A 72089-nucleotide genomic window follows, 5' to 3' on the forward strand; every position below is an offset into this window, starting at 1 on the left:
GTTGCTTCTATTGGACTTCTCCCTTGAGGTCTCCTGTCGCTGTATTATTGATTTCTTCCAACTTCTTTTGAAATGACTCTTCAATACATTTGTGTTCTTCAACTTCAATTTTGAGACCTTAAACTTGTTTTTCAAGAGCATTGGAATGGATCTTCTCAGCCTTGAGTTATTTTATAAGCTTGAATGGCTCCTTAGAAAATTATTCTATGGTCAACCCTTATTCATCATACTCAGAAGGATCCAAGTTTCCAATAACATCTTGACTTGATTTCTTTGTTGAATAAAGATTATGAAGATTTTCCCAAAGAGCTTTCGTTGTTGAAAATTGACAAACTTTTGTTTTCGCAGAATTTGGAAAAACATTCAAAATTACATTCATGGCCTTTGAATTATACCTTTGAGCTTCATCGGTAGATGTGTCTCCAGAAACAATTGATTCCCATACTCCATGTGCCTGCAAAGATACTTCCATCCCAGATTCCCATATATAGTAATTATCTGCATCAAAATCAAGGTTTGGTACACAATACTCACTTTCTTGAGATTTTTTTGTACCTATACCTTCCTTTGAAATCCTTGTAACCCGCCTCTTTGACTTTCCTATCTCTATACTTTGAACACTGACTTCCAGCAGTTAAGCTATTATTGAAGGAACCAAGCTCTGATACCAATTGTTGGAAAATACTAAGGGGGGGGGGGTGGTGAATCAGTATTCCTTAGCAATTAGAACTTTTAAATATTTTCAGAGCATTAGTTAATATTCAATTATTATTAACATTTATGTAGTAATATCAGTAAATAAAATAACCTAGGAGGCACAAATATTTTAGGTGGAAAACCCCCTCTGGGTCAAAAACCACCGAATGCTTTTCTAATAAATTCTTTAATCTTCAACCCCAACTGAAATGAAAGCAACAACTTCCTAGAATTCTAGAAAAGAATTCTTCTCCATCTCCCACTGGATGGATGCTCCAACGCCCGAGATTATTCAGTAGTCAACTGAACGGATGCCCCAACACCCAATGAGCTACAACTCACCCTAGCACCACCCTACCATCCTGAAGTTTTCACATGCTTGAACCTGTTGATGACTTCATGCACCAACCTAGCACCACCCTACCACCCTATATAAGAATAAAAGAAGAATGGACTCCCGTACCATGGAAAATGGTCCATTTTACAATGATATAGAATGATGTAGAAGAATAAGACACACTAGACCATAACCCCAACTATAACACAACCACCTAATGATGATCCTAGACCTCCTAACACTGCCTCTTCAACTCTTGGCAGATAGACACTTGTGTAACTTTTACAATGATTCTTTTACAATGACTCTGTACAATGATACGTTTACAGTGATTGTATGCAGTGCTTCCCACTTGAAGACTTCATGTGGTGAACTTCTTGCTATTGTTCTGCACCTTAATTGTTGCTCTTGTCATGCTACCATTTCTCACTCTTCAGAACATTAGATTATGCATTGAATCTTCTCTTGATGAATATATAATACCTACAAAAAGTCTTCTAAGAAATACCCATGACATGATAATAGCATAACTTACCTCATCCTGCAGAACATATGTCAGTGTTGAGAAAAAACAACAAATTAGAATACAAAGAAACTAATGCAATTAAGAGATGAACATGCATATATAGAAGATACTTACCTGTATCTTACCTCTTGTGCATCATTTTGTTGCACCTTGCTCTTTGCTACCCTAGAAAGTCTGGTCCTTTTCACCCCTTAACAACACTTGATCTAGTTTTTCTTACCTTTTAGGAGAACGATATTTAATCTGATGTATCTCTGTGTGTTTCTAGGAAAACTAGTGTCTTTTCGATCTACTAGTCCCACTAGGATCGGTAGCTATCCTAGAAACAAACAATCAAAGTAATTTGCGATTTCCTTTATGTATGATAGATAAGAGAGGAGCAAAGAGACCAACTTTGATCTTCCGCTTGAATCCTTGCTTGATTCCTCTCTCCCTTGATAGAGCTTGCACCTCTTCTCCTACTTATCCCGCTCAATGAATACCTGTAGAGACAAAGTAACAAAACACCATCAAAGCATCTCGATCTATTATATCATAAACAATGCAGAATCAGAAATACATTGATCATACAATGGCATTCAAAAACAACAACATTCACAAATGCACGATTGTATGGAGGAAAACTCAAAGAACTTTATTAATAGTAGAAGGGAGAATTACAACCCAGCTGTTTGATCCAGCATCATCCTCCCAGCATCAAAGCCCTCTTCACCTCATGAAAAGCAAGATCACCCAACAATACAATGCTCTTTCTCAAAGATAAACTATCAGCACTTCCTTACAAATTACAAAATTCCAGCCTCTAGATCTCTCAGATGAGGGATACATTTATAGATATCTGTAAGGGTGTGAGTCATCTCTGGGTTTTTTATTAGTGTCATTCCACTTGTTTTTCTTGGTTTCACTTGGAGATTTCTTGTATCTCTTACTCATCCCTAGGCGAATTCAGAGAGGCAAGTGTCATAGGAGAAGTTTCTGGAAGATTCCATGAGCATACACTTAGCAAACTGTCTCGGACATTTGTCCATCCTTGCCCATCAAACCCTACAGAAGGCCTCTTCAGTATTCATTGCACCTATCTAGTGTGGAAGTCAGTATGCATCACACCTTGACAGTGGGGCAGTCAGTATGGTCTAGTTTTGGCCAGTTCTGAGTAGTTTTTCAAGTGGAACTTTTGGGGAATGATGTAATCAGTTGACCATGATCCTTTAGGGGTTAAAGAGCCCTTGGTTTATCAACATATAAGATTGGGGTTGAAGTGCCCAAATATGTCTATAACAGTTTCCCCCTAAAGCATGAAGTTGTAAATATTTTGATGTCGGGGAAAATGCTTTATCATGAGGATCCGAGGTATTCGAATTGGAAGGTGACCTATATAAGATACAATACAATACATCATCATCCTATTATTTAAATGATCTAGCTGAGGTGGGCATTCCCATGCTCAACTTTATAAATTAATTTTCATGTACATAGGACAGACAATCGTCTGTTGTTGCAAACTGGTGATTGTTCACATGAAGAGTCATCTTCCCTGGCTTAGATGACTATCTGTGCAGCTTTTGTGTACATTTTATGTCTTTATGTTCCTGAATACATCGGAGCCTGGATGGATGAAACTAGATCTAGGGTCTTCAAAACTCATTCAATCTTCGCTCGATGTACAAGTCGATCCATTTGAAAAGATGTTCTGAAGTCGAACATGGAAAGACATCGCCTGATTACCAGCCAATAATGTAAGCTATTAACAGGTGCGAGAGGAATCACCGATAATGATAATGACCCTCGAGGTACTACAATACAGTTCACGTGGTGTGACTATATGATCTGATGTCGAACACCACACAAAATCTTTCGGTCGAAGGCCATTGATGTAAACCTGTTGCCGGAAGTGAGAAACTTGCCATTGAGGCATGTAAGCTTCAAAGTACTGAAAGGGTTGTTTCTAAGTCAACTTCTTGGATAATGAGTTGATGTCAATAGGACATGACCCATCATAGGAGGGCCTTAATGTATCCCACATCTATGACACGAAACAGAGCAAAATGATTTTCTGGAGGTGAAAACGATCTGATGATACAAGGTTCAGGAATGGCGGTCATGAAAAGTAGAGGGTGAAGGTATTGTAGTGGATAAGGCATTGGCTAGATGGTGAATTCTCTGAATGACTTCTCTTGAACATATCAGTGACACTGAGATGGATTGGTAGCATTAACCCCAAAATATGGACGATATGGAGGACCAATGGTGATATGACCGGTGAACAGAATAACCCAACCTGACTCAATCATGGTGATGGAGTGAAAGTGTCATGTTCAAGAGCGACCCACTACCATAAAATTCTTCAAGTTTTCTTCCCTTTTTCCCCAGTCATTTTTGACCAGTACCTCTTTATTTTTTTCAAGCTTGAGGAGGATAGCATACTCTTGTTCTATAATTCTCCCTTCGGGCAAACCTGTCGCTATGTTTTAGCGAGCCTAGCGACAGTGAAACTCGTTCTTGTATGAGTGGACAAGTTTGTCTCTATTGTTTTAATGAGTTTAATGACAAAGAAAACTTGGTCCTTTTCATATTTATAGAGTTTGAAAATGGACAAAAAGAGAACTCCAGTAGTTCTTTTTCGTAGCATAATCCCTTAAGTCTGAAAAAGATTAAAATAATACAAAAGGGATGAATTTTTCGATCACTTTAGCAAGCTAAAAAAGACCAACGCTCGAAATTTTTCATGAGATAATCCCTTAGGTCTGAAAAATATTAAAATATCCAGGAGGGATGGCACTTCCCCTTACTTTAATGAGCTGGAAAGGCCATTAGCTCGACAATCTTTTCATATTTAATGAGTCAGAAAAGAGTTTAAAGGGGACTCGTTTTTTAGGAATGAGTGGCGTTTAGGATAGCAACTGGTTCCGGGTGAGCTTGGAACTTCTCAAAACATGGTGATGTGAAGAGGGTGGCTAACAGGACCACTCATCGCAGCTGTTCCTCAAAAAGGTAAACAATCAAGTGGAAGCATATGATCGGCCAAAATAATGGAGGTGATCGCAGGAAAACAACCAAGGCTCAAAAGGCTGATAGCAGGGCAATCACAAACGTTATTTACCGAGGGTGGATATATTTTTTAACAAGCTTGAACCACGAGAAACTATGCTTAGTGGCAGGTTTATCTTTTAATGAGCTCGAACCATGCGATAACATTGCTCATTGGTAGGTTTATTTTTTAACGAGCTTGAACCATATGATAACATTGCTCATTGGTAGGTTTATTTTTTAACGAGCTTGAACCATATGATAACATTTCTCATTTGAGTGCGGGTTTATTTTTTAGCGACGAGCTCAAACCTTGCAGAAATTATGCTCAGTAGCCTTTTCATGTAGGCTAGCAACGACCAAACTACAAAGCTAGAGGAAATATTAAAGCTAAAGAACTACTGAGGTTAGATTAGATGGTTTCATCAACTTGTTTAGACAAAACCCTTCCTTTGCTTCGCCCGCAAACAGACGAAGGTGAATGGTGTGTCAGGCCAATCACCTGACCTTAGGAGTTAAAAAATAAAAAGCTAAAAAGCTAAAAAGCTAAAAATGAAATTGGTCATTTTTTGCTTGCATAAAAAGGTTTGCATGCCCCCAGGCATTGAGAAAAGGAGAGTCTCTAGTAACCATATGGGAACCACTGTAGTTAACTAGGATGGTTTTATCAACTTGTTTAGACAAAACATTTCCTTGGCTTTGCCTGCCAATTAGACAAAGGTGGGTGGTGTGTTAGACCAATCACTTAATTTACAGGGGAATTCATATGGTAGGATGGTTTCATCCACATAATAGACAAAACACTTCCTTGGCTTCGTCCACAGTGCAGGAAAAAGTGAATGGCATTCCGGACCAATCACATAACCTCCAGGGAAACCTATTTTTTTTTAGCTGGGTTCGCCTGCCAAATGGACAAGGGTGCATGCCCCCTAAGCTTCATTACATTCACCAGACTACTCGTGGTAATTAGGTGGATGGAATGAAGGTTGAAGAGTCATACTAGACTCAAAGAGACCATTTAGGGATGATGTTTTGTTTGGCACTGTGTTTGAACCGGGAAATGAAAGCTGGTCAATAAGCTGGACAATTTTGCCTTCATGCGGGAAACACATCACTCGAAAGAGTGTGTAAACAATAGATTCCATGCTATAAACATAGTCACATACAAGGAGTAGATTGTAATCTAACAGTCCTTGGACCACCATCACATTCAAGTGAACGTTTTTCCTTCTCAAAGTTATTGGCAACTTAGGAAGGATCCCTAACGGTCGATTGGTTCCTTTGTTAAAGCCTGATAAATTTTGTTTACCAGGCATAAGCGATGGTGAACCAAGTGCTTTCCAAGCAGTTGAGGAAAGGATACTCACTAAAGCCCCTTCATCTATGATCGTTCCAGACACAATCATTTTGTAAACTTATACTATGATCCGAAATGGTATGTTATAAGGAAGGCGAGATCTTGCTAGTCGATTCCAATCAAAGGAAGAGATTAGACTTCTTGGAGGGGTTACCAAATAAATGGGTGAAATAACCCCTTGAGCAGTGCGAACTGGGGGATTCTCTTCCTGTTGTGAAGGAACAGGTGGATTGCCCCCAAGTTCATCGGCTCTAAATTGACAAAAAGAATTTGAACAGTATCGTTCTCACTCTCTTTGGGAATGATATCATCTGAAGGTGGATCTTCTGAAGGCAAGACTGGGTCAACTGCCATCTCGACTTGTTGACTTTGGTTTGGTGTGGACTCAGAAGATTTACTTTCAACGATAGGTTTTTCAACCAACGGTTTAGTTAAGTCAGTCGGATTTTCAACTAGTAAAGGACTAGGGGAAAGTTTCTTGTATCCAGGTGGAAATCGCTACGGTGAAGTAGGATGGTTATGCAAGACTCTTTTGGCCTCATCCAAGAAAGGGCAATGGGGAAGACGATGGTCTCCTTCACATAATCCACATGGAGCTCTGACCTTTCCAAGAATTTCATTTTCACTAGTTGATGGTGTGCTGTCAACATGATCACCAGAGGTTGATGACACCGGATGGTGCGAACGAGGAGACCATTCTCTCAAGATCTGCAGAATGAAAGGACAATCTCGATGAAAATGGTTTTCACCGCAAATTAGACAAGGATATTTTGGATATTTAGTGTGCGGATTTTCACCAGATGATTCATGGTTGCCCCCTTGTTTAACTACCTTCTTCTTTTTCTTCTCCTTTCCTTTCTTCTTCTTCTCAGGCACTTGGTTACTAGCATCACTATTTTCACCAAGAAAATATGAAGAAGGGGAGGGAGAGCAAATGAAGAGGAAGGTGAAGGGTCAAATTCAGTATCAACTGGATGCTGATTTGATTGCTAGAATAACATTATTTTGAACCATAGAGGTTGAGAACAGCCACACTGGCAAGCCAATAGTCAAACTTGGTAGAGACAATGTGGCCATATGAGGTGCACCAATATTTCCCCAAGATGTAAAAGGGCTAGGTATCCCCTCAAGAGGGATTCCATGATTGGTAGACTCCATTAACTCAACCTAAGATCAATGAAGGAACATAGATGTTACTCGGAATTTAAATAAATTTTAATGATGCTTTGACACAACTTTTCTTTTTCAATTTTTAAGAGTCGAGAAAAAGCTAAAGATGACCTAGTCCCCTTTGATTTTTAATGAGCCTGAAGTGACAAGTGCTCAGATGGACCTTTTCTTTTAAGGAGTCAAAAAGGAACGAAAGTGACTACTCTGGAGATCTAGACAGAGGGATTACCAAACCAATTGCAAAACTGAAAAATACACCTTGGTGATAAATTAAAGAGAAATTACCAAGGAGTTATGTACGGCAGTCAATCTTCCCGAATGCTGTGTTCAATGCATTGCGATCGATAGGGCGGTAGACACGGCTTCCTATGGATAAACGATATAAGCCTATTGTGGTCTCCCAATATATACTCGACGGTACGGGGAGCACAAGTCCATGCTAGCACTTATCATATCAAAGAGGAGCAATCACCCAACCTTTGATGAAAATGATAGTTACTAGATTTTATGATGCGGAACACGTCTCTAGCCTTGACCTCTAGATGTGTTGCGTTAGGTTCCAAAGTGTTGTTAAGTTCATTGAAATTTATTTTAGAGTTGATCTTGCTTAGAAGTTTGCCTTTCAAGGTTCACCATGTGATATATATGTAAAATTCCTAAATATGCAATCTAAAATGATAATCAATAATTGTTTATTTTTTTTTAGCAATGAAAATCCTAGCTACTAAGGAAAGAAGATTACGATTCTTTCAAATAGAGAGAAAAGAGCACACACTAAATGCACTTTTCCTAAATCATTTTTCGCACACAGTCTAAATGCAAATGCAAATGCATGTTTTTTTTTCGTTCCCTTAATGTGAGAAATGTCAAAAAGGAAAACTGAGTATAGATTTGAAATATTTTCTTCAAAGCGACATTTCGACGATTTCTTTTTCAAAATGAAAGGAAGACTTAAATGGCATTTTTAATTTTGAATAGAAAATTCTTTCGACACTTCAAATACCAACAAATCAAATCAAATACATAACAAAAATATCAATCGACTATCTAGAGTAGGAAGACTTTATGTCACTCTTCTTTTTGACACAAAACAACAGGTACGACACATTTTGCACCAAAACGACAGATCGATTTACACAACTTTTTGACTAAGGATTGCAAATTATGGAAAAATAGATAAAAACATTTACTAATCCTAACCAATGGAGGCTGAACTATGTAAGGGAAGGAGGCTTCAACAAAGAGATGATGATCATAAGCAGCAAAACAACTGAATAGAGTTGAAAACAAGGAGAAAAAACCAAAATTTCAAAGAGAGAAATAGTATTACTCAGTCATCGCACTTGTGCTTCACAAAAATATGGATTCATCTCACCTACTACACATAGGAGGTGCGATGCATACTGGCTTCCAGTGATAGACAATGTGATGGGCCAGGGAACGAAACTGAGGTGACTTTTTGCTCAAATTTGCAGCTGAGTTCAGTGATTTAGGCTGAGCTATTATGAACAGTAAAGAACAAAGTACAGGGGTATGATCTTGGGAGGTTATTGAGCTACCAATAGGGCATCTAGAATGTTTGTAAGTTAGATTTTTAGATCATAAACTAAACCAGAGATTGACTGAAGCAACATTCATCTACTTTGCAATTTCAGAGCAAGAGTGGTTCAAAGGCTATCTTGCTAATTTCAGGCTCTGTCTATAGTTTATAAAACAAATAATCAGCAGCAAACAAACAAACTATTCATTCCCCAATGGAGTCGCCATTTTGTTTCCGGGAAAACTAATTTCTTTTTGATCTGCTAGTCCCACTAGGATTGGTAGTTATCCTAGAAACAAACAATCAAAGTAATTTGTGATTTCCTTTATGTGTGATAGATAAGAGAGGAGCAAAGAGACCAACTTGGAACTTCTACTTGACTCCTTGCTTGATTCCTCTCTCCCTTGATAGAGCTTGCACCTCTTCTCCTACTTAGCTCGCTCAATGAATACCTATAGAGACAAAGTAACAAAACACCATCAAAGCATCTCGATCTATTATATCATAAACATTACATAATCAGAAATACATTGATCATACAATGGCATTCACAAATACACAATTGTATGGAGGAAAACTCAAAGAACTTTATTAATAGTAGAAGGGAGAATTACAACCCAGCTATCTGATCCAGCATCAAAGCCCTCTTCACCTCATGAAAAGAAAGATCACCCAACAATACAATTCTCTTTCTCAAAGATAAACTATCAGCACTTCCTTACAAATTACAAAATTCCAGCCTCTAGATCTCTCAGATGAGGGATCCATTTATAGATGTCTGTAAGGGTGTGAGTCATCTCTGGGTTTTTGATTAGTGTCATTCCACTTGTTGTTCTTGGTTCCACTTGGAGATTTCTTGGATCTCTTACTCATCCCTGGGTGAATTCAGAGAGGCAAGTGTCATAGGAGAAGTTTCTGGAAGATTCCATGAGCATACACTTAGCAAACTATCTCGGACATTTGTCCATCCTCGCCCATCGCACCCTACAGAAGGCCTCTTCAATATGCATCCTACCTTGAGAGTGGGGCAGTTAGTATGGTCTAGTTTTGGCCAGTTCTGAGTAGTTTTTCAAGTGGAACTTTTGGGGAATGATGTAATCAGCTGACCATGATCCTTTAGGGTATGAAACAACACTTTTAGGGGTTAAAGAGCCCTTGCTTTATCGACATATAAGATTGGGGTTGCAGTGCCCAAATATGTCTATAACACTGTGATTTCAGATCCCCAATTTGGGATCTATGGTCTTGTAGTATCCCTCTGAGTTTTCTTTCCAATGTCATAGGTTTGACCCGATTTGGACTCTTCAAGACAAAGTTATGCCCAATCTCTCACAATGACCTAATTATGGACTAGTTCAGTAGAGAAAACTTATATGGTGTGCCACGTGTCACTGTTTCCTCCTTCGGCTTTGAAATTGATACACAGAAAACTATAGTCTATGCCCTTTCCACCACGTTTTACCTAATTCCAATCCTCTTCTCAAAGAGAGAGTTTTGATGATTTTCCCAATGTCACTTCTTTGAGATGAAATTCGGGAGCCTGTAACAACCCTAACTTCCACAGATCATATCTCCGAAAATATAGCGAACCAAGATCTGAAATTTGGTCACAGCGTTCATTAGAATAGTGAATCAAATGGATGTTCATTTTAGAATCTAATACTTTGCAGAAATTAAGTTTAGATAAAATTCCATGATCACTTCATTTGGAGGATATATGAGATTTATTTTCATAGAGTTGAGAGGGGCTTCTATAGAGAATGTTGGAGGGATTTTAGGAGCTTAAAAAATTATTAATTAATGACTATTCAATGACCAAAACCAATTATGAGTGTCATGCCACAACCCCATAGGGTTTTAGACCACTAACTGGGGTTACTAATTTCAAACATGAATATCTCTCAAACCATGAAAAATTACTTGGTGTGCCATACATCTCAACGAATAGAATCTATCTAGAAGATCTTTGACTCAAAATAGAGTAAGTTGTCAAGTCAAATTTCCTTGCAAGATCAGGGTAGCCCCTGGTGCTTCTTAGGTTGACATCAATGATAACTTCAGATCATCTTTAAATCAACATTTTCATGATGCAAAAGGAGGTTTTGGTACTTGGAAGGTGACCATTGGAGTAGTTTTTCATGGAGTGTCAAGGAGGTGCAAGGATTTGATAAGGAGAAAATTACACAAATCTAATAAATAGGATATATTGGGTTAGAATATTACTATTTTGGGACATCCAAAGTTGAAGGTACATTTTATGGAGGTATAGTCTAAGCGCTTGGGTGTAGGGCACATATTATGGGTATCTTGGACTTTTGTTGTGTGTTAGTGGTGTTAGTGAATTAGGTTTGACAATCACTAGCTAGAATGTGTTCCATGAAGACAAAAATCCGACAAGTTTGAGATGGCTTAACCATTTGGCATTGTAAGGTGTGTTATGCCCTAGTTTTGAGGAGACAATTAAAACCATATTAGAGTGTGATGGGTTGTACCATGGAATTAGGTCCACTTTCATGGGTTAAGGTGTAAAGGTACCCCATGAGTTGAGGAAAATTATTCCAATGTTTACCTATATAGATTGTTTATAATATAAGATTGATGAGTTTTTTTTGGATAATGGAAGAGGAAGATAATAAAGGAGAGGCATTGAGGTTTATTGTACATCAATCAAAAGGAAGGAAAAATGTCTCCTATTAGCAAGATTTTTCAAGTTTCCTCTTCAATAGGAATAAATTTTAGTTGGAGCTAGGGTGTTGGCCTCAAAAGTATTGATTTAAAACTATTGAAATCCAGGACATGACATATCCAAGCTACTCCATTAAATAGATTCATCTTAGGCAAAGGTTGCAAAGGCTAATGTCAAAATATCCCCCTTTTAATGTGGGTTTTAAACCTTACATTTGAAAATGCTAAAAAATCAATGTCAATGCTTAATCCATGGTTTGATTTATTTTATTTCAATTTGGCCTTAAATTTTGAGATCTTTCTTTAGGTCTAGTTATCTGTTTGCCATTTCATTTATCTATTGATAAGGACTTAAGGGCTATAGGGGATAAGATGGTTATTTTCCAACACCCCTACCTTAAGACCATATAAAGATATGGTGTGCCACATTTTGTTATTGTAATATTTCAACCCCAAGCCCTTCCTATGAGGATGCCCTTGAAGGGAGGGTATGTAAAAGAAGTTGAAAAAAAAAAAATTATTGTTGAGTCTGAGGAGGGGCATGCATTGCAGGTGTATCTAGAGGTCTTGACAAAGTTGAGGGGGAATGGAGTTTACCTCCTATTACAATGTCTACTATTCCACCATTTGAGGTGCTAGAGGGAACTAAATTTAAGGGTCATAGGTGAAAGCTCACAAGGATCTTAAAAATGAGAAGGTATGTGTGATTGACCATATGATTGATTCTTCAACGATTGACTTTTTGGGTGATATTTCCTATTAAATGGAAAAAATTGAGACCCTACTACCTCCATCCTTTGTCCATCTTTGTCCATATCTCCATATTCTGTCCATGAGATCCATGGAATTTATGCTCAAGTGTTCATAACTTGTGTTAAGATATCATGTTTGATTCAGGGCACATATACTTCTTCAACTAGTGGTGGAGAGTCCAACCAATGAGTAGGCAAAGTTGTTCATTTACAAGGTTGGCATCAATCATGTATTCTCACTCTCTACCCAACTCTAAGATGAGGAGTGTGCATGATGGACTTATTATTGTAACAAATTGAAAATATTGGATTATCTTGAAGTTCAAGGGCTTGAAGTGGTTGTGTAAATCTACAAATCTTTAAAGGAACTATTTGTTTTTCAATTAAACCCTTGTGGTCAAGGAGCTACAAAAGAGGAAGGCCTTATTTATATTTTTAAGGGGTTGTAGTGACCCTGGTCTTGTGGTAAATATTTATATATGATGCTAATGATCGCGATCTTAGTACATTCATGTATATAATGAAAATATTTTTGCATTGTATAAACATGATAAATATTTTGTGGTTACACTAATGTACATGTTGAAGTTGCACTTGCATGATTATGGGAAACACTTCTTGTTTATCCTTGTGTACATGGGGAAGATCAGAATTACACTATGCCCACAAATATAATAATGAATAGTGTCTAACTAAATAAAACCCCTAACCATCCACCCAACCTCTTGATGAGCACCAGTATTGCAGCAATAATGCTACAACTCCTGGAACTACTAGCTTTACTTTATCAACCCGGGGTTCGTACAAACTTGGAGGTGATAGTGATGTGTACACAAGTAAAAGTGATGGTTCCACCTTTTTTCAATATTTATCTGGCGAGAGACCACTAGGGTGTTCAAACTAGACTTTTATGGATTCAGAAGAAGTTTGATTACTGATGAGAGAAAGAGAAATCTACTCTAGGAGAAAGCTGGTCTACTGCAATAAGAAAAATAACTGAAATCCTATGCTAAAAACACACAATGCCTTAACTAACTACCGAGAAACTATGATTTACGATAATTCCAAGCTAACATGTATGAAATGAAACTTTCTAAAGCATGGAAGTTCAAAACATCAAACATCGCTACTGTGCATGTAAAATACTAAAATACATTTGTTTTTTTCTTTTTATTCTTTTTATGGATAATCAAGTGTGAACCCTAATCTCTTTTGGTGATGTGGTAGGTGGCTTAGGATGCTGGTGGATGGTTGGGAGGTTTGGGAGACCCTCAGGTACCCTTGTGTGGATTCCCAGAGGTTTTCCATCAATTCGGCCTCAAAAAAAAGCCACAACAAGAAAACCTAAAGGATGTCCTAAAAACCTATAAGATTCCCTGTATTTCTATAGGATACAGCCGAGAGAAAAAAAAATGGGTGCTAGAGGTGATGGAAGGCTTAGGGAAGGTGGTTGATAGGTGGAATGGAGTGAGAAAATGCTTAGGGTCACTAAGAACTCAAAACCAAGGTTAGGATATGGTTGGATTTGCTCAACATGCTTGAAGGAGTTTCTATGTAAAATGATGAAATTGGTGATGGTCTTGGTGAAAGCAAGGAATGATTATGGATGGATGAATTTGGAAGGTGTTTGCTCGCTATGGGATCTCTCTCTACTTCTGAAACACCTTCTCTGCATCAAACGTTGATATTTTCCAAAAAATCATGTAAACAAGAAGAATTCTAATAAGCTAGAAAAACAGAGTTTAATGAGATAGGTGTCTACTTTATGAATGAGGAAAATTGTAGAATGAAATGGAATCATTGATGAGATCTACTATAAGACTGAAAATGGAAGATATGGTAATTAAATCCTACACTTGCAAACTGATCAAATGCTGGTTCAAGTACGGTAAACTCTAAACTCTATGAGAAAATATAAATCTAACTTTTTGGGGCTGCATAGGGGTCCTTTCCTCAAGTCATGATCTCTGAAGGAAGAAGTGAGGGAAAGACACCTACTGAAAGCTTTGTGATGCTTTTTCCCTTCTAACCTGCTACTGAAGTAAAGCACAAATGGAAGCAAACTAATAAACAAACTAATCCAATCTAGACTGCCTGCAATGAAATACTTCTAAGGACAATTTAATCATGAATCTATGAAACTATTATAAACATACAGATACAAGAAGAGGAGCATTTTCTACTAGGGTTGGGCCCTAACCCAAGAGATTCATCCCTCTGAGTTAAGTCAGTACTGGATCATGAAAAATCCCATTCTCATTATAAAAACAGAAAATTACATAGCAATGTCTTCCACAAGTCTGGAGCTCAAAAATAACTAGTGCTTTTACAACAAAAATTCGAATCCTAATGAGGCTCTAGGCCTCTTTATTTATAGAAATGAAGTCCCCAACAACTTCCTTAAATCTAGGGAAGCTTGGCTCCCAAACTTGAGATGAACTAACTCTTTGACTATCACTTGCTTGGCTGCCTTTTGATCTTCATGACTTGGTTGCTTGTACTTCGAGCTAATGTGATTAATGTAGGAATATTCAAATGAGGGAGGAGTAAATGAGGAGGATTTACCTCCTACAATCTCTTTCCCATGTCCCATTCAAGTTTCGAACCTTAATCTTTCCAAAATTCCTCGATTTTCTCTTTCCAACTTGCATTCAATGCATATCAATCCACTAGGCATAATATCTTACTTTAACTCATCTCATTAAACAAAATATAATCAAAACATGTAATAAATTGTCAGAAGAGATGATTTGACTAAGCTAGGAGGTGACTTAAGGTCCATTTAGTTACCCAATGATGAGGCTCATCATCACCCCCTATTGAAAGTGTTGCTCATCCTCTAAGAAACTCAATCAATAACCATGTCTTTCACAGCTCTAGTGGCCTCCCTGACATCCCATGCTTCTGTTGTGGTTTCCTCTTCCTGTGCATAGAATCCTTCCTTCCTTTCTACCTCCTCCCACTACTTTCTTTCTTCTTCTTCCTTCCTTCCTTCTAACATCCCCAAGAGCAGTGGTGGACTAAGTCTCAAGCCAATGAAATTGACTTTGAGCCTTTGGATGGTTTTTTTGTACATGGGTGTCCTGTTCAATGCTTCTCTCATCCTTTGAGGAGAATGGTACTCTATGATTTTCAAACTATATGGCAAATTATTCCGTCTCCTTTGGCAAGCCTACATGTTTTCAGCCCTTAACAATCTAAACCTATCCTCAAAATGTATAATTGATTTCTCTTGGGTAGCAAGATACTTGGGTGCACGTTGATGATCATTAGCAATTAAATTATGTGTGCTAATGATAGCCATTGGATTGGACTGCTCATCTCTTATCATGAGAGGCTCAGTTTGTTCCCTTGCCAATATCTTCTTCATTTCTACAACCCTTTCTTCTTCATGGTTCATCCATGACGCCAAATCCATCAACTGTAAATCCCCCAGCTTTGTATTAGGGTCCCATACATTCATATCTGTCAAATCCATGTTATGCAAGTAGAACTCCAGCATCTTAACCCTATCCTCTAATGTACTTTTATCACATAGAGATCAATGGACTATCTATAATCCTGGAATGGCATAGTTCCTCTCTGTGTTAGGGTATTGATTTGGAACTGTAGCCACTATTCCTTAAGGTAGTGTGCATAGGACTTAGCTGGCATCCTGCACTGGATTACTTCCAAAGATACGCTGGCCATGGATGGCAATTGATTCTCTCTTTCTTGCAGCTGTCCTTTCAACCATGCATTTTCTGCCTCCGGCTGAGCCTTCATTATGGCCTCTCTGTCCCTCAGGCTACTTAGTTCTTTTCCCATCTCTTTGAGCTTTTCCTCCATGTGACCAATGTCCTCCACTCCCTTTGACTTGGCAATCCACATCCATCTATGTGTTCTGGCTCTTTCTTCCTCAAGCTCAAAGAATAATGGAATGGAAATTTTTTTATGGAATGACCCTGCCCCCCTTAATAAATCTGTAGTAGGAGTCAAGGTTAGGGTTAGGACTAGGTTGCCTTAGCTCTGGGTCCTCTCTCTTTGTTTTTGGTTGCATACTTCCTTCCTTTTTCAATTTTGAGTTTCTTGTAGGTTTAGCAGAGTTTCCTGTAGGATTTCCTCTTCTTCCTGTAGGTCTTGTTGTGTATCCTATAGGATGTATTTTCCTTTGGATGAGGTAGACCTGGTTACAAGCCTTCTCACATAGTGTTAGGGTCCCACCCTAACCCCCTTATTTATGTCAAGGGATCACATCATAGTCAAGAGTCAATAAAGACCATATTAATATTTGTAAGTGGTTAACCCGCAATTAATGACGGGACCACAGTTAGTTGCAAATGCACCGTAGTATTAGATAGATGGTATTAATAAAACCCACGGTATTGGCCCGTGGTATTGCATGTATGAGTCATATATAAAGGATATAGACTCCTTGTGAGGAGTATCGTGTCTTATTTTGTAATCGAGCTCTGCTCTATTGGAGGTTGCCCCCTCGAAGAGGCAAGTGAACATTACTCTCTGAATAATAAAATCATTGCTATTATGTGTTCTGGGTATCTTTTCTTCGCATATTCTATATTGGGTATCATTTTGCAGGTTAAGAGCATAACAAGTGGTATCAGAGCACTTTCCAGGGCCGGTGGGATCTCCAATTCTTAGCAAAAAAATTTTTTGGCTAGAGACATGTTCTGGCGTCTTTAAACCACGAGATCTGTCGTTGAGCGCATAAACCTATGGATTTGGGGAGGCATGCACGCAGGAAATACAAGAGGTGGTCACGTCTGTTGGACTCCCTTGTAACCCCTGTGGGTACCCCTTCGAGTAGTAGCACATTAGACAGAACCGCGCACAGACTATCTTCCACATACCCTTTGGGTATATCGGAAGCCCCTAGGCTCCCTTGAAACCTCGCCATAGATAAACCGTCGGCCGTCTTGTGGCTACAGTACATCGATAACAGCACTCGGAGAGATTACTCACCCGTACGATAGGGTAGTCGGGTTGTACGGCTAAGGGTATGGTCGATCCTCCTTAGTTAGAGCCCTGAAACATTGGGCCGAGTACTACTGCCAGACCCTTATGTATATTGCGATCTGTAGCACCTGACACTCCTCAAGACCATAGTTCCCTTTTCTATTGAGGGATCGCACATCATCTATTCTAGATCCGCTGGTGCAACGGGGTGCAGCAGCAGCCGACATCAGTCCCGCAGTCTCGAGTTCGCAGATCAGTCATTCCGATCTATTAGAGCTAGCCGATCCGCAGCAGCAGTATGTTCCGCCGCCCAGAGTTATCCGATCCGCCATTCAGATCTCTCAGATCCACCAGATCGGAGTTGTTGTGAAGGGTTTTGATCTTCTAGGGCGCTTATTGGTGATCTAGCCCATCAGAATCAGGACGACGAGCTGAGCACGGTGGTACCATTCAATTATTAGTGAAAATTTTTAGGCAGTCCCAATTTTTCATCAGGTTGGTGTATGGTAGAAACTAGAGCTCAAGCAATGGCCAATGAAAGAATGGACAAACTTGAAGAATCCGCCCAATCCATCAATAAGCAGCTTACCGGACTATGTCTCCAGGTCTAGCAATTAATCCCGAAGGGCAAGGAGCAAGCCCACGAGGAGGAGTATAATGACAATGAATACAATGAGGGTGAGTCTAGCCACTCTCCTCACGTCTGGCACACCCACCCACCACCCAGTCAGCGACCTCCCAAGTTGGATATGCATAAATTTGATGGTTCTCACCCGTCCGCATGGATAGCGCAAATGGAGCAGTATTTCAAACTGAATCATATCTTAGATGATGCAACTAAGCTTATGTTAGGGAGCATGTACTTGGACAATGAACGGTGGCAATGGTGGGAATGGCATCAACGTTGCAATGGACCTTTTAAGACTTGGACCCAATTTACCAAAGCTCTTCCAGACCGCTTTGAACAGGAGGACTCTTTTTTGGGTCGTCTTACTAAGCTCCGACAAACAGGTACAATGGATGAATATATTACAGCTTTTGAAGCCTTAGCCTTCCGCACTTGGGGTCTCTCAAATGTGTTCTATACGAAATGTTTTATCAGTGGTCTTAAAGAAGCCATCAAAGCTCAAGTCTTATTGCACCACCCTCCCACTTGGACAGAGGCTTGCAAGGTAGCCTGTAACGTGGAACGTGCATTAGCAGCCCAATACAGCCGCCCAAATTCCCCCGCTAAAGGTCGTCCCCCACAGGCTCACAACACGACTCAAACACTTAAGGTCCAAAAGGTGTCACCTGCGGAAATGGCCAAAAGAAGGAAGCAAGGACTATGTTACTACTATGATGAAAAATACTCCCCAGGTCATAAATGCAAGGAGCCCAAATTTTTTCAAATAGATGCCACTGACTACAGCTCAACAGAGGAAGATCCACCACTTGAGGAACATGAGGCGCTAGAAGAAGACAACCCAAAGGAGAATGTCTCTGACGAACTAGTTATTTCGCTGCATGCGTTGGCAGGGATTTCTTCCCCTCAAACTCTCAAAATCAGGGGTTTTCTTAAACATCGCCGAGTATTAGTCTTGATTGATAGTGGAAGTACCCATAATTTCATCCATCAAAAAATCGTAGAAGCAGTGCATTGTTTTGTACGAGCAGTTTCTAACTTCCAAGTCCAAATTGCGGATGGGGGCACAATGAAATGTGAAGGCTGCTGTGAAAATGTCAAACTTCAAATGGGGGATTATCAGTTGAAAACCCACATGTTTGCCATACACATGGGGGGTTGCGACATTGTCCTCGGCGCTGAATGGCTCCGCACTCTTGGGCCAATCACAATGGATTTTCAGGAGTTATATATGAGTTTTATGCAGAACAACTACACACATACCCTCTGTGGACTCCAGGCGGGAGCCCCCTCAATCATCAGCTCGCATCGGATGGAAAAGTTGTTAAAAAAGGGCAATCATGGAGTGGTAGCTCAATTTAATGCCATCTAGGTCGTCGAAACCAAGTCTCTGCCAATTCATCCTGAGATGCAATAGATTTTAAATAACCATCTGCCGGTCTTTGACAAGCCTAATGAGCTTCCACCATCGTGAGGGGAACATGATCATAGCATCACCTTGGTTCCAGGGGCCCAACCCCCAAATGTGCGGCCATACAGATATCCGTTCACCCAAAAGAATGAAATAGAAAAAATCATCAAGGAACTTTTGGAAGCAGGTGTCATTCATCCCAGCATTAGTCGTTATTCATCCCTAGTGGCCATGGTGCTCAAGAAAGATGGGGAGTGGTGGATGTGTCCCGACTTCAGGGCCCTCAATAAGTTGACAGTCAAAGATAAATTTTCCATTCCGGTGGCTGACGATTTGCTGGACGAACTCAATGGGGCTCAATTCTTCACTAAGCTGGATCTTCGCAGGCTACCACCAAATTCGCATGAAGTAAGTCGACATTCCCAAGACTGCTTTCTGAACTCATGAAGGCCATTATGAGTTCCTGGTCATGCCATTTGGTCTTTGTAATGCCCCCTCTACTTTTCAGAGCCTTATGAATCACATTCTCAAACCATATCTCAGGAAATTTGTCCTTGTCTTCTTCGATGACATCCTCATCTATAGTCGCACTTGGGCTGCACATCTTCAGCATGTAGATCTACTCTTACACCTTCTCCACAAGCATAAATTATTTGTCAAGATGTCCAAGTGTTCGTTTGGCATGGAAGAAGTTGATTATTTGGGCCACATTGTGGGGCGTGAAGGTGTCAAGGTGGACCCCAAAAAGATCCAGGCAATGCAAGAATGGCCTCAACCTAAGACCTTGAAGATCTTGAGAGGATTTTTGGGTCTCACAGGCTATTATCGTAAATTTGTCCGCAACTATGGCCGCATAGCGAAGCCCCTCACTCAACTCCTAAAGAAAAATTCCTTCTTCTGGAATGAGGAAGCACAACAGGCATTTACCGCTCTCAAAAACGCCATGTGTTCCACTCCAGTCTTAGCACTACCTGACTTCACCAAATCCTTTATCATTGAATGTGATGCTTCGGGGACCGGTATTGGGGCGGTCTTAATGCAGGAAGGGCAACCTTTGGCCTTCACAAGCCAACAACTAAGTGGGAGGAATCTGGGCCAATCTACCTACGAAAAAGAAATGATGGCCATCTTACATGCCGTAGAGACCTAGCGACCTTACTTATTGGGGCGACGTTTTCAAATCCGCACAGATCATCACAGTCTTAAATATTTTTTGGAGCAATGCCTATCCTCCCCACAACAAAATAAATGGCTCGCCAAAATGCTGGGATATGATTATGAGATCGTTTACAAGAAAGGGAAAGACAATAGTGTAGCAGATGCATTATCTCGCCAATTTGAGGAAGAAAGTAATCTGCTAGCAATTTCCCTCCCCATTCCAGAATGGATTGAAGAGGCTCGCAAGGAATGGTTTTCACACCCCGGGCTATCCCAACTCATTTCTCAATTGTAGGCAGATCCAAATTCCACCAAGGTCTAATCGTGGCAGGATGATATTCTTCGCTACAAGGACAGAGTCGTAATATCCCCAACATCCACCCTCAAAGGTCGCATTTTGGTAGAATTGCACTCATCGCCCACTGCAGGACATTCGGGCTTTCAGAAGACGTATGCTCGCACCAAAAGATGATTTTTTTGGACAGGCATGAAAAAGGACATCCTTACTTTTGTAGCAGAATGCAATGTCTGTCAATGCCACAAAGGGGAAACCGTCAACACACCAGGCACATTACAACCATTGCCCATTCCGACATCAATTTGGAAGGAAGTTTCTATGGATTTCATTACAAGTCTTCCAAAGTCCGGGAACAAGTCAGTCATCATGGTGGTTGTGGACCGACTATCAAAGTATGCTCATTTCTGCGCCCTACCCTACCCATTTACACCAACTTTGGTCGCTCAATATTTCATGGATCAGATTTTCAAATTGCATGGCATGCCCACTTCTATTGTGTCCAATCGCGACCCGATCTTCACCAGTAATTTTTGGCAGGAACTCTTTAGGATACAAGGCACTCAACTAAAACTCAGTACTTCCTATCATCTGCAAACGGATGGTGAAACTGAAGCCGTCAACAAATGTCTAGAAACCTACCTTAGGTGTTTCACTTCAGAAAAGCAACACTTTTGGGTACAGTGGTTACCTCTGGATGAATGGTGGTATAACACCAACTATCATGCCACCACCAAAATGACTCCCTATGAAGCAGTATATGGTCAACTTCCGCCTTCCCCTACCTCTTATCTCAAGGGATGCTCCAAAGTACAAGCAGTGGATCAACTCCTACAACACCGCGCAACCATGCTCGCCCATCTTAGAGAGAATCTTCATCAAGCTCAGAACCGCATGAAGCAACAGGTAGACCAGCATTGCTCAGAGCGCCAATTTCAAGAAGGGGATCAGGTCTTTTTGAGGCTGCAACCATATAAGCAAACATCACTCAAAGACAAGGGTTGTCAGAAGCTATCTCCAAAATTCTACGGACCATACCAAGTACTTCAGCGCATTGGAGAAGTGGCTTACAAGTTGGCTTTGCCACCTACTGCAAAAATCCATCCAGTTTTTCATGTATCATGCCTCAAGAAAGTGATCGGGAACAATTGCCAAGTTCAAACCAGTCTACCTAAATTGGACGAAGAAGGGTCAATCTGGCTTCAACCCGAACAGGTTCTAGACACAAGAGACAAACACCTGCACGGCCGCATGATTAAGGAAGTCCTCGTCAAATGGAAAGACACCTCTCCGGAAGATGCAACTTGGGAACCAGCCACTATTCTTCAGCAGTTTCCGCAGCTTCAGCCTTGAGGACAAGGCTAGTCTTAAGGGGGAGGGCATGTTAGGGTCCCACCCTAACCCCCTTATATATGTCATGGGATCACGTCATAGTCAAGAGTCAATGAAGCCCATATTAATATTTGTAAGTGGTTAACCCGCAATTAATGATGGGACCACAGTTAGTTGCAAATGGGCCGTAGTATTAGATAGATGGTATTAATAAAACCCACGGTATTGGCCCGTGGTATTGCATGTATGAGTCATATATAAAGGATAGAGACTCCCTGCGAGGCGTATCGTGTCTTATTTTGTAATCGAGCTCTGCTCTATTGGAGGTTGCCCCCTCGAAGAGGCAAGTGAACATTACTCTCTGAATAATAAAATCATTGTTATTCTGTGTTCTGGGTATCTTTTCTTCACATATTCTGTATTGGGTATCATTTTGTAGGTTAAGATCATAACACATAGGTGATAGGAGACATAGGGGAGGTTTGTGTTGAGGATCCTTCTTCTTGAGTTTTTATAAGAGGATCCATCTTCTCCTGCTATTTAGGTGAGTCCTCAATAACAATGGGAACCTTGGTTGGAGTTTGGGGTTTTCCCTGCCTTATCCTTGTACTTTTCTTGTTCTGAAGTATAAGGGGGTTTGCCTCTGTCTTTTTCCTTTTTGTTTGATAGGGGTGCTAAGGGCAGTGAGGGCAACTACTGCCTCTTTCTTAGTGGGTTTTGGAGACACCCTGGGTGACTCCTCCTTGTCTTCTGCCTCTTCTTTTCCATTTCCCTTTTCACCTTTGTCTTTCCCCTCTTCTTCTCCCTCTAGATCCTCATCTTGTTTATCAGTGTCCTCCTTGACATCTTCCTTTGTTTCTTCATCACCTTCTTCCTCTTTCTCTTCCTCTTCATCCTCATCTATCTCCTCTTCATCCCTCTCTACTTCTTCTCCATCTATTTCAGTCTCTTCTTCATCCTTTTCACTGACAGTAGGGCTAATATCATATGTGAGGGCTTTGATATCCTTTGTTGCCTACATGTCTTTGAAAATTGCCCATTGGATAGGAATTTTGAGGTTTTGGAGGGAATCTTGTATGATGATTCTAATCAACCCATGGTGGGATAACTGTTGGTAGTTTCCTTCTGGCACCTTTATGCTTGTATCTATCAGTGTTTGTAGAAGGAAGTATGGTATGCTGAGCTTGTGGTGAGGAGGTATTTCTGCTCCAAACCTCAATTCTTCAAGAAGCCTAAAGTGATATCCATAAACCACACTATAGCTCCCTTCACATGATATGTATTTTATAATGTGGTAGCTTACCTCATTCTAGGGGTATGGTAGGCTTGTTCTCCTTACTCCATTCTTGTCTTCAATAGGCTCCTCTCCTTCTAAAAGGAAATTCTTTTTGGCAGTTTTGCTATCCCCCTTGTCTTCCTTTCTCGAAGGCACTCCTAGGGGAAGTGTGGTAATTCTGCTTATGAGTTCAAGGGTGAGCTCTATGGAGAGACCTCTCACCACCATAGTGGCATGGGTTCTTGTCAGTGGAATGAGGGAGAGAGCAAAATCTTGGGCTACTTCATCATCATACCCCCTTAATTTCTCGAAATACCCCATCCAATTATGCCTTGTGAAGATTTCTAGCATAGGAGGGTGTTGGTGAATCCTCGTAGTGTTGATGGGCTCCCTTCTATTAAACCCCCCTATCATCTTGTCTGGTGAATTTTGAGGAGCAGAGATGTATGATACAAATTTTAATGAAGGAGGAAATGGGATTGAAATACTTGTGGAACTATTCCCTTACATAACTATCAACTTCAATCAACCTAGGAGATTTTTCTGTTCCTTTCACTTGGAAAAATGGAAGGAAATATAGAGCCTACCTCCTCATGGTGCTTGTTGTAGCCAATCCCTGTGTCTCCTTCTCTGAAATTTCTCTCTACCAATCCTGTAGACTGCCTGACTGTATCTTGTAGAATTCCTGTGTGATCCTGTAGGATTTCCTGTGTGATCTTGTAGGAAGTCCTGTGCAGGAGAAAGATGAAATTTTTATCTTTTGTAGGTTGCCTGGGTATGAGAGCGACTTTTTTAGAGTGATCCTTGAGGAGATGAATGCATGAGTGCATGTGGATCAATGATTATTTCCTCTTATGGTTGAGTTGAGTGAGGTGGTGTGCTGGAAATCGAGGTGCGATTTTCTATTTTTGGACAATTGGTACCCAACACCACATCATCATTCCCCTCTCCTCGTAATCAACTCCCACTTCGGGAATCCGTAGTCTCAACTGCTTCTGACCTCATTCTCATTTTATTTGACATGACTGTTTCCACGTCTGTGGGGACCATGGGGGCATCACTCAATGAACCTCTAATATATCATGTGCATTCATGACATACTAAAAAATATCCTTGAATTGACTACATATTGGGAAATTTCTCTAAAAAACACATTTTTTAACCCCCTACCAATACAAACCCAATATGCATTCCTAATTTTAAAAACCCCTACTTTCACTAGATATTCTAGGTATCCAGTTTTTCATTAACATTTTTTATACCCCTTTATATATTTTCATTAACTTTGATCTCCATTTTTGATACTTGCCAATATAAAAACCCTTTACACCTATATATCCCCCAATATATTATGTGATTTTCTCCTCAATATGTATCCCCCAATATGAATGCATGTGGTATGGTATTTCTCCCTTGTGAGGCCCCCGTGGTGGGGACTAACTGTTTTGTCCTCACTGACTGAACGAAGGTGGCTAAGTTAAATGGCCACCTTTCGCTTATAAACCAACTCGTCCACAATTTTTACATATTTTGATTAAATTATGTAAATGAGAGAGTGAAGCGAGATACTTACTTGTGATGATACTACCTTGCTATAGTTTTTTGAGGACATGAGGTGCTTGCTGTGTGTTGACTGCATGTTATTTCTCCCTCCTTTATATATATATATATATATATATATATATATATATATATATATATATATATATATATATATATATATATATATATATATATCTATATAGATATATATATATATATATATATATATATATATATATATATATATATATATATATATATATTTGCCCTTTTGAGGATTGCCCTGACATGCAGGTACCTAGTGTTGAAGACGATCGTGCTATTGCCACTTTGGAGCTTCTTCTACCCTTGGATCTCCATGCTAGAAGCTCGCTGAAACTCATGATTTTTATTATGTGGGATAGGTTGCTACAGGATGTCCTGTAGTTTCTTCTCCCTCATAATTTTTAATCATTTCCACTGTTGGGACTTGAGGACAATGACTTGGATAGAGAGGTGGTCTAGGAGTGTGAATAATGATAAATACATCAAGTGTTGTTCCCCTCTTCTCTCTGCTTCATCATTTCTCTGTGTTTTCTCTTGAAGAATGTGAATTTTTTGAAAATTGATTTTTTTTTTTTTATGAATGGCGGGGTGATCAAGGTGGAGAGAGGTATGGTAATGAAATTGTGATGTAGGTTTTCTATTTTTTTGACATGGGTAGGTCATTTCCTTTCCCTAGGGTTAATCACTTTAGGATTCTGATGCTATTGTAATTCCTGCAAAATCATCCTATAGATTCTCAGGGGATCCTATAGGTTTATAGGGAATCTTGTAGAAAACAAAGTACCCTTGCAAACTGAGGCAAATGAGTGAAAAAAATGAAAGAAATGGTGGAATGATGACGGATAATGAATGGTGAAATAAAAATATGAGTGGAATAGGTCCCTTTTGCTTCTCCTTTACTCTCTAATCATCCTCCTGCTGACTTGCAAACAAATTTTCATGATTTTTCTTTTCTCTTTTATTTTTTATTTTTTTCATTTTTATTTTTTTTGAAAGCAAATAGTCTACCTCCAAGAGGTTTTCATTCTAGCTGCTTGCCCTGGGTACCTCAAGAGAGGTTTTCACCCAGATATCTTTTTATTTCTCTTTTCTCCTTTTTTTCTTTTGACACAATTGGGCCGCCCCAAGAGGCTTTCAGCCCAATAGTGGGACTCAAGCGCCTCATGGAGGTTTTCACCCGAGTCTCCTTATTTATTTTATTTTATTTTTCTTTTCTCAGTGCCTTGATAAGGTAGGAGTTGAGACTTTCTCCACCACCATGATTCACTGTTTACTTATACCATCATTGAATTCTTTCTTTGACAATGGCCTTTTGTAGACTTTCAATCTCTGCCCATTAGCAATTAAAGGATTGACCTCTACATCTATGGTTCTGATCTGCACTGAACCATTATCATGACATCTCTATATAACATAAGGCCCTAACCATCCTATCCTTAACTTGCCCTTAAAGTCTTTATATCTAGAATCATATAACAAGGCCCAATCACCTTCTTGAAATTGCTTATCTTTGATGTTCTTATCATGCCATCTCTTCCTCTGAATTTGAGTTACCTTTGTGTGTAGGAGGGCCTGCATTCTAAACTCATCTAAACCATTTAACTGGAGCAATCTCTATTTTTGTGCATTGCTGAGATCTATATCTAGTTGGGTTGCCATCCTCAATGTATTATACTCAAATTCAATGGAAAACGGGGTTGTTTTCCCATAAACCAGCTCATTGGGTGTGAATCCCGTGGTGGTCTTCCAGGTGGTATTATAGGCCCATGTGGCCTCAACTAGTCTATCTACCCAATCTTTCCTACTGCTACTAACTGCTTTGGTCAAAATTCCCTCCAGCGCTCTGTTGGTCACCACCACTTGCCCATTAGCTTGTGGGTGATAGGGAGTGGAGGTTCTATGCTTGATCTTATGCTGTCTTAACAAGTCTTCAATCATGTTGGAGGTAAACTGACTTCCATTATCAGTGACCAGTTCTCTAGGGTACCCAATTTTATAAAATACATTCTCCCTAAAGAACTCAGCCACCTTCTCCTTTGTTGCTACCTTAATTTTCTTGGTTTTAGCCCACTTAGTCATATAGTCAGTGCACACAATGATATACTACTTTTGCTTGGAAGGAGGGTCAATAGGTCCAATGAAGTCCACGCCCCACTTTTCAAATGGCTCAAAAGTCACTTGAGGTTGTAGAGGCATTTCATCTCTTGGAGTAGGATTTCCCATCCTTTGGCACTGATCACACTGACTAGTATATCTTTTAACATCCTAATGAAGATTGGGCTAATAATACACAACTTGTAAGACTTTAAATGTTGTCCTATTTTCTGCAAAGTGACCTCCACAAGGCGCATCATGACAGGTCAGAAGGATGTCAAAGAATTCCTCCTCCCTGACACAGCTTCTTAGAATTTGAAGTGGGCCTAGTTTGAAGAGGTTTCCCCCAATCCAAGCGAAGGGGGTGCTCTTCCTCACAATCTTGCTTTTCTCTTTGGAGGATAACTTCAGTGGGAATTGTGGAGATACTAAATAGTTTGCTATGTCAGCAAACCATGGAGAGAGAACTAAAATGGTGAATAAGTGCTCATTCGGTAACTGATCATCAACCATTCCCTCCTCATCTATAGGAAAATTTAATCTGGACAAAAAATCTACAACAAAATTCTCCTTGCCAGGCTTACCAACAATAGTTAGATCAAACTGTTGTAGTAAAAGTAACCCTCTAATTATTCGGGAATTCACATCAGGTTTATTCATTAAATGTTTGATTGCAACATGGTTAGTGTGTACAAATGTTTGATAGCTTGTAATATAATGCCTAAATTTTTTCAATGAATGTACAACAGTGAGGAACTCCTTTTCGGTCACTGTGTAGTTCAGTTCGGCCTTTGAAAGATTATTACTGATAAATTAAATGGCATAAGGAAATTTTTCATCTATCTGGCCTAGGGTTTCTCCTATGGTTTTGTGTGAGGCATTAACATGAATATGAAAAGTAATGGCCCAATTTGGGCCTCAAAGAATCGGTGCAGTGGTTAACTTGTCCTTCAGGGTGTCTAGGGCCTCTTGACAACTTTTTGACCATACAAACTCAGAGTCTTTAGCCAACAACCCAAATAAAGGAGAAGTCAACTTGCTGAAGTATTTTATAAATCTTCGGTAGTATCCAACTAACCATAGGAAACTTCTAACATATCTCTGCTTTTGTGGAGGTGGGACCCTTTGGATGATAACTATTTTTTTTGGATCCACCTGCAGTCCTTGCTAAGATATTGAATGACCTAGCACAGTCCTTGCAGTCATCAAGAATTCACATTTTTAAGGACTGAGAGACAGGTTTATTTCAATGCATTTGTGCAACACCTTACCTATGTTGGACAAAGCCTCTGGAAATCACCTCCATAAGGTGTAAAATCATACATATAAATTTCTATTGCATCATGAACTAACTCGGAAAAGATAGTCAAGACTGCTTTCTAGAAAGTGGCAGGAGAATTGCATAGGCCAAAAGGAAGGACCCTATAGGCAAAAGTACCCCAAGGAAAAGTGAAGGTGGTTTTATCCTGGTCTTCTGAGCTGATATGGATTTGATTGCACCCGCTGAATCCATCTAGGAAAGAGAAAAAAAGTCTCCCTGCGAGGCCATCTAGCACTTGGTCGATGAAAGGTAGAGGTAAATGGTCCTTATTTGTGGCTTTGTTTAACTCCCTGTAATCGACACAAATCCTCCACTTACCATTTTTCTTTTGAACCAAAACCAAAGGAGAGACCCACTCACTATCTGAGATAGGGTAAATGAATCCTACATCTAGCAAATTTTGCAGTTCTTCTTTGACTATATCTTTAAGAGCTGGATTCATCCTCTTTTGGGGTTGTCAGACTGGCTTGCAACCTTCTTTGATATAAATGTGGTGAGTACACACTGAGGGGTGCACTCCCTTCATTTCTTTGTAACTCCAAGCGAAGGAATCTAGATGTTACTTCAGCATGCTGAACAACTTTTCTTCTTAGAGAATATAAAGAGATAGATTGATTTTCAAAGCTCTCTCGGGGCTGAATTCTATGATTTTGACATGGAGAGGGTTGAAATCAGCTAAGCATAGATCAATTTGATGGTTCTTCTATGTTACCTTTACTACTTCTTCTAAGGACAATGTACTGGGAGTTGGACTTTGGAGTATGTGTTCAATCAAATCATTTTCATCATGTTGTCCCCCTCCCATGGTTTTTTTTAAGGTATATAGTTGGGCAAAATAAACTTCATCTTCTTCCTCCTCTTCCACCCACAAAGGTAAGTCATGTTATAGAGATGGTTGAGCAGGAGGGTATAGGACTAACTGCTTGGACATATGCCCATTCTTGATGGTCATATTTCTAGCTCTGCAACTAATGTAAGCATCGGCAGTGGCTAACCAGGGCCTTCCAAGGATGAGCGCGTAACCAGTAAGCTTAGCCTTAGGCTAGAGAACTAGGATATTTGCAGGGTATTCCCAAGAGTCAATGGATACCATCACATCCTCCACAATACCCTCAGGGGTCATTGTGGAGTGGTCTACAAGTTGCAAAACTATTGTGGTCTTTCTCAATGAACCTTGGAGGTAGAGCTTGAGCATGGTCTCCTTGGTCATCATATTAATGGCAACCCCAAGATCGATTATGGAGTATGGGATAATGGTGCCATTGATGTGCACATCTACTATAGGGCTTCCAGGGTCCAGATACTTTGGATAGATTACCTTCCCCAGCATTAAGTTGGACAGTTGTCCAATGACATTAATGGTAGGGGCATCTCTTCTTCGCCTCCCTATATGCTTGAGGCACTTCGCCTTAATCAACTTGTTGTAAATAGGTACATCTTTAATAGCTTAGAGAAGTGGAATTTTGACACATAGGTTTTTCAATTCTCCTAGAAGTTCAGTCTCTTCTCGGGTGAGCTGGAGTGGTTGGGTTAATCTGTCAGGAAAGGTTGGATATCTAGAAGTACTCTCCCACATCTCAGGTTGATTTCCTGAATTTCCATATCATAGGCTGGATAAGATGTCTCTCCACTATATATTTGTTGTGCTTGTCTATTGTTCGTGTTCGGATTTGGCTGGGCAGGCATCTGGGCTTGCTTAGGTGGAGTAGAGTGTAAAAGCTGCAGTTGAGTAGGTGGTGAAGGCAATAAAGCTGTAAAATTATTTTATGGGGGCCTCCACCCGTGGGGTGGTGCATTCCACTGAGGTTGTGGCAGAGCATATGGTTGAAATGACTGGTTGGCTGGCTGAGAATGATACTGAGGTGCAAAGGACCAAGGAGGAGGTGTAGACCAGGAAGGATGAGCAGGGGGGCCCTAAGAAGGTATGTATGCGGTGTGCTTGGGGTCGTAATATGCATGGTATGACCCTTGCATGCCTTGCTGGTATGGACTAGGTCCATGAGGTCTACTTTGGTTTATGTAGCAGATATGCTCAGTGACCACTTCAGCTCCTTGATATATAGATTTTAGTCCAAGTAGTGAAGGAAACTTGTCTGTGGAGTGGTTTTCTTCACAGAATGAGCAAATGTCAATAGAATTCAATGGACATTCATTCTTAGGGTGCCTCTTGGTGCATCTAGGACAGAAAATGGCCAAGGCTCTCTTTGCTTCCTCTTGCTTTCTCTTATTGTGTATAGTGTCCATATGTAGGGCAAGGGTTTGAAGAATCTCACTTCTGAAACCCTCCAGCATATTTCCAATTTCACCCTTGATGGATGAATTGGAAGAGGATGGACTGACCATAGGTTGACTACCCCTACCCTTTTTCCTAGCTTCCCTAGAATGGTTTCTAAAGACAGTCTTGATATCCTCATAGGGTAACTAGTAGATATCTGCTCCTGCTAACAAGTGTAGGGTATCTAGAAGATCTTCCCTTACTCCTCTAAGAAGGACCAACTTCAGTGACTCAGGGTCAAGTGTGCACCTGGCCCTTTTGTAGCTAAGTTAGAATATTTCTTCATAATCCTCTAGGGATTCATCATTGCCTAATGTCATCCTAAAAAAAAATTTCCTCTTTAGTGTCTTTATACCTATAGTACTCTCAATAATTTTTGTTGAAGGCTTGTTGCATCTGAGCCCAAGTTGTGATGTTATCTCTAGGTAAACCCATGAACCAACGGAAAGCTACATCTTTGATAGTGGATGGAAATAGTTTCGACTTCTGCTCATCATTGGTATAGTCATAAGTTCAGCATATGACATCAAACTCAAATAATAAAATGTTTGGGTCTTCTGTGGTCAGGTCATGGAAATGAGGAAGGGCAGAGGGGCTTATATTTTTCATCTTGGTATCCCCATTGGTTTCCCTAATGGGTAAGGCACCCTCAACTCTTTCTTTATTTCCTCTATCATTTCTATTTTCAACCATTGGTTCAGTAGGAACAAGTTCTTATTCTTCTTCTTCCCCTGTAGGTTCCTCAAATATGTCTGGTTTCTCACCTAAGGGTTCCTCTAGTTCACAACCACCGAAGAAGAGGGAAGGCTGTCTGTTTAAAGCAGTAGGGGTATTTCACAAAAATTTCCTTAAGTTATCCCTATTCCTACGAGGCAAAAAGATGTTTTTGTTTTGTTTTGTATTTTTTCAAACTTTGAAATTAATTATAGAAATGAAATTGCAGATTGAATGAAAACTACTGATTGAATGAAAAATTAACTACTTGATTGAAATCTTACTTGCAGAATGGAGGGAAAGCAAAGGATGCAACATGGAAATGGAATCAATATAAATTACTTTTGCGGAAATGAAACTAATAGTAGTATATCAGAAACAAGGAATGGAAGAAAGAAAACGGTAATCACATATTACTCAGACACCTCCCTGGAAACGACGCCAAAAAGTGATGAGCACCAGTAGTGCAGCAAGAGTTTTGCAACTCCTGGAGCTACCAATTTTACTTTATCAACCTGGGGTTCATACAAACTTGGAGGTTACAGTGTTGTATACACAAATAAAAGTGATGGTTCTGCCTTTTTTCACTATTCAGCTGGTGAGAGATCACTAGGGTGTTCAAGCCAGACTTCTAGGGATTCAAAAGAATCTTGATTACTAATGAGATAAAGAGAAATCTACTCTAGGAGAAAGTTGGTCTATTGCAATAAGGAAAATGATTGAAATCCTATGCTAAGAACACACCATTCCCTAAATAACTGCTAAGAAACTATGCTTTAAAAGAATGCCAAGCTAACATGTATGAAATGCTACTGTCTAAAGCATGGAAGTTCAAAACATCAAACATCGCTATTGTGCATGTAAAGGACTGAAATACATTTGTTTTTTTCTTTTTATTATTTTTATGGAAAATCAAGTGTGAACCCTAATCTCTTTTGGTGATGTGGCGGGTGGATTAGGGATGTTGGTGGATGGTTGGGAGGTTTAGGAGAGCCTCAAGTACCCTTGTGTGTCTTCCTATAGGTTTTCCCTCAATTCGGCCTCAAAACATGCCACTGGAAAACCAACAGGATGTCCTAAAAACCTATAGGATTTCCTATATTTTTACAAGATACAGGCGAGCGAAAAACGATGGGTACTAGAGGTGATGGAAGGCTTAGGGAAGGTGGTTGTAGGTGGAATGGAGTGAGAAAATTCCTAGGGTCACTCAGAACTCAAAACCAAGGTTAGGAGATGGTTGGATTTTCTCAACATGCTTGGAGGAGTTTCTATGTAAAATGATGAAATTGGTGAAGGTCTTGGTGAAAGCAAGAAATGATTATGGATAGATGAAGTTGGAAGGTGGTTTCTTGCTATGGTATATCTCTCTACTTCTGAAACACCTGCTCTGCATCAAACATTGATATTTTCCAAAAAATCATGTAAATGATAAGAATTCTAATAAGCTAGTTGTCTACTTCATGCACGAGGAAAATTGCAGAATGAAATGGAATCATTGATGGGATCTACTATAAGACTAAATATGGAAGAGATGGTAATTAAATCCTACACTTGCAAACTGATCAAATTCTAGTTCTAGTATAGTAAACTCTAAATTCTATGAGAAAATAGAAATCTGTCTTTTTGGGGCTACATAGGGGTCCTTTCCTCGAGTCACGATCCCTGAAGGAAGAAGTGAGTCCAAGACACCTACTGATAGATTTTTGATGTTTTTTCCCTTCCAACTTGCTTCTGAAGTAAATACACAAATGGAAGCAAACTAATAAACAAACTAATCCAATCTACATTGCTTGCAATGAAATACTTCTAAGGACAATTTAATCATGAATCTATGAAACTAATCTAAGCATACAGATACAAGAAGAGGATCATTTGCTACTAGGGTTGGGCCCTAACCCAAGAGCTTCATCCCTCTGAGTTAACTCATTAGTAGATCATGAAAACGCTCATTCTCATTATCAAAACAAAAAATTACATAGCAATGTCTTCCACAAGTCTGGAGCTCAAAAATAACTAGTGTTTTTACAACAAAAAATCGAATCCTAATGAGGCTCTAGGCCTCTTTATTTATACAACTGAAGTCCCCAATGAATTTCTTGAATCTAGGGAGGCTTAGCTACCAAACTCAAGATGAAATAACTCTTTAACTATCAGTTTGTCAACTACCTTTTGATCTTCATGACTTGGCTGCTTGTACTCTGAGCTGATGTGATTAATGGAGGAATATTCGAATGAGGGAGGAGTAAATGAGGAGGATTTACCTCTTATAATCTTTCTCCCTTGTCCCATTTGAGTTTCAAACCTTAATCTTGCCAAAATTCCTCGATTTTCTCTTCCCAACCTGCATTCAATGCATATTAGTCCACTAGGCATAATATCTCACTTTAACTCATCTCATTAAACAAAATATAATCAAAACATGTAATAAATTGTGAGAAGAGTTGATTTGACTAAGCTAGGAGGTGACTTAAGGTCCATATAGTTACCCAATGATGAGGCTCATTGTTGAGTCCCAAACTTGCATCTTTCCTATACACTTTCCTAGACTCTTTCCATTCACCTGGACCTCCTAAGCTATCAACATCATTGCATATTAATCATAAAAGAGCATTTAAAGTGGTTTTTAACTATGTTTTGTGTCTACTGTTTGAACTACATTTTTGCCCATTGAGCCGCGGAATCCTGTCACTTTCTGCAGCTACTTCAACTTTCCGCAGTTGTTTTTGTTAAAGTCTACATTGCATGTGTCTTCAGGAAAAGCGAGCCGCATGGGCAAGTTGGAAATGACTTGGACATGGACCGAGTCCTATTGGCTCAGTTGGATTCATCAGAGGAGGCCGTGGTCAATGGTGGTCAAGCGGTGGTCAAACAGAAGAGTCCTACGGCAACAGGACTTTGTTTCCAAGCACGTGAAAGATTTTCGTGGCCGTTTCTAGATTTCTGGAGGCACGCTAACACCTATAGGTTGCCCACGATGTAAATCCAACAAGCCGTTTTCAATAGATTGCATCATCTCGGCAGCCATGATGCTAGATCCGTGGACGTTGTCGTTCACGTTTCCTCTGTCAGCATAGTTTATAGGACACTAGTTTCGTTGTTATGAATGCATTTTGAAATAAACGAGAAGACTCTGTTTCTGAGCATAATTCTTAATTGATAGCTGTTGCTCGAGGTTGTGCAGAGGGCCCCTGCACATGCTGAGGTTTTGTTCTTTTATTGCTGTACAAATTTATGTAGTGTTTCTTTAACTCCGTTACATATATTCCACAATTATTCACTTATGTACATTTCATTTACTATGGTACTAACGCTTCATTCTTGTTCATAGTTTTACATGCTTTATACATTACTGTTAACACTAACCAGTGTGTATGTTCCAGATTACAGTAGGTAGCCCGGGCATTTGCATATAATTTTCACAATGACTAATGACATGGAATTAGTCTTTCTACTGACTTACTTTTCTTAGATTTTAATTCCAGTTCTGTTTTGTTTATTTCAGTTTTGTTCATTGGCTTTATTAGTTAGCTTAGATATTAAATTGCTCATATCATTGTCAGTTACCTCCGAAAGCCATAGCTGGACTACTGGTGAGGGATCGAAGTATGAGTGTGTAATTTTCTATTAGTTTTACTTTTCTGCAATTAGATATCAGATTGCTCAAGTTGTTGATGATTACCTCCAAAAGCCATAGCGAGACTAACTAGCGAGGGGTCAGACTATGAAATGATGTGATTTTATTTTAAGTTTACTTTTCTGCAATTAGATATCAGATTGCTCAAGTTGTTGATGATTACCTCCCAAAGCCATAGCGAGACTAACTCACTAGGGGTCAGACTATGAATTGATGTAATTTGATTTTAAGTTTACTTTTCCGCAATTAGATATCAGATTGCTCAAGTTGTTGATGATTACCTTCGAAAGCCATAGCGAGACTAAATGGCGAGGGGTCAGACTATGAATTGATGTAATTTTATTTTAGCTTTACTTTACTTGAAATTTTTGGATTTCTTTGAGTACAGTAGCTTAATTCATTTCTTTTGTATTTAGACAGTAGCAGGGATAATGGTTTCATGATCAATAGTTCACTATTTGTTTGATTAGAATAGTGGCACATTTTCATTTTCTTTTAGGAATTAATTTCATCATTATCATGTTCTAAGACCTTCTAGAGTTTGAAGTTTTGGAAACCACTATAAAGGACATAATTTCCTTGAAAGTTTATATCCATACTTGTCATTTATAATTTCCATTTCACATTAGGAGATAAACGAAGATAAAAACCTCCAAAACAAAATAAAAAATCAAAAACAACAAAAAGTAAGAAATAGGTTATCTTGCACATATAGTGTGCCACACTTCAACAGTTTACGACTCCCTAATTGACAATTAATATAGAAATTTAGGACACTCTAAATTGACCAAACATTTTGGCACCGTTTCTAGGGATTGACCAAACATTTGAAACTTTGAAAACAAGAATATCTGAAGCACCCATCTTGAGAGGGCCAAATTGGAAACTTCTTTTCCATATTTCTACAGATGCTTCAGATACGGCTCTAGGGGCTGTGTTGGGTCAAAAGGATTTAGTTCCTTATGCCATTTACTATACCAATAAAAATTTAACTCCCACTAAGTTGAACTATAATATGACTGAAAAAGAGTTCTTAGTTGTTGTTCATGCAATCAATAAGTTTAGACATTATATAATAGGCTATGAAACTTTTATTCATAGTGATCATTCTGCGATTAGATATCTAATGAACAAACCTGTTACTAATGGCAGAGTTACAAGGTGGCTCTTACTTTTACAAGAATTCAATATTACTGTGTTGGATAGACCAGGGAAACAAAATACAATAGCTGATTTCTTGTCTAGGATTCAACATACTAAATAATATTCTCCTGTAGAGGACAAGTTTCCTGATAAATATTTATTTGCAGTAACTACTAAGACTCCTTGGTATGCAGATATAGCTAACTATTTGTTTACAGGGAAACTACCTCCACGTTTATTTCCTAGTAAAAGAAGAAAGATTATTCAGGAGAGTTCAAAATATTCATGGAATTCTAACGAATTGTTTAAAACAGGACAAGATCTTGTGATCAGAAGATGTGTTAGGGAAGATGAAATGTCTGCTATCCTCAAAGCATGTCATGATGAACCATGCGGCAGACACTTTGCTGACATAAGGACAGCCTATAAAATCCTCTCTTTAGGATATTATTGGCCATCCCTTTCAAAAATACAAAACAGTATGTCAAAAGGTGTGACAGCTGCCAAAGAGGAGGGAAACCTACCCTTTCAAATGAAATGTCATTGCAGCCACAGGTACTCATCGAACCATTTGAAAAATGGGCTTTAGATTTCATTGGACCTATTAACCCACCATCTAAACAAAAAAATTATATATTGGTATGTACTGATTATGTCACTAAATGGGTAGAAGCCAAAGCATTATTTTCTGCTACTGAGAATTCAGTTGTTAATTTTCGTTATGAGGATATTTTTACTCGCTTTGGTGTTCCAAAAGAAATTGTGACAGATCAGGGAAGTCAATTCACATCCAACCTGGTGGAGAAGCTAATGGAAGAATACAAAATCAAGCACATAAAATCTACTCCTTACCATCCACAAGAAAATGGCCAAGTGGAGTCTACAAACAAAGTTATTGAAGGCATCATCACCAAAACTGTTCATCTACACAGAGGAGATTGGGCAGAAAGGCTTCCTGAAGCCTTATGGGCCTACATAACCACATGGAGAAATACAACAGGACATTCTCCCTATGAACTAGTTTATGGGAAAGAAGTCCTGCTCCCCATTGAGTTCCAAGTCAAACTTTCAAGATGGCAGTTCAGTTGGGGATGGATCTATCAAAAGCCCAAAAGCACAGAATGGAGCAGTTGAATGAGCTAGATGAGATTAGACAAGAGGAAATTCTAAGAAATGATCTAGTTCAATATCAAAGAGCTAAATGGCATGACAAATACATCAAAGAGAAAAAGTTTCAAGAAGGAGACTGGGCATTGCTATTTGATTCCAAGTTTAAAGATTTTAAAGGAAAATTTCAGACTCATTGGCTTGGGCCATATGAGATTGACAAAATCTTTAGCAATGGAGTGGTAAGAATCAAAAACATTGATGAGTATCAAACTCCTCTTATTGTGAATGGCCACAGATTAAAGATCTATCATAAGCCACTCTCAAAAGAGGAATTTGTCAAAATGTTTCAAGATAGTTCTGCAATAAGGCTGGTGAAGAAGAATCCTTCTTCTCCACCATCCTAGCCTTTGTTCCTTTCTGTTTCTATATAAAAAAAAAAGATAAATGTATAAGCCTGAAAACCAATCACTGATTGGCAGTCTTATACAGGAAATATAGGGCGAAAATCAGGAACTCCTGATGCCCTATATTTTCCAAAAAAAAATATCTCTCTCATTTCACAGTTTTGTGACACTCCACTTTATTTAATTCCACTCCACCTCATTGCATTCCACTCCATTTCATCCATTTCATTTCATTTCGCCCATAATTTTTTTTTTTTGATGACCATTTTCATTCAGTCAGATATCATCTATCCATCTCCATTCAATCAAATGATTGTTGTGTCAGCTTCTGCAGCTGAAACTAGTTTCCGCAGCCAGAAGCAGTTTCCACAGCTACCACTCTGTTTTTCAAAACTGACAGTCAGATGTTAGTTAAATAATGATGAAATCAAATGTAGGTATGATCGAGGACATATCATGAAGACATGAGGCACTTAAAAGCATCAACAAGGAGCAGTTGATCGAAGATTAATAAAAAAAATGGCAAGAATTCCAAGGTATGAGTAGAAATTTATTTAAAATAGTCTTCAAAGCACATTTTTACATAGTTATAAAACCATAGCTCCATTATATGCAATGATTGGTGTTGATAACTCCATAACCATTCCATGATCTCTATACGATTCCCCCACAATCCTTGCATTTATTTTCAAACGGCGTCATGATCAAGCCTCCGGTTTAACTCGTGTTCGGCAGTACTTTGATACTCCACCTGTAATTATGGGACGTGGTTGATTTGATCATGGCTTCTCTCTGCCGCACAAATTCTGCAACCATTTCATAAGCGTGTTTACATCCACTCCATAGTCCACTCCATAGCCATTCAGTTTAAAATTCTGCCAGGTTCACTTTACTCCCCTACTATTTTATTGAAGCCACGGTTGCATTTCCACCTTGTTCATATTAGTCTCTGCTCCATTCCGTGAATTCACTCCCGCTACCTGTTCTCTGTTTTCCATTTACAGTCATTGTTTTCTTCTCCATAAACCCTGTTCACCACCATAACCCAGTCGTCTTACCTCCACTAAAACCCTTACTCACGCAGACGAATTTTAAAGATAGAAGAAAGGATGGGTCTGTTGTTGAGGGAAAAACTGGAAGGGCCCAAGTTTTTGGAAGGATACCCACAAGTGAAAAACATATTGAAAAAGGCAAGGTGGCTATGGTTTATTCAAAAATTCAAGGGCTACAACAAGGAGATTACAAAGACTTTTGCGAGATATTTTAATGGCCTGGAAGTGGAAGTTGGAGACCTCAAGTTTACAATCACAGAGGCATCTATAGCAGTTGCTACAGAACTTCCGCAGGAGGGTGAACGCTGGTTCAAGAATAAGAGCTTTGACGAGAAGGCTTGGAGGGTTATCCTACGAAATCCAAGTATGGATGTAACTATTTTTAAATCGGGAATCCCTGTCCATGCTTTAGAAGAGAAATGGGCCAGTCTATTGTTGATTATTCAAAAGTTCATCACCTATGAGGGACGTTTTGGATCAATGTATATGTACCACACCCGGTTGTTGATGAATTTCCTAGAAAACCAAACCCTCAATCTGCCATACCTTTTACTGAACAATTTGAAAATGATGTCTGTAACCGTCCAAAAGAATTTGGGGGATGTAGAACCACACTTGTATCACCATGGTCTTGTGAAAATATTGATAGAAAAACAATTGAAAGAGAAGAAGGACACATGGGAGCAGTTTCTAATTAGAAATTTCTTTCAAGATCCACAAGAGGCCCTTGAAAGCAGTACATCAAGAAGAAGCAGAAGAAAGAGAACAAGTGATAAAATTCAAAGTACTCCTACTAACATAGTTGAAGAAACTAGTAGAGAAGAAAGATATCTAAAAGGAGGAAGGAAAAAAATGAGGGTAAGAAGCCAACAAAATCAAAAGAGAAAAGAAGCATTGAGGCTGTGAATCAAACCCCAAAACCTTCCTCAGACGAAGACCATCAAGTATTTTCTGAAAGACTAGTTCACCTTCACGAACAATCAACTGCAGCCAAGAAGAAAGGAAAAGAAAAACAGAGTAGGGAGGAAAAAGACACTAGTCCACAGCATGTAAAAGAAGCTCCAGGCTAAAAGGGACATTAAGGACAGTGCAAACCAAAGGACCCCAGTTTATTGACTTGGGAGGGGAAACACTGGAGCAACCTCCAGCAACCTCTCCTAACTGTAGCCCACACCATACTTCCATTTCACAGCCACATTTTGACATGAGTCCTTCTCGACCAGATTTGGAAATTAGTCCTTCTCAACAGGATTTTGGGGTCAGTCCAATGAAAAATACACCCGAAATAGACCCAAACCAGCAAGAGATGTATGATTATATAGAATCCTTGGAAAAGATAGCTACAGTTCCAAGAACTTCATCCACTCAGCCTCACACAGCACAAGAAGCTCTAGTCCAATCATTGAAACAAGAATTTTTTGAATTGGAGGTCTTAAATAGACATATTAAAAATGAAAATGAAGCATTAAAGGAACAAAGAAGATTGGACAAGATCATTCATGACAACACTATGTTACATCTAGGACTGTGGCAGAAAAAGAACAGGAAATTGAAGAAGAAATGCAAGAGGTTGAGTAAAGCACTTATCAACCTCAAATTCAGATGCTTGATGAGAAATCCTAGGATGGTAGTAGTACCAAGGAAGAGGAGAAGAGGGTTGGATGTGCTGGCGGAAGTCTCAGAGCATATGGATTGAGGAAGAGGATGGTCAAAATTTTGGTTGCATGGGGACATGCAACACCTTCACAGTGGGGGTATGTTGAGCCCCAAACTTGCATCTTTCCTATACACTTTCCTAGACTCTTTCCATTCACCTGGACCTCCTAAGCTATCAACATCATTGCATATTAATCATAAAAGAGCATTTAAAGTGGTTTTTCACTATGTTTTGTGTCTGTTATTTGAACTAGATTTTTGCTCATTGAGCTGCAGAATCCTGTCACTTTGCGCAGCTGCTTCAACTTTCCGCAGCTGTTTTTGTTAAAGTCTACATTGCAAGTGTCTTCAGGCAAAGCCAACCACATGGGAAAGTTGGAAATGACTTGGACATGGACCGAGTCCTATTGGCTTAGTCGGATTCATCAGAGGAGGTCGTGGTCAACCGTGGTCAAGAGGTGGTCAAATAGAAGAGTCTTACGACAACAGGACTCTGTTTCCAAGCATGTGAAAGATTTTCGTGGCCATTTCTAGATTTCTTGAGGCACACTGACACCTGTAGGCTTCCCATGATGTAAATCCAACAAGCTGTTTTCAATAGATTGCATCATCTCGGCAGCCATGATGCTAGATCCGTGGACGTTGTCGTTCACATGTCCTCTATCAGCATAGTTTATAGGAAAACAATTATGTAAACTTTTCCTATAAATAATGCGTTTCTATACGCATAGTAGTTAGTCTTTTGAATATAATTTTGTTGTTAAAAGCCCACTGTGCCATGACACTAGTTTCGTTGTTATGACTTCATTTTGAAATAAATGAGAAGACTCTGTTTCTAAGCATAATTCTTGATTGATAGCTGTTGCCAAAGGTTGTGCAGAGGGCCCCTGCACACGCTGAGGTTTTGTTATTTTATTGATGTACAGATTTATGTAGTGTTTCTTTAACTCTGTTACATATATTCCACAGTTATTCACTTATGTACATTTCATTTACTATGGTACTAATGCTTCATTCTTGTTCATAGTTTTACATGCTTTATACATTGTTGTTAACACTAACCAGTGTGTATGTTCCAGATTATAGTAGGCAGCCCAGGCATTTGCATATAATTTTCACAATGACTAATGACATGGAATCAGTCTTTTTGCTGACTTATTTTTATTAGCTTTTAATTCTAGTTCTGTTTTGTTTATTTCAGTTTTTCTCATTGGCTTTATTAGTTAGCTTAGATATTAAATTGCTCATATCATTGTCAGTTACCTCCGAAAGCCATAGCTGGACTATTGCCGAGGGATTGAAGTAGGAGTGTGTAATTTGATATTAGTTTTACTTTTTTGCAATTAGATATCAGATTTCTCAAGTTGTTGATGATTACCTCCAAAAGCCATAGAAAGGCTAACTGGTGAGGGGTCATACTATGAATTGATGTGATTTGATTTTAAGTTTACTTTTCTGCAATTAGATATCATATTGCTCAAGTTATTGATGATTATCTCCAAAATCCATAGCGAGAGTAACTCGCCAGGGGTCAGACTATGAATTGATGTGATATGATTTTAAGTTTACTTTTTTTCAATTAGATATTAGATTGCTCAAGTTATTGATGATTACCTCCGAAAGCCATAGCGAGACTAACTGGCCAGGGGTCAGACTATGAATTGATGTAATTTGATTTTAGCTTTACTTGCAATTTTTGGATTTCTTTGAGTACAGTAGCTTAATTCATTTCTTTTGTATTTAGACAGCAGCAGGGATAATGGTTTCATGATCAATAGTTCACTATTTGTTTGATTAGAATAGTGGCACGTTTTCATTTTCTTTTAGGAATTAATTTCATCATTAGCATGTTCTAAGACCTTCTAAAGTTTGAAGTTTTGGAAACCATTATAAAGGACATAATTTCCTTGAAAATTTATATCCATACTTGTCTTTTAGAATTTCCTTTTCACATTAGGAGATAAATGAAGATAAAAACCCCCAAAACAAAATAAAAAATCAAAAACAACAAAAAGTAAGAAATAGGTTATCTTGCACATATAGTGCGCCACACTTCAACAGTTTACGACTCCCAGATTGACAATTAATATAGCAATTTAGGACACTCGAAATTGACCAAACACTCATCACCTCCATTGATGAGGCTTCAACCAAAGGTCCTTCCTTAAGGTAACCACTTATAATTATTGATGGCACTTTTTTCTAACTCATGTAAACTTGTATTAATTAGGGGGAGTTAAATGGAACCTAAATGACCTCAAGGTGAGGGTAATAACCAAAGTTCAACATATACCACAATAGCCTAGACATATGTCTTTATACCAGGGGCATGATATAAGTATAAGGAACTCTGTTAATGTGTGGGGCTGGGGAGAGGGGGGTTTGCAGGTAAAGAGCATATAGCTTGACTCATATAGTTAAAAGAGTGAAAATAATTAAACCCAAGACCTGAGAAGAGACTAGCAGACACTCATAGGCATAAGATTTACAGGCCTTTATGCAGCCAACGAGGGAAGGGAGATATTTTGCAGCCTATTACCACACATGAATATATTTTTCTCCTCCCTCACACCTTATCAATTCTAGAACAGACCTAGGAAGAGGGAAAATGACAGATATGGAGAAATGGGAGGCTAAATGGAAGGAAATGGAAAATCCAATTAGCCAAGCCCTAATCAACCAAAAGCATGGAGTGAGAAGTAGAAAAAGGAGATAAATTGGGATAAGGAGAACATGAAGCAAAAGAGCACAATAAGAGGAGAGTAAGGGAGAAGGAACTTAGAATGAACAATACGAGGAGATGAAAATCAAAGGAAAGGAAGTCACTAGTTAACTACTCAAAGGGTGTTGTTGCAAGGAGGGTGTCACACTTGGACATTGTGGGGTTTGCACCATGAAAATAGCAAACTGAATTATGATGTCAGAGGTAAGATTCCATCATTCTTTTGAATTGTACATTTGAAATTTACTACATCAAATTGCCACTTATATGCATCTAATTAACAATCGAGTTCTCAAGTCTAGCAGAATAAAAAGGTCACTACCATGACTCTCTTTTGAACACTACAATTTACCAAAGATTTTATAGTCGAATAATTGTTGGTTAGTTTTACAATCAGAGATTCATGAACCTTACCATCATGCTTGTGACTTATCCACCTTCTAACTGGTGCAGTAAAGACACCTAGTAATATTTTTACACTAAACATTATACAATAAACTTAACCCTAGTCTCTTAGTGAAGAACAAGTAATTATCTAGCCTTTGGAAAGGTTTTTGATTGATTATTGGTGAAAATAACTGTAGTTTGGTGACTTCTACTTTAGTCCTTCAAAGGTTTCATGTCCTTAGGCCCAATACACCTACCCTTCTACCAGTCTTATTGTCCTTCACAAGTATATGACTTAGGGATCTTCTTTTATAGTCACCCAACAACCCTCCAACTGTACTTGGACTGCCACCGAGTTTCCCAAGCATGATCAATTCGTTTACTAATATAGGGACTAAAACACTTCCCTCATCTAGGGCTCTTCAAATATTCTAGCTAATAGTGATTTGAGTCCTCTCAAAATCACTATTCTTGTGTATAAATTTCTTTGTTGTCCAATCTATGAACAAATCTGAACTACTCCTCTTATCATCCTTCTAACAATCTATACATGACTAAACTAGGGTCACAAATCATCCACTAGTAGTGCAGTGACTAACTGTTTATCAGCTGCTTCAGATCTTTGTCAAAAAAGCTATGGATAGTCCACCAAAATCAACTCCTCTTCATGTCAATCCTTTCCTCATATGCCACATTTATTCTCCTCAATATTCTACTCAGGTTCCACCCTTCTTTGGGTCTGTTATCTCCACACATACTTTTGAAAAACATATTCTAAATATCTGGTCTATATTGCAGAGATAAACCTCACTCTAAGGGTCATGACCCCTCTTCTTCTATGCATATTTGTCACAGTATTAAGGGCATACCTTATGGATTGACCATGTTAGGAAACCACCATAAGTAGGGCATTATACTTGTATTCTAATTTATTTAGAACAAACCCTATTCACCCATAGAAAAGACAACAACTCTTTCCTCGATAAGAGACTCAACCTATCTCATATGGATCCATATATTTTGGGCATTTCTTTAAATGAATCTTGACCTAAACTTTAGATCTCTATTACCCTCAAAATACGATTACCTTAGTCAATATTACACTTACGACTACTTCTGTTCTGGTCCTAAATTCCAGTGGTGGCCCTCCTCCATTTATGTTGGTATTTATCGCAGAAATTACAACCTACTAACCCCAACAAGGGAGAGTCTCAACCCTCTCTACTATTTCATGATTTTATGCAGCCTGTTATCACTCCTCCGGATCTCCAAGGCCGAGGAAGAGTCTGGCTAAGGTAACCACAAACCAATCTTTTAGCTTGGTAGCTAGCCCTACCAAGTCGGAGAGGGATTTCGCCAAAGGATCACAACTAGGAGGGCTTGATAGATTAGGGTTTTAGGCTAGATGTAAAGTGTAGGGGGTTGTTTTATTTGATTTTGGTTGGGTAGTCACAAGGATGGGTGATTTAGGTCAGAGGGACTAGGTCAGGGCAAAAGAGATATGATTGCAGACATTCAAAGGGGTAAGGTAGGTATGAATATTAACACTTGAAAGGTGATTTTATGGGATGGTTTAAGACTGATGAGGAGTTAGGAAGAGTGTAAGAGATGTATTCTTCCTAAACTAAGGAAAAATGGACAAAGTATGATAAATTACCCAAAATAGAGCATGAGCAAACATGTATTCTTCCTATCAACTTGTAAATTACCATATAACAGACATGGAATGGTTTATGAACTGATAAAACATTCTTACAAATGATCACAAAGAAGAAACAATGCTAAAAATTCATACCACATGTATCCCAAAAAAATCGTTGCAACTCATGTATTAAAAATTGCCAAAATCTGATACAATAGACTTTGAGCACTAGTATAGCATCCCTACTGAATCCAACCTATAAAATGACTGCGAAAATACATAATATATGCCAAAAAACAACTCATCCTAGGCATCAGGGGTCAAATCCATGAGTGGAGGAGCAGTTGCAAGAAAGGCTAAATTGATAGCTGGAGAGTAGGGTGGTCAAAGTGACTCATCCCTCACTCTAGCAAACTGATTCATTACATGCCACATAGGCCATCTAACTAATGTATCTACCCTACGTAAAAGTAAAAACATGATAATTACATCCTCTAGATCAATTAAATAGGTAAAACTTGAGTTTCCCATAGATAAAAGTCAACCTAGAATGAAACAGTGAAAATTGTGGAAAATTGTCAAACGCGCAACATCCTCTTCAAGATGAATTTTGACTACCTTCCCGAATGTCCAAATCTAGCCCAAGGTAGATCATTGGAAATGTTATCTTGTATATTTTCCTAAACGTCCCTTGGTTTTCAAAATGGGCTTCATTTAACCCTCCAAAATTGCAATCTCCCAAGAATGCTCAAACGCGCAGTGACCAGGCCAGAAAAGAGGCAGAAAGGTGATTGTTTGGTAGTTTTTGACCCTTTTGGTTGACCATTTGTGCTCAAAATTCTTATAAAAAGTATAGGGTGAATGTCCTCATCATTCTAAATTCAAAAATGCTGACCATTTGCTCATTGGATGCCCTAAACAAAAGCGCAGTTTCCTAGGTGCTGCACGTTTGACCACGCTGATTGTACCAAAATTTCTTCAAGAAACGCAACAAAACACATCTTGCCAAAATTATTCAAAAATGGCCAAAATTAGTGGGCTGATAGCTGGCTATATGTTTGAGGCATGGAGTGATGCATCAACAAGGATATCCAACCTCTTTTTCTCCTCTTGTTTGGTCAAAGACTCAATTTTTGCATGAGCTCTTTTGAGCTTGGCTCTTGCAATTTTGTCTCTCATAGCATAGTGCTTCACCATCCTTCTTTGAATGTAATTTTCCTTCTTGGCCTTGCCTAGGAGGTTCTCTAGATGATCATTTACCTTATCAAGCCAATATTCTTGGTTTTTATTTACCATCTTGGCAAATTCCTCATTCAAGGTGAGCTAATTGGCCATTTCTTCCTCCCTTTTCCTTTCCTGCACCAAGGCTCTTTTTAGGCCTCTAGTCCTTGGCCTTATTCTTGGCACCTATTCATCAAATGGCTCACCATACTACCCATATGCCTCATCAAGTAAGGCCTTTGCCTTTTCAGCCTCTCTCTTTTCCTTTCTGAGTTGAATCTCCATGAGCTCCTTTTCTACCTCAAACTGCCTATTTCCCGCTCATAGTAGGAAATGATCCATTTGGCCCTTTGCAAGTTGACCTTGAGCTTTCATATGAGTGCATTCTTCTCCTCGATGATAATAGTTGTGCTTTTACTATCATCATGTTCATCTGATTCAACTAACTGAAAATCATGCTCTATCTCATGGAGGTCATCCTCATGCTGTTGGAACTTTGCCTCTACAACTTTTTCCTTACCCTTCTGCACCTGCTTTGTCGATGAATAAGGCAACGACCCTCCCACAATCAGTGGGGAAAAAACTTGTGTGTGTCCTCTCTGATAGGTATGTGCCAAGGTACCTAAACCAACCCTTTTGGGCTTGTTTCTCTTACCATGCTCAATATGCTCCTGCTCAGTTCCTTTATCTCTGCCAGGTGAATGAATATGCTAATGAAATGGTGATGATGGAGGTGATGGTGTGGCTGAATAATGTGATGAATATGAATGATTTATAGGCTGAGGTGGAGGAATGGAGGTGGGTGGATAAGAGGATGAAGATGCCTCTTGGCCATGCTGAATAGGTGGGACTGTGAAAACCTCATTGGATATGAAAGTGTCCCATGCAATGTTAAGTTGATCAAGGCAGTGTAGGAATATCATTTTTATGAGAGAATGGTGAAATATGCTCTGCATTTGATGATAATGATCTTTCCTTTGGGCAATGTATGAAATCTTGTCGATATCTCAGTAGAGATAGTAGGGCAAATTGAGCATTCTGACTCTTGTAAAATGCATGAGTAACCGAATATGATAGGAATAGAGCCTAGAAAACTTTCCCTCACATGTAAATTACTTCATGATGATTTTCATCATAGGAACATATCTGTCTAGGAGGTAATAAAAAGGATAAATCCTCCTTCCTTCATTCTTATGGCTGGTTTAAGATATGGCTCATAATAGCAATAACCCAAATCTTCCTATTTAAACCACTTTTCCTCAACATCTGGGATCTCAGTAGCAGCTGATATAATAGAAGAAGATATGGTAAAGGTGACACCGACCAAGGTTACTTGATTGTCATGGAGGATAATGATGCTGTGTCATTTCCACCTTCTCACAAAACTCAAAATAGCCCATATTTTTAAAGCTTGTGATAGTGATGGGAGGTGCCATGAGCTCTCTAGTATTGGTTTGTTCATATATAATGATTTTCCCTCCTTTTTAATATTTCCTCCTCTATTGTTTTTCTTCATCACTATGTTTTGTGTGTTCTTCTTATGCCATGATTTGTTGCTTCTAAAACCCTAGGGGAATGATAGAATGGATTGTGGGTATTGGAAATGTGGAATTATGTGAGGAGAGATGATGAGGAGGAGATGGGGATATGTGGAATGAGGGAGATGATAGGAAATATTCATTAAGTGAGGGAGGAATAGTGATGAAAACTAAGAAATGTGCTTGTGAGATGATGGGAATGAATGACTAGGGTTAGATATTAGGAAAAAAAACAAACAATTTAAAACCTATGTAGGCAAACAAAAGGAGGATAGGAGTGAGTAATTCATCCACCAACCTGATTTGCTGGAGTGAATGATGATTAACCTGGAAACTTGGTGGCGAGGGAGGGTTTTTAGAATGTTTGACTCCTTCCAGGTGAATGCGCAACGACCTGGGCAAAGGCGCAGTGACCTCTACGGACACACAACACCGTTATAAATTACACTGTAAATTTTGACAAATGCACAACAACCACTACAGGAGTGCAACGACCAGGCTAAATGCGCAGTGACCTTGCTAAATGCGTCCTCTTGCTATGTTTTGCCCAATTTCACCTAAAAATCATCAATTTTCTTTTGCTAAGGAGTTATGAGAGTGGTAAAGTTCAAATGAGGCTTTCATTAGTGTGTTGAGAGGCTTTATACTTGAATTGACATTAATTTATGAGTTTGCATACCCACTTTCTCAAGTTTTTTGTCATTTTCAAATTCTCACTTTAATGCCTTTTTTACTTTCTGACCTTTTTTTCTCTTGATAGGTGGATGATGCTTTCGCAATGATGATTTTGACTTTCTACTTGGGATGCTTTTGGCAATGGACTTGAGTATGCAGCTAAAAGTGACTTATTACATATGATAGACATAAAATTACATAAACACAAATAAAAATTATTACATCTGTTTTCAATTCTAATTTACAAACTTGGGATAAAATCCTTTCTTGAAATCAAATTTAAGGCTTTCAGTAACTATGGTTACATGCTTTTGGAAAGCTTTATTTAACTGAAAAAGACATTATTTGCTTGACAATTATATTTTACTGATCTTATGTTGTGAGATGGTGACTTATTGGACCTTGGAAAAATAAACCCTAGGTGACCTAATGGAACCTCAAATGACTAAATTTCAGGTGGATTTGATTGCTATAAAATGTGACAAAATGAGCCTTCATGTTCAATGGTAACCCGGAAGACACATGAAGGAGAGACAACAAACACAAACTTTTGAGAGGGAAAAGTGAATTTGGACTTCAGACTACCATCAGTGAACAAATTTTTTCATGATGACCTGAGTGGAATGAAAAAAATTTCAAACGGGACTCTAATATGATATAAAATAGAAATTTTGATCACTGGTGGCGCTATGCAGATACTGACTCTAACATTGGCCTTATTTGGGGACGACAGCTACTTGGAGGTGCTAAGAACACCGTAGACCAAGTAGCCTTACCATTTGGTCCAATACGGTCAAAAACTCAAAACTCACTCAAAACTCAAAACTCACTCAAAACTGACTTTCATGAGTAAGGGCTGAATTTTCAAAATAGCAGAAAATCAGTGAAGCTCCATGGCCTTCACTTCAGGCTCCAAACTCCAGTCATCTTCAGATTCACACTTGCATAAAATTTAAAATGTATGTATAATGAACCAAGGAAAATTTAGAAAAGATAACGCTTCAAGAGCCTTCCATTGACTGGTCCTCCTAGGCATGATTCTCCATTCATTTCTTCCAAGAAGAAAGAATTTTGTCCCTGGAAAGTTGAAATCTGATAAGGGCCTTTACATAAATTCTTGAATTTACCATGCTTTCACTTGTCATCATTTCTAGCATCCCAATGAAGTACCACATCTCCGATTTTGAAATCATCTTCCTTTGTTTTCTGGTCATAGATCCTTTTTATCTTCTCATGTAGCTTAGAGGTGTTCTGAAATACCTCTTCCCGTGTTTGCTCTAAGTGGATCATTTGATTGATCCAACGTTGCATATCATTCTCTTCACTTTTCGTTTCTTAAACAATTTGATGACTGGGACTGCCAATGATGTAGGGAAAATGGTATCTACTCCATACACAATCTGAAAAGGTGAAAGACCAAGAGATTTCTTACTACTCACTTGATCTTCCCACAATGCGTTGATCAACTTTTTATGCCAATTATTTTTGTTGGCCTCCAACAGTTTCTTGATGATGTTAATTAAATATTTATTGGAGAACTCTGCCAAACCATTACCTTGCGGATAGTATGTTGTAGAATGTCCCAAATTGATGTTGTACTTGTCACAAAACTCAGTCATCTTTTTGGACTTAAATGTTGTCGTGTTGTTTGTGATTATCTTATGAGGACAACCAAAATGGGACAAGATGTTAGTTTCTAAAAATTGAATGATAATTGAATCAGTTGCTTGCCTAGTTGGGATTGCTTCAATCCACTTTGTGAAGTAGCCCGTAGCTGTCAGTATCCACTTATGTTGTGTGGATGATGATGGATTGATCTCACCTATGAAATCTAGGCCCCATTGCGGAAAATGTGCTTTCACTTATATTGGTTGTAGAGGTAAGGGAAGGAGCTTTCTTTGTTGGAAATAATACTGAGAGGGGGGGGGGTGAATCAGTATTATCAAGTCAATTATTCCTTTTTCAAAATCAAATGCTATACGCTACTTAAGTTAATTGAACCTATGTATACACGCAACTATACAGAAGGAAACCCACGTATATGATGCAAACCCTTTAATTTACTTTATCTTTCTGATGTTGATTGTTAATCTGTATTTAAGAATCAACTAACCAGTAACCAGAAACAATAAAACAGAGAAGAAAGACAATCTCACACAAGAACACAAGATATAAGGTGGAAACCCAATGTGGGTGAAAACCACCTGCTGCAATTCGTCTCTATCTTTTCTTTAATTAGAAACTTCTTTTTACAATTGTACTGGTGCAGTCCTTTACCAGTACACAGGCTGCAACCTGCAGAGAGCTACAACTCTCTCTCATTTCCCAACTTCTCCTAGAAGGGAGCTACAACCCCCTTAGCTCTTTCACTAGCCAAGATACTAGTACGTAGGTGCTGGCCTACAGAACGCTACAACCTTCTCTTTCTTTCAGGGACCACGTTTCATAAATTTTCAGACTGGATCCACAAACAACATCAATCAAACATCAATAATTTCTGCATAAACCAATCATCTTTTCACAAATCAAAACTGAATCAACATAAACACTTCTCTGACAACTGTACCCAGATCACAGTAACAATAAACACACAACAAATCTGAACCCAGAACACTGCAGCAATAAACAGAAGCAGCAAGATCACAACTCAAAATATATACTCTACTTTAATAGCCTGAAACCTGCATGCATATGCTTCTGCGTATGGAACAACCTACGTATACGATGTTTTCCTTCACTGAACCAGCGTATATACACACCTTCGCTTCACTGAACCTGCGTATAGATCTATAAAGATAATTCGCTCTTTCAGATATTCAAACACCAATTAACCCAGATTATCAGTTTTATAAATCAAGCAAGCACCACATGTAACAGATCAAAATCATAGAGAGATACTATCATTCAAGCTTAAATATTATAATCCATCAAGAGAACTTATCCTTCTCTTTGCGCTAAGGTTCCTCCTTCATTCAGATCTAGATCTGCACCATAACCCAATTACCAGTATTCCAGATCTAGCACTTTATTAGATTTTCAACAATAATTCAGATGATCTTTTGCCACATGATCTCCTTCCTCTTTTATAGTTTTAGGCCTTCCACAATACCACGGCCCAAAACCATAATAAACAAATACCACAGACCCAATACTTGGGATCAACACTTTTGACAAGGTACCATGGTCCAAAACCATAGGTTCAAATACCAAGGACTAACTACCACGGACCAAAGGTAAGTTCTCCAACATATATGCACTTTTCCTTACACGAAAGTGCGTGTATACGCATACGCGCCTTTGAAATGTCTAACCCACGTGTATACGCGTCTTTGTCTAGATGAACCTACGTATATGTCTTTTCTTTCATTCTGAAAGCTTGAACTGAGATCTGTTACCAAAGAGAGTTGCCATCAAGGACAACACCTGTGCCATAGCTCCAATCCTATGCCATAATGCCAATAATCTCCCCCTTTGGACTTGATTGCAACCCAAAATCCTCAAATTCATTCTCCCCCTTTGACATCAAGGGCAAAGGGTTGTGCTCCCCCTGAGTACATGCTGAAAATTCTACCCTGCTGTGCCGACCATGCTCCCCCTGACTGTAGGCAAGATATGCAAAAGATGTTCTTCAAGAAGAGCCAAGACATACACATCATGAAAGACCTTCCTATCACCAAAAGACTCAATACATACATTCATCACCCAACCAAGTGGGGATACATCAGAAATTTACAGATGACAACCAAGTTCATTACATGTTCATCCCAGGCATAGTGGGGAAACCAAAATAGGCCGTTACATGACCTTGACACCATAAAGAGATACCACAGAAGAGATACATAACATAGAGACAAAATATCTAGAACAAGACTTATGAAAGTCACCAATAACTGATAGCAACAGCATCTGTCAATCACCATTCAGATCAGCAACCAGGATTTCCTTCTATTCTCCCTCTGCCTCTGTTCCACCTGAAACCAACAACAGCTGTGAACTAGAAGAAAAAGCTTCTAAGATAATGCCAACAATGCATTATTAGAAGATTATTTGCTCCCCCTGAACCTGTGCTGGATGGTCTCTGTGAGACCCATATTAGAATATCTTCAACCAGAGCCTGTCCCTACTGTTATCCATGAAACCTCCATATACGCGACTGTCTCTGCACAAACCAGCGTATGTATGTGGATCCTCCTCAGGAAACTCGTGTACACCCATTTTTCTCTGAAAGAGATGAGTTTTAATAGCAAGATGATGCATCAACTACTCCTAGCTTCTGTCTGAGGTATTCAAATGTCTCCCTGGGCAGTGGTTTGGTGAGAATATCAGTAACTTGTTCCTTAGAAGGAACATACTCCAATTTGACCTTTTGTTCCAACACTTTTTCCCAGAGAAAGTGATACTTGATCGGTATGTGCTTGGTCTTTGAATGCATGATTGGGTTCTTTGAAATGCTGATTACACTTGTATTATCACAAAAGATGGAGATAGTTGGTGTACAAGTGATTTGAAAGTCTTGCAAGGTTTGCATCATCCAAAGAAGTTGAGTGCAACAAGATGCAACACCCACATATTCCGCTTCAGCTGTAGATAAAGAAATCGAACTCTGTTCTTACTGAACCAAGATACTAATCTGGAACCCATAAAGAATGCACCACCACTTGTGCCCTTCCTGGCATCCATGCTTCCAGCCCAATCTGCATTTGTATAAGCATGAAGAGTGAGATTTGTATCTCTAGGATACCATAAGCCATAGTTTTGAGTTCCTTGAAGATACTTGAAAATTCTCTTCACTGCCTGAAGATGAGTTTCATTTGGATTTGCCTGAAATCTTCCAACTATTCCCACTGCATGCATGATGTCTGGTGGGGTACCTGTCAAATAAAGTAGACTTCCAATCATAGATCTATAGGTTGGTTGATGTACTTCTGTTGATTCATCATTTGCACTGAGACTGCATCCTGTAACCATAGGAGTACATACTAGTTTCGAATCTTCCATGCCATACTTCTTCAGTATCTGCTTGAGGTACTTGGTTTGAGACAAGAAGATACCACCTTCATTTTGTTGGATTTTCAATCCAAGAAAGTATGTCAGTTCTACAAGCAAAGACATTTCGAATTCTTTCTGCATCACCAAGGCAAAGCTTTGACTCATAGCTTCTTCATTGCTGCCAAAGATAATATCATCTACATACACAACAAGTATTAGCAATTTGTCATTTTCAATTTTTATATAAAGATTGCTATCTGGTGATCCTTTTGAAAAACCTTGTTGATGAAGGTATTTGTCCAAACGGTAGTACCAAGCCCTTGGAGCCTGTTTAAGACCATAGAGAGCCTTTTTTAGTCTACATACAAGATTTGGATCATTCCCAAGAATGAAACCATATGGCTGCTCAATGTATACTTCTTCTTCTAAATCTCCATTCAGAAAGGCTGATTTCACGTCCATTTGAAATACTTTGAACTTCTGAAAGCTTGAGAGAGCAAGGAACATTAGGATGGCCTCAAGTCTTGCAACAAGAGCAAAAGTTTCTTCAAAGTCTATTCCTTCTTGTTGAGCATACCCTTTACACACAAGTCTGGCCTTGTTTCTGATTACTTCTCAATTTTCATTCAACTTATTTTTAAAGATCCATTTTTGTCCCTATGACATTCTTATCTTTTGGTCTAGGAACCAACTCCCAAGTGTTGTTCTTTTCGATCTGCTCAAGTTCTTCATCCATTGCCTTGACCCAACGTTCATCTTTGCATGCCTCTTTTACATTTTGTGGCTTAGTGGAGGAGAGCAATGTCAAATAGCTTAAGGCTTCTGCAATTGTTCTTCTTGTTTGTACACCTGCCTCTTTCTGCCCCAAAATCTGAGATTCTGGATGATTCTTCTGAACGTACCTGGATGGAGTCTTTTCTTCTATCCTTATTTGTTCCTCTGATGCCTCTTGAGGTTCTTCTTCATCATCAGTCTGATTTGGAGAGTAGTCTTCATCCTCTTCGATATTTTCATAATTTACTTGCCTAGGAATGTATCCTTTTTCATCAACCACTACATCAATGCTGTCAACAATTCTTCCAAGTCTTTTATTGTAACACTTATGTGCCTTGCTCTGGGAAGAATAACCAAGGAGAATGCCTTCATCTGCTCTAGGTTCAAGTCTGCCAAGCTGTTCATCATTGTTCGTAATATAGCATTTGCTTCCAAAAATTTTGAAATGCTTTATCGAAGGAGTCTCACCATACCAGAGCTCATGACGAGTTTGAGTGTTGTTCACTCGGACATTTGTTTTGTTGAGAATAACAACCGCAGAAAATGCAGCTTCACCCCAGAAGGTTGTGGGAGTTCCAGATTCATCAAGCATAGCACGAGCCATTTGTTGGACCATTCTGTTCATCCTTTCCACCACTCCATTTTGCTGAGGAGTCCTAGCTGTAGAAAATTCCCTTCTTATTCCATGTTCTTCACAAAAATCGAAAAATTCATTTGAGGTAAACTCCCCACCTCTGTCAGACCTGAGACACTTAATTTTGTGATCTGATTCATTTTCAGCCAAGGCTTTGAAAGATTTGAATTTTTTGAATGCTTCGTCCTTGTGTTTCATAAGTCCTAACCAAACCATCCTGGAGAAATCGTCAATGAATAATATAAATTATTCTTCTCCTCGAGGTGACCTTGTCCTAAATGAACCACATACATCTGTATGGACTAGTTCAAGAGGCATGTTGGCTGAGCCTTCCTTCTCAGGGAAGTTGGTTCTGGTTTGCTTACCAAACTGACATGATTTGCATATGGTGTTGTCTGGAATTTTGATATCTGGGAGACCACAAACTGCTTGATATTTGCATGCTTTCCTTATTTGTGAAAAGCTTAGATGCCCCAACCTCCAGTGCCATAACCAGTGTTCATCATCCTTGCTCAAATAGCATTGTTGTTATCCTTCTTCAAATATGTATAAGTTATTTGGAGTTCTTCTGCCTTTGATCACTGTTTTTCCTGTATCAAGATCACGAACACTACATCCATTTGAACGAAATATTACCTCAGTTCCTTGATCACACATCTGAATGACACTCAGGAGATTATGCTTCAAGCCATCAACATACAAAACGTTTCCAGCTTTGACCCTTTCTTTCAAATGAGCAGTGCCTTTTCCTTTTATGACTGCAGGGGTATCATTTCCAAAAGAGACTTTCTTTCCCTTTTCTAAAACACTATAAGGTTCAAGTTTTTCTTTATCACCTACCATATGCTTCGAACATCCACTGTCGATGTACCATAGATTTTCTTGTCCTTCTGCATAAAAAGCTATCCCACATCTTTGTGGTTCCTTCATTCTCCATGTTCTAGCATTCGGGGTTTGTTCCTTCTGAGTTGTCTTCCGAAACCTGCTCCTGCATTCAGACTCTTCATGACCGAAGTTATTACAAATAGAACATTCAATTTCACTTTCAAGGGTGGAAAAATTGTTATAGGTCCTCTTCGTGATTCCAGACATACTTTTTTGTTTTTGAGCTTCTCTAGTCATGATTATCTTATAGGCAACACATTGAGTTGCTTTGTGACCAAAGTTATGGCAAGAGAAACATTGCCCATTGAAGAAACTTCTGCGATTATCAAATCTATCATCCAACCGATTGTAGTTTCTACCAACATCCATTCTTGAGGCAAATTGGGAAGATTTTACCTGTGGCTGGTTGTAGCTTCTGTTTGTCCTTAAGGTATTTTGCCCCCGATTTTCTTGATAGTCTTTGTTCGTTCTTGAGGTAAACTGTCCCTGATTTACCTGATGATTTCTATTAGGCCTTTGCTCTCTCCTCCTTGCTGCATCAAGATAACTTTTGGAGGTGGATGCTTGAGATGCTTCTCCATTATATCCCAGACCTGTCTTGATTAGTGGAGAACGCTGCACATTGATGATCTCATCCAGAGTTTCAGATCCTTTAACAAATTTAAGATTAAGAGATTTTTTTTTCTCAATCTCTTTTCTAAGACCAACAATTTCACATTCCAATTTTTCAAGATGTTTTTCCCTTTCAGCCAGTTGACATTGTAGAGAATCAATAATCACATTTTTCTCTTCTAAGCAAATTTTGAGATTAGAAATCTCTTCACAAAAACCTTCTTCATCTATAGCATCCATGTAATCATCATCTTCAAAAGCCATTAAAAGTTTATAATCATTACCTCATTCATCTTCGTCACTATTTGAAAGTCCATCACTATCTTCATGAGTGTAATAACTTTTCTTGTTTGCATTTTGTTTCTTGTTCCATCTAATAGGTTCCTTCCCCTTGTCAATCTTATCCTTATGAGGACATTTCGCAGCATAGTGATAGACTCTTCCACAAGCAAAGCATTTGAAAGGTAACTTACCTCGGAATCGTCCAGCACCCCGTTGAAGATTTTTGTCAAAATTTGATTCTTCTTCTTCTTCTGACACGTGTCCCAACTCATAGTAATCTCCTTTGCCGGAAGCCTTGAAGGCAGCTTCTCTCCTATCTGATGGACCTCCTTTTCTCATTTCATAAGTAGTTAGAATTCCATGCAGCTGTGACATTTTAAGGTTTTGTAGATTCTCTTTTTCTTCTATTGCAGAAACTTTAGATTCAAACCTAGGGGACAAAGATCTTAGAACTTTTTCAACCACAACCACCTCTTTTATTTCTTCACCCAAGTTTTTCATACAATTAACAATCTCATATACACGAAGAAAATAGTTAGCCACACTTTCATCATTGTACATTCTGATATTTTCATACTAAATTCTGAGGGTTTGAATTTTTGCTCGTTTTACCTAATCATCTCCTTCATAGCTCAGTACAATCTTGTCTCATATTTCTTTTGTGGATTTAAACTGCATAAACTTGACAAATTCTGATTGAGATAGGCATCCTAATAGAGTATTGACCGCATTTGCATTTGTTTCATATTTCTTCTTCTCAACCAGATCTGTAGGAGTTGCTGATAGAAAAGTATACCCTGTTTCTATGATATCCCAGACTTCTGTACCAAGAGATTGAAGATAGGCAGTAACTCTTACCTTCCAATATACGAAGTTTGTCCCATCAAAAATCGGTGGCCTGATTGATGCTTCCCTCTCGTAGTTGCTCATGATGAATGATCTTCCTTCAAGCGATCAAGCTTCTTCTGAAGGACCTGCTCTGATACCAATTGTTGGAAATAATACTGAGAGGGGGGGTGAATAAGTATTATCAATTCAATTATTCCTTTTTCAAAATCAAATGATATACGCTACTTAAGTTAATTGAACCTGTGTATATACGCAACTATAGAGAAGGAAACCCGTGTATACAATGCAAACCCTTTAATTTACTTTATCTTTCTGATGTTGATTATTAATCTGTATTTAAGCATCAACTAACCAGTAACCAGAAACAGTAAAACAAAGAAGAAAGACAATTGCACACAAGAACCCAAGATATAAGGTGGAAACCCAATGTGGGTGAAAACCACCTGCTGCAATTCGTCTCTATCTTTTCTTTAATTAGAAACTTCTTTTTACAATTGTACTGGTGCAGTCCTTTACCAGTACGTAGGCTGCAACCTACAGAGAGCTACAACTCTCTCTCGTTTTCCAGCTTCTCCTGGAAGGGAGCTACAACCCCTTTAGCTCTTGCACTAGCCAAGATACTAGTACGTAGGTGCTGGCCTACAGAAGGCTACAACCTTCTCTTTCTTTTAGGGACCACGTTTCATAAATTTTCAGACTGGATCCACAAACAACATCAATCAAACATCAAGAATTTCTACATCAACCAATCACCTTTTCACAAATCAAAACTGAATCAACATAAACACTTCTCTGACGACTATACCCAAATCACAGTAACAGTAAACACAAAACAAATCTGAACCTAGAACACTACAGCAATAAACAAAAGTAGCAAGATCACAACTCAAAATATATACGCTACTTTAATAGCCTGAAACCTGCATGCATATGCTTCTGCGTATGGAACAACCTGCGTATACGTTATTTTCCTTCACTGAACCAGCGTATATACGTACCTTCGCTTCACTGAACCTGCGTACAGATCTATAAAGGATAATTCATCTTTTAGATATTCAAACACCAATTAACCCAGCTTATCAGTTTTATAGATCAAGCTTAACAAATCAAAATCATACAGAGATATTATCATTCAAGCTTAAATATTATGATCCATCAAGAGAACTTATCCTTCTCTTTGCGCTAAGTTTCCTCCTTCATTCAGATCCAGATCTGCACCATAACCCAATTACCAGTATTCCAGATCTAGCACTTTATCAGAATTTCAACAATAATTCAGATGATCTTTTGCCACATGATCTCCTTCCTCTTTTATAGTTTTAGGCCTTCCACAATACCATGGTCCAAAACCATAATAAACCAATGCCACGGACCCAATACCTGAGATCAACACTTCTGACGAGGTACCATGGTCAAAAACCATAGGTTCAAATACCAAGGACTAACTACCATGGACCAAAGGTAAGTCCTCCAACATATACGTGGTTTTCCTTGCACGAAAGTGCGTGTATACGCATACGTGCCTTTGAAACGTCTAACCCGCGTGCATACGTGTCTTCGTCTAGATGAACCTGTGCATATGTATTTTCCTTCATTCTGAAAGCCTGAACTGAGATCTGTTACCAAAGAGAGTTGCCATCAAGGACAACACCTGTGCCATAGCTCCAATCCTGTGCCATAATTCCAACATTCTTTTACCTTGAAAAACTTGACGCTCGTGACAACTCATAACTACCTTGTAGATATCTGCAAAAAGTGTAGGCCAATAGTAACCTACTCTCAGTACTTTGTTGGTCGTAGTTTTCCAATACAAATGACCCCACAATCTCCTTTCTGAAAGTCATTCATTACTTCTTTGGACTCATCTTCAGTTAAACAGTTGAGTAATACACCTCCTAGATCTTTCCAATAGAGCGCACTGTTCATGATATAATATTTACAGGATTTCAACTTCAAAGACCTAGTCTTAGCCTTAGACATACCTGGAGAGGGATTCAAATGCTGAAGTACATAAATGATATCAAAATATCGCGGAGATGAGAGAAATATTTCATATACTTGAATGAGATCCTCTTCTTCTTGGTTACCCGATAATGCTACCACAAGGTTGATGTCTAGAGCATGAAGATTTGACTTGGCCATGAGTTTGGCTAAGCCTTGACTCTTGATCAGCTTTGTAGGATTGATCTCAATATCATACTCTAATAGTGTTGTTATCCATCTAACTCTTCTACCTTCTGGGTCATTCTGCAAAAGGACTTCTTTTACCATTGCATTAGGCACATAAGCAAGAGTATGTGAATCTAGGATGTAAACTCTGAAATCTTTGATTGCTTTTACCAAATCCAAGGCCTATTTCTCAATGATATTGTACTTGAGAGCTGCATCCCTAATATTACGATTGAAAATCGCAATTGGAAACTCGATTTTATCCCTTTTGTGCATTAGTAACACTGCCATAGTATGCTTGGAAGCAAAATAAAATATGATAAGATCATCGGTGTAATCAGGACTAATCAAGACAAGGGCAGTGGTTAAGGCAAGCTTGACCGCATGAAAAGACTTACGGGCTTCCTTAGACCATTTTACCTCATTATATTTTTTCAACATATTGGCCATTTCTTTAAGATGTCCAACCAAATTAGGAATAAATCTTCGTAAGAAATTCATCTCACAATTGAAAGCTTGGATCTCATTTTTGCTACGAGTAAAATCAATTTGCTAAATGGCTTCTACTCTTGAAGGGTTGATCCAGATGCCATCTTTAGAAATGATGTGGCCAAGGAGTTTGCCTTCCTCCATGGCAAGCAAACTTTTCTTTGGATCAAGAGAGATTCCAAACTTTCTACACTTCTGAAAAATTATCCTTAAATGATGTACATGTTCATCATCTAAATGTGAATATACGGTTACATCATTTAAGTATACAACTAGGAAAACATACTTTTCATCTGAAAATGCTATGTCCATGGCATGCTAAAATGCGGCCCCTGCATTTTTGAGACCAAATGGCATCTTGGCATATTTTAATGTGCCCCAAGGTGTGGTGAATGTCATCTTAACCTGATCATCCTCATGCACTAAAACTTGATTGTAGCTGAAATAGCCATCCAAAAGTGAAAGTCGGGAAGTGCCAACAACTCTTTACAGAATATGGTCCATTTTTGGAAAGGGGTAATTGTCTTTTAGTGACACTTTGTTCAAGTTTTTGAAGTCTATGCAAAGTCTTATTTCCCTAGTCTTATTTCTCACCGGAAGTAGATTTGATATCCAGTCAGAAAATCTGATGGGAACAATAATGCCTACCTTGTAAAGCCTATTAACTTCCTTTTCTATGGATGGCAGCAATCTCGAATTGATCCTTCATAATTTTTTCCTAAAGGGCTTTTGATCGGGCCTAATTGGTATTGTGTGCTGAATTATATTCTTATCATATTCCTTCAAGTCTGCATAATCCCAAGCAAAGACATCAGAAAACTCAGACAATAAATGAATGTATTTTTCCTTTACTTCGGGAGATAATGATTTGGACAACTTGATCATTTTTGGTTTGTCTGTCGTCCCAATGTTCACATCCTCAACACCTTTCTCTGTTCGAACCAATGTAGGCTTCCTTGCTACATCATCCTAATCAAACAAGTCTTCCAAAGGTATGAGACCTTTCGGAATATTGTTATCTTTCAGTTGTAGTATATCAACATGAGCTGCCTCGATGACTTGATCATCTTCATCATAGATTTCGTCCATAGAATAATTTTCAAACTCTCCTTCACTCTGAAGGAAGTTATTCACTTGTTTTACATCCCAGAATACTTGCCAATATCGCAAGTTATCAGGAACGAAGGGACGATGCTTAACATAAATCTCGAACTTTCTGTTTGAATAAATTGGAATTTTGAAATTACTTGCAACTGTAGCTAATGAATCCTCCATAAGATTTTGAGTCCTTGGTACAACTGAAAGTGTATATTTGGGAAAAATTCTAAGAATATCTAAAACAAAATTTCTACACTGTTTCATTCGTGGATGGTGAGCTTGATATTCACCTTTAACTTTCTTAATTACAAGTTCTGAATCACCATACACTAAAATTCTGTAGGCACCTAACCTCTTCAAGATCTTCAAACCTGTGATGAGTGCTCCATACTCCACCTCATTGTTAGTGCAATCAAAAGCTAACTTGTATGAGAAAAATCTAACATGCTGAGGGAGATTAACTTGCTAATGATGATGTGGACTCCTAATCCAAATACCAGTACCTGCTCCATCTTTCCCAAGGGCACCGTCAAAATCCATGGTCCAAAGGCCATTTTCCTCTTAACGCAGTGTTACCCCTGAACACATCCACATTATGCGTAAATATGCATAAATCCATTGTCTCAAGTAATTACTCACCTAAGGAGTCAAATATTTACTAACAATGGTTAAGGCTCTTATGGTCACAATTCCTTTGAATCAGAACTCAATCACCCCGCTTTTTAACCCTCTATCGGAACTTTATACCCACATTGCCTAAGTCTTAGGCCAGATTCTTCATGTTGGGACTTTTAAACCCTCATAATCCTTCGTTTACCTTATTACACCCTTTTCTTAAAGCCTTCCATTGTTTCTCCTCTATCGAGACTTAAAACCACCGCACAACCTTTATAAAACCTTAAACCACACATATATGACTTTTCCCTCACAAAACCTTTGGTTGCATATGTTTTTAACACATAAATATCTTATCGGCGCATATTTCCTTATAAACCATTTACATAGGAAAATGCCCGCATACACATACCTTTCTGCCCTTTCGTACACCCTCTCCACAGATTTCAAGGCTTAACCTCATCGTAATCAGCTATCACACTGTCGTAGGTCATATTACACAAATACATGGAATTATATTGAAATCCCACTCCGAACATGGTTAGCGGATTTCAAATATTATATAATCAACACTATAAAGTCGTTGGGTCTGCCTTCTCTGTTAACCTCCCACTACATCAATCCTTCGAACTCTGATAATTGATCACGCCAAACTCCGAACGTCGATCAGCATATCACTATCGGCGTATCATGCATACATTATATGATTCCTGCCACATGAAACCGCCGATAACGCGATTAGCAATTAGATCTGGGCCATCGAACTAGACTCTCGATCCGAAGGTCCAGGTTCCATTGCATTATCGCTATCACTTCCCTCTATGGTCAGAACCCTTCACCTATAAATCGTCGATCCAATCAATTCTCTGAACCCGATAAGCGTTTAGGCCAACCTTCATAATATTTCAAGTCTAGAACTTGATTCCGACTGTGTTTTTCACCGTTTCTTAGTGTAATTGGGTTTTCCACTTACGACCCAAAACTACACGATCACTCCACCGATGCGATATTCCACCTTCCCAAATTGATCTCAACTTTTGATCTTCGTAGATCTAGTGGTTCTTGAGCATCAATATTCGCTCCTCCGTTCTTCCACTTAAATTAAATTTTACGCACTTCTTCAAGGTTTTATGTGGGTTTTCTCTTCTCCAAAGGTTTCGGCCTACTGCTCTTTTGCTATACACTCTTCCTCCTGAGCTTTGGTATTGATCCCTCTATGGATCCAATGATCCATTACAATCCTTTTGTGTTGTTCTCCTCTCTGTGTTTAGCCTCAACTCTACCTGCAAACACATATTACAAAATTCCAATTCATAATAATTTCAACACTCGAACACACTTATCCGGGGTCGAAACTAACCCTTGTATTTATAAATATACCCAATGATTACAGACGAGACTCTATGTCCCTCATGCAAGCCTGATCCTCTAATTTAATGGCCTCTATTCACTATCTACCTGTAGGCTTACAAAACACTTCAATCGGTTATCTATCTACCTATCTAACCTCTCCAACCTACTATCATGCCTATTTAGGCTTACATTTATACAAAGGAATTCTAAACTCAATTTCTGGTTTAGATCCACAAAAATTCAAAATCCTCAACCAAATTCCTAAAATCTCTTCCTCATCCCTAAGGATTCTCTCAAATCCACAAAATCATGAACTAATTCCTAATTTAAGGTTTACAATCAATTCTCAATCCTCTCATCACTCAACTATCCTAAATCTCTCATGTTCTCCTACATTCGAGAACATTTACAATAGAGCCTCACAATATTCAATTAATTCCTATTCTCATTAAAATCACTCAAAACATTAAATAATTACATTAACTCAATACTTAGGAAACCAACTTCCTTGAAACACAAGACCCCCTATATCTACTAGAATACAATGATAATGTTGAGTTGGATGCTCCTGCATCAGACTCCCCATGTAAGAAAATTTATGACCACCTGGTCATAACTCTGGATAATTTTTTCCTCCTGGATCCCAAACTTTATTTTGTAATCTATCATTGCTGGTCAATTGTTCTATTGATATTGTTATCTACTACTATTATCCAGCTCTCCATACCTTGTGTTGCAATGCTCCACTTGCTCTGCTTTCATATTTTGCTGCTGTCTTCCTCTTGTTGTCACTCCTTTTCTCTCTTCCTGCTGTCTTTCTCTAAGACACTTTCATCATTAATATTCTTATCCGTTAAATCTCTCTGTCCAATATATCCTCTATTTGCTGCCTGATTTCATCCCTTGATTGCTAAACTCTTATTCTTTCTTGCTCTTCACTCATCCTGATCGCTCCCTTTTCATCCTTAGTCCCTTCTTTACTACTGTTTTGCACCTTTTCTGCTGCGGCTATATTGGCTTTCAGAAGAATTTCCTGCTTCTATTTTCTACACTTGTCAACTTCTTCTTGATTATTATTTATGACAATTGTTTTGTCATCCTTCTTCAACAATTTATCTTGAACATTTATCCTCTTCTCTTCTAACTTTCTCCTTTGAAAGTATAATTCCCTATATAACTCAATGATTTTATTTGGAGTGAACTTTAGAAATTTTACACAATCTCCCATTTCTTCATCTGTTATTGATCCATCATCACATGGTCCTTCTTCCTCTGCTAAATCTTTCTTGACATCCTTCAGTAGTTGTTCTTCCTCTTCTTCTTTCATTTGATTGTCCACCTGTGCCAAATATGTTCCAGCTTCTACAAAAACATCTTCAATTATAAGACAATCATTATAATAAAAAATATAAGGCCTTTATACCTCTTCTTCTGGAAACCTTTCAGTATGTTGCTCTGTTTTCTCTGTCAATTCCTCTGTCAGAGCATCAGTATGTCGATTCAACCTCAAAGAACTCTTGAGACTGTTAGCGAGTCTCTCCTCCTCATCATCTATTTCAATGATGTCTTCCAACACTTGTTCACTGTAGTGAACTAATTCTTTTCTAGTTTCCTTGTCATATTTTGCTTCAAAACTTGCATCTTCTGGAAGGTATTCTTTCACATATTTGACAACTTTAAAAGACTTCCTATCTTCTTCCAAACCTGTAATCACACACAAATCATTAGTTTTAAAAATACAAGACCTTTTGGTCTCACTTGATGATTTAGTCATCAAGTCTTTTGGCTGCTTCGAATCATTCATATGATTCAACTCTTCTAGCTCTTCATCACTTTCAAGAAGTAATGGTCCACTTTCTGGTTCACATATTGAAACTTCAACATCTTCTTCAGCATCTCCCTTTTGTTGGATCTCAACTCTTTCAAGTTTCTCTATCCTCTGTTTGGCATCTATAATTTGTTCAAGTTCCTTAGCTCCTTTACGAATTGCATATTCACCTGCTGATTCCTCCTCTCTTGTAGCCTCTGCCACTTCACTTTCTTTCTCATGACATAACCATGTTTCTGGTCTGTTTCATTGCTTTGCAACATCTCCATTAACACTTTAAGCTGAACTGATATCTCAGCCTTCTCCCTCTCATATTCCTCTTTGCTTAACTGTCTCTGTATGCTATTTGTCTTTTCATCCTTCTCGTTTTGTCCTCCGCTGTGATCTGTTGCAGAACCTTTGTTATGGCTGTCACTAGTCATCATCCTCTCCATCTCTATGAGTTTCTCACTCATTCACTATGAGTTGCACGTAAGTCTCTACACCAGCAAGTCTTCCCTGCTGCCATTAACTCACCAAGCTCTCCTCACTTAGTATTTTGGTAAGCAATTGGTTCTCTATCTCTGGAACCTCCCTTGAGCACTTCTCTTTGCTCCTAGTCTTCAACTCATCTGCATCTTCTAAGAACACAACTGTTCTCTTTATCCAATCTCTGTTGAAATTTTTCCAAGGTTTTGCCACATTTATGCTTTTACTCAGTAACTCATTTCGGTTTCCTTTATCTCTTAGCAATTCTATCCACATCCTTTGTGGAATTTCCTATTGGGAGTTGCAACAATAATTTTGCTTCAATGCAAAGACTACAAATTTTCAATCTTCAAATCCAATTAAAATAAAACCATATCATCTGACCTTCAAGATTTCTTATTTGATCTTGTCCTCCCATTCACCTGGAATTTTGAATGGACTGTCCTTTCCACTAGCTTTCAGTTATATCTTCAAACTCTGTTACTCAAAAACTTACAAACATCCCTCTTACAATCTAACTACTGTAATCTTGCTATAATATTTCATTCATTCAATATCTGCTAATCATTAGACAAAACTGCATACCTTCATTTACTTCCAAGATCTCACCATTTCTACAAACTTGTTTCTACAGATCTTTATACATCCATTGCACAAATCCTCAATATTCAGCTACTGTCAATAAGATTTAGAATCTGATTATTTCTTTCAATCCTCCGGCTTTATCTTGGTAAAGCTCAACTATTAGCAACAATTTCTTCTTTGCTTAGTTTCCTTTCCACTCAGAAATCCTTAACAATTCCTTCCATTACTACTTCTTAAGGCTTGATCTCTTTTTGCTGAGATACTTCATTAGTTGCAACCATCAATCTTTAATCTATCTCTTTGTCAGCAAACCCAAATCAGAATTAAATAAAACAATACCTGCATGATTTCTCCATCCACTCTTCACATTCGAGTGAACCTCCATTCTTCAAAACATCATTGTGGATTCTTCCGATTCCTATAATCTCTACTTAATTCTTCCTTACCTGCCTCTAAGAATTTAACTATTCTTCTCCATTCTCCCAACTGTACTCTGGTTTCTTGACTATCAGATTAGAATCTGATCTCCCTTGCCTGCATACACATCTTCCCAAATATCTCTATTATGAATTCTTTCAAGAACTTTCACCCATAATTGCTTTCTTCTGCATGATACTAAATGTTTCATTTATAATTCAACTCTGATACCAAATTGATGCAGGGTTAGCCCTGCACATAGCCATAGTATGCATAAATATGCATAAATCAATTGTCCCGGGTAATTACTCACCTAAGGAGTCAAACCTTTACTATCAATGGTTAAGGCTCTTATGGTCACAGTTCCTTTGAATCAGCACTCAATCACCCTACTTTTTAACCCTCTATCAGAACTTTATACCCACATAGCTTAACTCTTAGGCCAAATCCTTCATGTCGGGACTTTTAAACCCTCATAATCCTTCCTTTACCTTATTACAGCTTTTTCTTAAAGCCTTCCATTATTTCTCCTCTATCGAGACTTAAAACCACTGCACAACCCTTATAAAACCTTAAACCACACATATATGACTTTTCCCTTACAAAATATTTGGTTGCATATGTTTTTAACACATCAATCTCTTATCAGCGCATATTTCCCTATAAACCATTTACAAAGAAAAATTCCCACATACACATACCTTTTTGCCCTTCCATACACCCTCTGCAAAGATTTCGAGGCTTAACCTCATCACAATCGGCTCTCACATTATCGCAGGTCATATTACACAAATACATGGAATTACATTGAAATCCCACTCCGAACACGGTTAACGGATTTCAAATATTATATAATCAACACTATAAAGTCGTTAGGTCTGCCTTCTCTGTTAACTCCCCACTGCGTCAATCCTGCGAACTCCGATAAGCAATCACGCCGATCACCGATCGGCTTATCGCTATCGACATATCACACATACATTGTCCAACTCCTGCCACATGAAACTGCTGATAACGTGATTAGTGATTAGATCTGGGCTATCGATCTGGACTCTCGATCCGACAGTCCAGGTTCCATCACATTATCGCTATCTCTTCCCTCTATGGTCAGAACCCTTCACCTATAAATCGTCGATCCGATAAATTCTCTAGACCCGATAAGGGTTTAGGCCAACCTTCATATTTCAAGTTTGACACTTGATTCCGATTGTGTTTTTCATTGTTTCTTAGTTTAATTGGGTTTTCTTCTTACGGCCCAAAACTACACGATCACTCCACAGATGCGATATTCTGCCTTCCCAACTTGATCTCAGTTGATGATCTTCCTAGATCTAGCGGTTCCTGAGCATCAATATTTGCTCCTCCGTTCTTCCACTTAACTTAAATTTTACACACTTCTTCAAGGTTTTCTGTCGGTTTTCTCTTCTCCAAAGGTTTCAGCCTACTGCTCTTTCGCTATGCACTCTTCCTCTTGAGCTTTGAAATTGATCCCTCTATGGATCCAATGATCCATTATGATCCTTCTGAGTCGTTCTCCTCTTTGTGTTTAGCCTCGACTCTGCCTGCATACACCTGTTACAGAATTCCAATTCATAATAATTTCAACACTCGAACACACTTATCCAGGGTCGAAACTAACCCTTGTATTTAGAAATATACACAATGATTACAGAACGAGAATCTCTATCCCTCATGCCGGACTGATCCTCTAATTTAATGGCCTCTATTCACTATCTACCTGTAGGCTTACAAAACACTTCAATCGGTTATCTATCTACCTATCTAACCTCTCCAACCCGCTATCATGCCTTTTTAGGCTTACATTTATACAAAGGAATTCTAAACTCAATTTCTAGTTTATATCCACAAACTCCTTAATCAAATTCCTAAAATCTCCTCCTCATCCCTAAGGATTCTCTCAAATCCACAAAATCATGAACTAATTCCTAATCTAAGGTTTACAATCAATTCTCAATCCTCTCATCACTCAACTATCCTAAATCTCTCATGTTCTCCTACACTCGAGAACATTTACAATAAAGCCTCACAATATTCAATTAATTCCTATTCTTATTAAAATCGCTCAAAGAATTAAATAATTACATTAACTCAATGCTTAGGAAACCAACTTCCTTGAAACAAAAGACCCTCTATATCTACTAGAATACAATGATAATGTTGAGCTGGATGCTCTTGCATCACCTCTTCAAAGAGTTGTTCATCTTCTTGTTGTTTTGGGTTCATTTTCTGAACTTCGATTTTAGACTCTTCAAAAGTTTGCATTACCTTCTCTAATGATTGATCTGAACCTTTTTCTGCCTTGTCTGGCAGCTTTTCAGATGACTGTGGTAGCCCACCTGTTTCTTAGTCTGAAATTGCCCTCATAGTATTGAAAATATCTGGTACATCTTTAATCTCTACAAGATGACTATTTACATCATTCAATCCACTATCATTATACAAAATAAATGAATCTAAATCTGTATGTACAACGTTTATGGGATGATTTTTGGGTTTGTCCTTGTTGGTTATTGTTAACACCGAGGTTGTTCCCTTTGACTCTAAGGGAATACGGCCAGGGTAACCACTAACCAATCTTTGGATTACAGCTTCTAGCCAAACTGTGATCAGAGAGGGCTCTCTCTTTAATATTTATCTCTGTTTTGTACTGATTTTAGGCTAGCTATAAGTTCAGGTTTGTTTAAGGTTTTGGTTGGATGATAATTTCAGTGAAGGTGCTTATGCATTTTCCAAAGTGTTCTAGTCCATTGGGCTATGGAGTCAGGGGTCCTTTAGTTATTTTGAGGTGCTGAGTGATTTGCTGTAGTGATGCTGAAGAGCCAGATTAGTGTCTGAGAACAACGTTTATAATAGTGATTAAGTGGAGTGTATCCAGTTAATGCAAGGCAGTGAAGAATCTTGCAGTGAACTGCTAAAGAAACACAAGGGGAATATTGTCCTAGAAGCAATTAAGAATTTCTAGGTAGTATTCATACTTATAGAATCAATATAGACATGAGCAATTAAGAATTCATGTGCATAGTAATCCTGAAGACAAACATTTACAGTAGTAAAAATTGAGTACAAGGTGTAGCGAAACAAGTCCTGCACTATTCTTTCTTTTTACTGCTAGCTTAGTATAAGATGAGTATGATTTTGACAAACATAAGTAAAACAAGAACAGAGTTTGGAGAAAACTTGTTATTTCATCAGACAGCACAGGAATTCTACATCAGCACATGGAGCATCATCCAGACATCAAATATTTCAGGAAATCACTGAGCTCATCCAGCCCTTTGTATTAGATAATTCTGAAAGTGTACAATACATTTGTCTCATAGAGAAAATTACCAACCCCTTATGAGTTACTCAGGGGAGTATATATACAAAATTTACATCAAAAATATCAGCGAATGAGTTAATATCTCATTTATGATATGCTAATCTCTGGAATGCAGTAGCTGAAGGAGTGAATGTTGCAGTAATTCCTTAATGCCTCAGCTGTCAAAATAGTCAGAAGATATTTGGACTTTATGGCTGTTAGAGTCGGCTGGAGATGTGTTGTCTGAAACTTGGATAGTTGTCATTGTCTATGTGATGAGTCACTTTTTTAGCTGCTTTAACTGCTGACATTTGTCATGTTATTTGTCTTGTAGTGACCTGGAGCTGGCAGTGGCCCAATCACTGAAGCTACCGTGGCAAAATCTGAAGCATAAATTGCCACCAATCGTCCTTAGGCATTTGATGTCTGCGCATCTTTATCAATGTTTCCTCGGCCTCTGTATGCCTATAAAGATTGGGAGGGGTTTCAAACAGGTGATTTACTTCATTCTCAATGAAGAACAGGCCTCCAAGTTTGTCATATAAGCTCTGTCCTGTGGGAGGCCCTACTTGTTCAGATGAACTGCCAGATGCAATAATCTGATTTTCAATAGTGGTTGCCATTCTGTTGGCCATTTGATCTGGAGAGACCAGTTTTCCTGCACCACTTAGTAAGCTGGGCAGGCCTTTTGCTTGCAGCACTGCCATTTTAACTTTGTATTCCTCCACATCTGCTTGCATCTCATAGTACTTCCTCTCCACTATTTATATATAGTTCCTGAGAGTTAGTACCTTCTTGGCAGAGAGGACAGCCTCTGTTCTGTTGGGAATGCCTATAGCTGCCAATTCCTCCCTTTCTTGCCTGTTCAGGAAGTCTATCATTCTGTTTGCCTGCTCTGCTCTGTTCCCTAGCACTGTCTTGGCCTTCTGAATTTCTGCTTGAGCTTGGCCCATTAAATCCATCTGCTCATGCATTATTTTTATTGACCTCCATTGCTGTTTGATGGATTGGCCAATTTTGGCCCATAGGATTCTCTTTATGTCGGCCATAGCAGTCTCCAGATTCAGCTCTTTCTCTAAGGCCTTTATCTTTTCTTTTTGGGCCTTTATTTCTCTGCCCTGTTCTGCTACAGTCACTTTGGACTTGTCATACTTGGCATCCAGTTCTGCCAACTTCTCCTTGGCCTTCTTTATTTCATCTGCCTGGAGCTCCATTGCTTTGACGGCCTTGGTCAATTCCTCTACACTTGGGCTGGCATCTGGAGCTGCTGTTGTTCCTGTTGCTTCTGTTGTGGGGGCCACTGCTGCCCCTGAAGTTGCTGCTGTTGTTGAAGTAGTTGGAGGAGCTTGGGAAGTGGATTCTGCCTGTTTATCTTGTAATGCTCCTTCCAGCTCTCTCTCCAAATCCCTGATCCTCTGGTCTTGCTGCATTAGGAGGTCTAATTGGTCATCGACCTATTTTTGCTTTTGAAGCTCTGCGGTTTGAGGGTGCTCTGTGGGCTGCAGCTTCAACCTTTTCTTTAATGCATTCAGGTCATCATCTTTCTTCTTCATAAGGGCCTTCACACCCTTTGGATCACTAGGATCATGTCCAAGATCAATGATGATGTCCTCCAAAGATTTTATTCTGTTATCTTTGGCCAGGGAGGACGTTCTCTCAAAATCCAACTGAGTGTTGGTATTTTTGAGTGACTCCTTTAGTTCATGGGCCATGGTTGCCCTCTCCACCAAAGTTGCATACACCATTTCTCCAGTTTGTTTGTGGAGTTCTATTTGGTCCATGGGATGGATGTCTTTGGCCATGACCTCCACCCTTGTCTTCACAAAATCTGCAGCTGATGTAGGCTGAGGTTTTGTAGGCTTGAAATGACTAAATATCATTTTTTCTTCTTTAATGTCATATAAAGACATTAATCTCTCTTGCTGGGCTGGTGTAGCATCTATAAATTGATTGTAGACCTCAGCCCTCAGCAACTCATTTTGAGCCTTTATTTGTTTGAAGGAAGCCTTGGTGCTCTTGGGCTTCTTGCTTTGTTGGGAACAAGAGGACACCTCCAAACTGAGCTGTAAAGTTTGCTCCTGCTGAAAGGAGCTTGTACCTGTATGCTGACTGCCCTCCCTGTCTTTTCTTGCACTGTCCAAGACATCTTCAGTAATGTCTTCTACCTCTGGGGAGTCTGCTCTTTGCCTTTTGGCTTCTGGCTGGTGGGAGGATCCACTGAGAGGAGTGGACTCTTCTCTATCTCTTTTTGTCCCCCTTTCCTCATGTGCTGGGGTCTGTAAAATTGGAGCAGTTACTGGCTCAGTTTGTGGGGGTGGAATTTGCAGTGCTGGAGCTGCTGGTAGCTCAGTTTGTGGAAGGACAGTTTGCCCTTGCTGCTGTTCTTGTTGCTGCTCTTGCTG

Source organism: Pinus tabuliformis, chromosome Q, assembly GCF_031772625.1.
Source record: "Pinus tabuliformis cultivar Carrire ecotype Pingquan chromosome Q, CPIR1, whole genome shotgun sequence".
NCBI classification, from domain to species: Eukaryota; Viridiplantae; Streptophyta; class Pinopsida; order Pinales; family Pinaceae; genus Pinus; species Pinus tabuliformis.